This window comes from Dermochelys coriacea, chromosome 1 (assembly GCF_009764565.3).
Source record: "Dermochelys coriacea isolate rDerCor1 chromosome 1, rDerCor1.pri.v4, whole genome shotgun sequence".
Taxonomy (NCBI): Eukaryota; Metazoa; Chordata; order Testudines; family Dermochelyidae; genus Dermochelys; species Dermochelys coriacea.
The window spans coordinates 209,065,777-209,137,865 of record NC_050068.2 but is presented as its reverse complement, the minus strand read 5'-3'; the positions used below and the strand labels follow the sequence as shown (position 1 = coordinate 209,137,865).

Sequence of the window (72,089 nt, the reverse complement as noted above, 5' to 3'; positions counted from 1 at the left end):
CACTCCATCTTCAGTGTTAAGCGGCCCCACTTCTTCTTTCTTAGTTTTCTTCTTATTTATATGGCTATAAAACCTTTTACTATTGGTTTTAATTACCTTTGCAAGGTCCAACTCTACTTGACTTTTAGCCTGTCTCACTTTATCCCTACATGTTCTGACCTCAATTAGGTAGCTTTCCTTGCTGATCCCTCCCATCTTCCACTCCGTGTATGCTTTCTGCTTCTTCTTAATCACCTCTCTAAGATGCTTGCTCATCCAGCTTGGTCTACAACTCCTTCCTATGAATTTTTTCCCCTTTCTTGTGATACAGGCTTCCGATAGCTTCTGCAGCTTTGATTTAAAGTAATCCCAGGCCTCCTCTACCTTTAGATCCATAAGTTCTTCAGTCCAATCCACTTCCCTAACTAATTTCTTTAATTTTTGAAAGTCAGCCCTTTTGAAATCAAAAACCCTAGCTGCAGATTTATTTTTGTTAATCCTTCCATTTAGTTTGAACTGAATTAGTTCATGATCACTTGAGCCAAGATTGTCCCCTACAACCATTTCTTCTATGAGGTCCTCGCTACTCACCAAAATTAAATCTAAAATGGCATCCCCTCTAGTCGGTTCAGCAACTACTTGATGAAGGAATCCATCAGCTATCGCATCTAGGAAAATCTGAGCCCTATTATTATTACTAGCACTGGTCCTCCAGTCTATATCTGGGAAGTTAAAGTCTCCCATGATCACGCAGTTTCCATTAGTATTTACTTTATTAAAGACATTAAAAAGGGCTCTATCCATATCCAAATTAGATCCCGGAGGTCTATAGCACACCCCAAGCACTATCGTAGGAGAGGCTTTACTAGTTTTCTTCCCCAATGTAATTTTTGCCCAGACGGACTCTGTCTTATCCATTGCATCGCTTCTTAATGTGAAGGATACAGCTATATCTCAGCTTTTTATTTCCTCTTCCTGGGTACAGGTTTTTACATTAATTAGGGCTGAATTTCCCTACAGCCTGTAGAACCCTTTGCTCTGCCTTCCCCATATGCATTGCAGCTCAGTTCTGCCCTCCTGATGTATTTACAACACCTCGAGGTTTGAGATCATCAGTAAATATGACTGCTTGAATTTACTCCAGAGAAACTCCCAGCAAATAAAGACACAAAGCAGCTGTGCAGGATGCAGAAAAGGGGGCTTGGGTTTTGGGGTGGGGGCTAATCCAGTTTGTGAACAAAAGCTTCTGAAACCGTTCCAGATCTCTGGACTGAGGACATTGTGACAACAGTAGCTTTCACCCCTTGTGGAATGCTGTGATACGTGTTTTATAGCAAAGTCACCAATGTATCTATTTTTTTAAACTGTTTTTATTCTCTCTCCCAGAGCCTGAACATGCTGCCACCACAGCTCCATGCCAGCCCAGGAGATGGGAGAGACAAGGGGGCCACTTCAGAGCTGTCCTCACAGTTGGCCTGGGTTATCAGTATGATGTATTGCTGCTTTGTTGGGGAACATCCTTGAAATCTATCACAGTGCTTGATGTGGTGTTATTCCTGGGTTTTATCTATGTGGCTGAGTGTCTTCCAGCAAGGTTTGTTATCACTGGAGCACAGAGAAAGTCCCCCAAGTGAAGGACTCTAGAGTAGCAGTGCAGACATATTTATCTCAGAGACAACTTCAGGTCTTAACAGGACAAGATTAGTAGATGGGTTTTCCCTTCTGGCTGTTAAACCAGTCTAAAAGCAGGATGTTATACAAGGTCACTTGTCAGTGTAATGGCTCCTCCCAGCAGCTACATACAACTTTGGAATATCCCAAGTGTAATTTAAAAATAAAAGAGTAATAAGTGATTTGCAATGCCAGATCAGACCCATTGTCTATGAAGTCTAGGGGCCTATGCTTGAAATCTCAAATGATCCATAAAAGTCCCTAATAATGTGCCTGGCCAGTTCTATAATGGTGCAAACTTCCTGCTGAGCACAGCAGTGATCAGTTTATGTGCTGCGGCATCAGATTAAAATTTGCTTCCTCATTTCTTAACATGCACAACTACATAAATGTCTGGTATTAAAATACTTAGAGGCTTTTCAGAGGTACTAATCACTGTAGCATCTGAGAACCTCACACTTATTAATGAAATAAGCTTCCCTCTCCCCATCCTCATGCTTGAAGTAAGAAAATAATAATAAAAATAATTAATGGTATTCAAGTAGCTCCCATAGGCCCTACTCACTGACTGGTCCCCACTGCCCTGGTACTTGTATGCTAAATAGTCAAGACAGACAAACAGCTGTAGAAAGTGACAAGTGAAATATTAAAAGGTACAAAACTTGGTAGTTGCTTGTCTGTTTTTATATGCTATCACATATCAAAAATCTACATGAAAGAAAGTTATTTAGGTTGACAAGAAAAATACTTGAAAGTTAGGAAATGCCAGAATGAAGAATGTTTGTGCAGCCTTACTTCACTTCCTATGTGTGTAGGCATTATAATACACTCTTTAATTACATGATCACACACTGCCTCATTCAGTGCACAGGATCATTGGGGCTCAGAAAATGAATGAGGCAGTTTTCAATATTCCTTTTTACCCTGTCTTTATGCAATGTGTAAGGCCTTATTTACTGCACAACTTCTGAGCCCTCCACTACATATGGAATTATTAATTGCTTCATGGGCTTGCCTGTAGCACTCATCACCAATGTATTTGAGCCTCACAAACATTAATGAATTTATCTTCACAATTTCCCTATGACATATCAGAATTCTATTATTCCCATTTTATAGACAGCAAACTGAGTAATGTACAGATAGATTAATGTTAAAATTTACAAAGGGCTCCACTAACTTTTGGGCTGTTAGTGATTGCACCCCAACTTGAGGTCTTGGGTTGATTTTTTTCAAAGTATTTTGCATTTTTTATAGAATTTCATATGTTTAAAACAAGGTCCAGACATTAATTAATTAATTAATTAATACCAGAACATCCCTGGCCACTAGGGGTGGGGAGAATATTATTAGCCACATTTTATAGATTGGGAAAGTGAGACAGAAAGATGAGGTGACTTGACCAGGACCCCAAGGTAAATTAGTGGCAGAGATGGGACCTTTCTGACTCCAAGGCCTCTGCTCATTAAGGTAGTATAATCTTTAGGAATGTCAGAATGACTCAGGATCAACTCTGTCCATTGAGTTCAGTCTCAGATGTGTGCACTCCGCTCCTCTTCAAATCTGGCCCCAGGAGCTTTACGTTGGGCATAGAGGAAAATGAGGATCACAATTGAATCTAAATTACTCTTTTATCATACTAGGAAGAGCAGAAGGGGCAAATGGTATCTAGGACCCTTAAACAGAGCCTACCCCACCAGGTACAAGTATGTCCCAACCCTAACCTCACCAGCCTTCCTCTCCGATGTAGACTTCTGGCTCTCTCTCTTTACAGTCTCTCACACTCAGCCTCAGTGACTTCAACTTCCATCTTGATGACTGTGAGGGATAAACTGTTAATTTAGAAACAGAACTAAGGGGGCTCTCTGATACCTTACACAGTTACCCTTTAACTTTGAAGCCTGGGTGAGGGTATTGTGACCCTCATCGCAGTTTTTGAAGAAGAACCAGCTTGTGATTTTTTTAAGGATTTTATTATTAAATTAATAAAAACAACTAAAAATCGATTAAGATTTTCCTTAAAACTAGCTATTACAAATTTTGCTAATTATCTTTGAAATAACAATGCAATTATCAAATCAGAGTTACAACTGGTAGTGAGTTAATGAATCAACAAATTGGCTATAATATGGAATGGATTCAACAATTGTCCAAAATCATTAAGTGAACACAATCAAGGTTTGAATCATGAAGTTAGCATAACACATGATCAGTTCTTATACCTAATATCCAGTGGTGAGCTGGAGCCGGTTCGCGCGAACCGCTTGTTAAATTTTGAAGCAGTTTTAGAACCGGTTCTTAACCCGCTTCCCTGCAGGGGGCGCTGAGGCTTTGATGGGCTCCGGCCGGGAAGTGATGCAATTCCTCCTCCGGCCGCCGGGGGCGCAGCGCTGCGGGAGCCATGTGGCCTGCCGCCTGGCCCTGGGCACGAGCCCTGCTGCTGCTGCTCCCCTGGCCCTGGGGCTCCCGCTGCTGCCTGGTGGGTCCCCGGCTCCTCTGCTGGGCCTGGGCTGCGTCCTGCTGCTGTCCCCATGAGCACCCACCACCCTGCCTCCAGCCACCCCCTTCACCCCCTGCCCGCAGCCAGCCCCAGCCTCCAGCCACCCCCTGCACCCCCTGCCCGCAGCCAGCCCCAGCCTCCAGCCACCCCTGCCCTGCCCGCAGCCAGCCCCTGCCTCCAGCCACCCCCACACCCCCCGCTTCCAGCCAGCCCCTGCCACACCCCTGGCACCCCCTGCTCGCACCAGCCCGTCTCCAGCCACCCCCTGCCCTGCCCACACAGCCCCTGCCGCACCCCCTGCCCTGCCCACAGCCAGCCCGCTTCCAGCCACCCCCGCACCGCCTTCCTGCAGCCAGCCCCTGCCTCACACACTCCCTGCCCTGCCCGCATCAACCCGTCTCCAGCCAGCCCTGCACCCCCCTGCCCTGCCTGCAGCCAGCGCCTACCTGCAGTCAGACCCTGCCGTACCCCCTGCTTGCAGCCAGCCGTCTCCAGCCACCCCTGCACCTCTGCCCTGCCCGCAGCCAGCCCCTGCCGCTCCCCCTGCTCTGCCTGCAGCCAGCCCCTGCCACATGCACCCCTTGCCCTGCCTGCAGCCCGCCCTGCACCCCCTGCTTGCAGCCACTCCTGCCGCACCCCCCTGCCCTGTATCCAGCCAACCCCTGCCACACGCACCCCCTTCCCTGCCCGCAGCCTGCCCGTCTCCAGCCAGCTCCGCACCCCCTGCCCTGCCCGCAGCCAGCCCTGCACCCTCCTGTCTCCAGCCAGCTCCGCACCCCCTGCCCTGCCCGCAGCCCGCCCTGCACCCCCCTGCCTCCAGCTAGCCCTGCCCCACGCCCACTGGTGCCCTGCAGTTCCCAGGGCAGTAACCCTGCACACCTGCTTCAATGAGGGGAGCAGAGAGCAGCTGGGATCCACACATGTGCACACTCTAGGGTGACCAGACAGCAAGTGTGAAAAATCAGGACAGGGGTTGGGGGTTAATAGGAGCCTATATAAGAAAAAGACCCCAAAATCAGGACTGTCCCTATAAAATCGGGACATCTGGTCACCCTAGCACACCCCCAAGGAGTGGCGGGGACCCACACATGTGAAACGGAGCTCATCTCTAGTTCAGGCCCATCTTTTTAAAAAAGAACTTTAGGCAAGGTTAACATACATTCGTATTTTCCCGGACAGGTCAGGCTTTTTGGTTCTTAAATTGCCATCCGGGAGGAATTTTTAAATTTTAAAAATTCCTCCCGGGAAAATACGGACATATGGTAACCCTGTTGGTACAAAAAATACATACTGGGTCACATCCCTTAAATCAGAACTTTTTATAGGGAACCAGTTGTTAAGATTTTGGCAGCTCATCACTGTGTGGACCCCACCACGCTGTGCACCACAAGGTCCGTAGTGCACTTTGATCTAGTGCTCAAAGCACACTACAGAACTTTTAATGTGTTGCAGCCATGTCCACGTGGCCATTTAGTGTGCAGCAGGCTGGTGCACTGTAGATTCAGACTCCAGCTTGCTGCGCACTAAAGCCCCATAAATCCTCAAGTGAATTCCACACCACAATCTCAGCTGACTTTTTGCCACCTTTGATTCAATCCTCCACCCTCCTCTTTTCTCTGTGCACAGGAACTTGCAGATTTCTTCCAAGAGAAGAACTGACAAAATCTTCCCATCAGTTCATCTTCCCTTCTCTCTTTCCACCTGCAGTGCTCTCCTCCTTCTTTTTCCCAACACAGATGCAGAAGTTTCTTATCCACTCACCTCGTCTAACCCTTCCACTTGCTCCAGTGACCCCATCCCATCTCTGGGCATGCCCACTCTCATCCCCTTATAACCTCTCACTCTCCCCTTGCTCTTTTCCCTTATACTATAAATATGCTTTAATCTCTCCCATATTAAAAAAAAATCCATGACTTCACTTGCTTCTCTAGCTATTACCCCATCTCCCCTCTGCCCTTTCATCTGTATGTTCATTGAATTGTTTACAGTCATGTCTGGCATTTCTCAGAAGCAGTTCTCTACCCTAGACCAGGGGTGGTCAAACCTTTTGGCCCGAGTTGCCACGTCGGGGTTGCAAAATGGTATGGAAGGCCAGGTAAGGAAGGCTGTGCCTCCCCAAATAGCCTGGCTTCTGCCCCCTATCTGCTCCCTGACTGCCCCCCTCAGAACGCCCAACCCATCCAAACACCCCCGCTCCTTGTCCCCTGACCACCCCCTCCCGGGACCCCCCACTCCAACCCCCCTGCGGGACTCCACACCCTATCCAACCCCCCCTGCTCCCTGTCCTCTGACTGCCCCGACCCCTATCCACACCCCTGCCCCCTGACAGGCCCCCTGGGATCCCCGACCAATCCATTTCTCCCCCACTCCTTGTCCCCGGACTGCCTCCTTCCAGGACCTCTGTCCCTAACTGCCCCTCCAGGATCCCACCCCCTATCCACCCTCCGCTGCTCCCTGTCCCCCCACCCCCCAGGACCCCAATCCCTATCCAACCCCCCCACTCTGGGTCTCCTGACTGACCCCCCCCCGAACCTCCACCCCATCCAACCACCCCCCTGTCCCCAGACTGCCCCCTGGGATCTCCTGCCCTCTCCCCGCCCCCTTACCCTTAACAGGCTGCTCAGAGCAGCAGGACAGGCTTATTTGAAAGCCTGGGAGGTGGGCGGGCAGAAGCCACACTGCTCGTGTGGTGGCGTGACTGCGGGGGAGAGGGAACAGTGGGGGAGGGGACAGGGGCTAGCCTCCCCGGTGGGGAGCTCAGGGGCCAGGCAGGGTGGTCTGGTGGGTCATAGTTTGCCCACCCCTGACCTAGCATGTTGAGGATTCTAGACACTAATGTACCATAAATAATAATTACATGCCAAAAACCTACTTTATAAATAATATTAAGATTGCAAAAATCAAGAACTCAAAAGTTAGGAAATGCCAGAATTAAGACTTACTGCATAATTTAAATTTGGCCTCCATGAGCACATGCATTATGGTACAGTCTTTAATTACGTGATCACATACTGTACTGTTATTTCCACAGGCAAAAATGCCTCACTCAGTGCACAGGATGGATGGTGTAGAGGCAAACACATGCAGGCAAGGAAAGGATGGGCTCATAGTTAAGAAAGTTGAATGCTGCCCAGATCTGGATTTTTATCCCTGGCTAGCTGGCAGACTTCCGATATAATGCTGTGCAAATAAACTTAAACTAAAACTGTGCAAATAGACTTAAACTAAAAGGTGGCCAATAAGTGTGTGTCTCTTATTTTTTGCAAGCCTAACTTGAGATACCTGGGGCATGATTTTCAAACTCCTGAGCAGTCCTGACTGTAACTGATGTTAATGAAAGTAGTGGATGCTCAATCTTTTTGTCAGTAAGGTTGTGTGCTCTGGTGGAATGATCATGGATTTCTAGTCCTTGCCAAAGTTTCAATGCGTTGTTTTAGTTTGTTTCTGTTCTCCCATGTGTAAAGTGGAGGTGATGATATTTTCTTCTCTTACAGGGAAATTAATGTTTTGAAACATTCCAATAATACGATGGTGAGGGCCACAGAAAAGCCCATGAGGAAATAAATAATTGTGTGTCCAGTCCAGGGTTTGGATGGTGTGTAGTAAACAAGGCCTGGGGCCACACATTGACCAGAGATCACAAAAAATAAGTACTGAGCAGCTGTCTCATTCCCTCAGCATCACTCGTGCTGTGCACTGAATGAGACATGGATCTTGTGGAAAAAACAGTCCAGTCTGTGATGAGGTAGTTAAATCTATCAGAATGCATACGCACAAGGGGTTCAAATTAAGGTGGCATGGACATCCTTAATTCTGGCATTTCCTAATGTTCAAGTGCTTAACTTTGCAAACTACAGAATTTACTTTGAATGTAACTTTCAGGTTGTAAATTCTTTGTTTTTTTAAAGGAAAAAGATAAAAATAGATCAGATTATATGTAATTGTAACAGCCAACACCATCAGCACTGCAATACACACTGCTGCTGCCTGAGTGACGGTACTAATGAACTACAGTGCAGTCTAATTTAGGATGAAACAAAATGTTGAAATATCAGAATTTCCTGTAGGATGGAAATTCCAATTTTTGCTTAGCCCTGGTCAGTGGTTTGCTTGGTTTCAACCCAAACCAGGTGAAAAAGTACCTTCAGCCCACTTTCTCACTGACATTTTGATTCCATTGGTACACAAAACGCAAAGTGTGTGAACCCATGGGAAGCAAAAATGAAAGAGGGTCTTCATGAACCCTAACTGAAACCAGCATGGTTCTAACGCTTTAATCCTGATCCCCAGTCTTCTGATCTAACCACCATACCCTTGTAGTAAAGTGGTCATAGAATCATAGAAATGGAGGGCTGGAAGGGACCTCGAGTAGTCATCAAGTCCAGTCCCCTGCACTGTTGCAGGGCCAAGTAAACCTAGATCATTGTTGACAGGTGTTTCTTCTACTTATTTTTAAAAGCTTCCAATGATGGGGACCACGTCCTCCCCTGGAAGCCTGTTCCAGATCTTAGCTACCCTTAGAGATAGAAAGTTTTTCCTAATATCTAACCTAAATCTCCTTTGCTCCAGCAGTAAGTGGACAATTCTCTGGCCAAGAAATCCACCTGCTCCTGTCACCAGACAGCTCACCCCAGCCAAAGACATGGCACCTGATTGCTCCCTAGCTGCAAACCAGCTAACTCCAGACCCAGGAAAGGCAGCTCTTTTTCCTGACTGGGAAGAGAAAGACACAGCATCAACTTCAAGAAGCCCAGTCTCCAATCCAGCTTTCACCCCGGCACACCACTGAAACAGCTCTTGCCAAAATCTCTAATGGCTTCTCCCTAGACCAGGGGTGGGCAAACTACGGCCCGCGGGCCGGATCCAGCCTGAGAGCCATTTTAAGCTGGCCTGTGAGCCGCACCACATGGCTCGGCGGTGCTCTGGCTGGGGTGCTGGGGCGGAGCTGCACTACATGGCGCCCAGAAGCCACGGCATGGCCCCACTCCAGCTCCTATGTGCTCCAATGGGTGCTGCGGGGCGGTGCCTGCGGATGGGGCAGCATGCAGAACTTCTTCGCTGCACCTCCACATAGGAGCCAGAGAAGGGAGATGCCACTGCCTCCAGGAACCACTTGAGATAAGTGCCGCTTGGAGCCTACACCCCCTGAGCCTCTTCTCACGCCCCAACCCCCTGCCCCAGTCCTGATCCCCCTCCTGCTCTCCAAACCCCTCGATCCCAGCCCAGAGCAACCTTCTGCACCCCAAACCTCTCATCCCCAGCCCCACCCCAGACCCCCGCCCACAGCCAGAACCTGCACCCCTTCACGCACCCATGCCCCAGCCCTGATCCTCCTCCCACCCTCCGAACCCCTCAGTCCCAGCTCAGAGCACCCTCCTACACCCCAACCTCCTCATCCCCAGCCCCACCCCAGAGCCTGCACCCCCTCCCGCACCCCAACCCCAATTGTGTGAGCATTCATGGCCTGCCATACAATTTCTATTCCCCGATGAGGCCCTCGGACCAAAAATTTGCCCACCCCTGCCCTAGACAAATCTCAGAATCAGTACTCCATCCCTATCCTCCTTGACCTATCAGCTGCCTCTGATATAGTCGACCATGTTGTTCTTCTTGAAATTTTGTCCTCCCTTGGCTTCCACTACTCTGCTCTCTCCTGATTCCCCTCTTACACCTGTAATAACTCTTCTAGTGTGTCCTTTGGAGAATCCTCCTCATTCCCCCTTTAGCTTTCTGAGGGAGTTCCATAGGGCTCTGTCCTTGGTCCTCTTCTCTTCTCCCTGTGCACCTTATCTCTAAGTAATCTCATCCACAAACACAAATTCACCTCCTCTCTCTATGATGACAATTCACAGCTCTACCTCGCTACTCCAGACCTGTCTCCTTCTGTCCAAACTAAAATCTCAGACTGTCTCTCTGACATCTCCTTGAGGATGTCTAGCTGTAAGCTCAAACTCAGAGCTTTTATAATCTTCCCCTTCCCCCAAACTTCCCCGCTAACTCTTTTCTGTATCACTGCAGACAAAACCATCACCAGGCCCATAACCTGCACATCATCTTTGACCTGGCCCTCTCTCTCGGTCCTCCCATCTGGGCTATGTTTAAGTCTCGCAGATTCTTTCTGCCTAACATCTCTAAGATATAGCCTTTCCAATCCATCCCCACAGCTAAGACTCTCCTCCAGGCTCTGACCATCTCATGTCTCAATTACTGCAACAAGGCCCTTTCTCTGGCCTTGACCAATGCAGTCTTCTCCACTCAGATCCATTCAGAATGCTGCTGCAGAGATCATTTTCCTAGCCTATCCACTTTGATCTTGTCAACCCCTCTCTTTGCATCCCTCCACTTGCTTCCCTGTCTTGGTTACATCAAACATGAGCCACTTGCCTTCACGTTCAAGACCCTTCACAGACTATCCCCACCCTGCCTGGTGTCGCTCAGTCAATATCAAGAGGGTGACTCCTGCCTCTGGTCAGCCCATGATAGCAGCCTCTTTCACCCACTTGTTAAATTTTCAAATGAGCACCTTAATGCTTTCTCCCAGGCTGCCCGACATGGTTGGGAGGAGCTCCCCATAAATATCCTCAAGCCCCCTTTATTTTTCTCCTTTGAATCCCTCCTTAGAACATACCTTTGCCATGATGCCTACAAAAAACCTTGAGAACGGTTAGGCTGTTAAACCAGCTTCTGTACCAAATGACTGGAGGATAGCTAATGTGACACCAGTTTTTAAAAAGGGCTCCAGAAGTTCGGAATGGATGACGGGATGAATCACTTGATGATTACCTGTTCTGTTCATTTTCTCTGGGGCACCTGGCATTGGCCACTATCAGAAGACAGGATACTGGGCTAGATTGGCCTTTGGTCTGACCCAGTATGGTTGTTCTTATGCTGCTGGTGCACTGGGACCAATACTGTTTCATTGTTTCCTTCTATTCCCCTGTCTATCTGTAGTCATCTATTATCTCTTTCTTGTGCTTAGATTGTAAACTCTTTGGGGCAGGGACTGTCTTTCTGCTCTGTACCTGTACAGCACCTAGCACGATAGATCTATGACTGGGGCTCCAAGGTGCAAAGGGGGTAATCATAAAAATACCTAATTTAAGTTCACTGTGTTCAAAGCAATTGTTTAAGGCTTTCTGCTCGCACAGGCAGACATCCCTGCATGAGCTACAGTCACTTCCCACTTTGAAGGATTTCCTTCACAGCCATAACATTTAGATCCTTATTTGTTTTAATAAATAAAAGCTGAGAATCTGGAGAGAAAAACGGCTGGAGGTTCCTGACCCAATTCAAACGCGTGTTCTGTCTGGAGGTCCTGCTCTGTGTATATGGGCTGTTGCTGTGAAGTGCTGGGTGGCGCATGCACTGTGCTGAGGGATTTTTGCAGCAAGCCAGAAACAAGGTCTGTGGTGTGAATCACAGATGGGAAACAGGTTTCTGCAGTTTGTAATTTAGCCAGATTTGAACAGATTTCCATGAGACAAACAAGCAAATGGGTTACAGCATGTGACCCAAGAAGCAAAGCCTGAAACAAAAGTTGTTTGTATGAAGAAACGTAGAAAATGAAATGTGAAGAGCAGAGCAATAGGAACGGAGAAGGGCCTTGGTGCTCAGCAGTGAGTGGTATAAGAACAGGCTAGTTTAGTGGGAACAGGATCAGGCCCGCAATAGACTGTCACAGATTTTACTCAGCCATGCTGGCCCCTCCCCACCCTTACTTTCCGGCATGGTCCTGCTCAGGTTGTGATTCCAGCCCCAAAGGGAGAGCAATGGCTACTCATCCAATACTCCCTGCTACAATAAGAGGGACAAAGAGCAGGGAGAGTTGGGGCTCCACCTCCCTGCTTGCTGGCCAGAGTAGCTGACGGGTGCACAGGTGCAGTAAGCTGCAACGTGAGGAAGAATAAAGTAACTTACTTCCCCCCAGAGCAAGTAAAGAGTAGAATTAACGTCTAGAAAGTTAGTTTATCTGGCTATTGAGCTGAACAGCATGTGTAATAAAACAAATGAGTGACTGTAACACTCCCCAGGGATCCTCAGGGTTGTGAGGTACTTTGCCACTACCTGACATTAGCACGAAGGAGTTTGGGCCTGCTGTGATTCAGCTGCCTGAAACCAACAGCCTCTGGTCCCACCAGCACTGACTTCCTGGTCTCTGCAGACCTCGCCCTTTCTGTGCAGGCTAGTGGGTGGTACACACCACCCCCCGCGTCCTTAGAGTGCTCCCGGCAGCACCCAGCTCCTGTCACTGGACACTCACAGTAATTACCTGGTAAGCTGTCCCCATAGTGACTGTGTACACACAGCTTAACTGGTACAACTCAGGCTCTGGTTCTTTCTAACAACACAGCACTGGCATCTACTGATAGTGAAAACAAACATAAGTTTATCACAAAGATTAAGCTTTCAGAGAGAGTCAGCAAGGAGAACAAGAACAATAGGTTGCATGTAAAACAAAAAGATACAACCTGCTTCTTAGGGTACATCTACACTGCAATGTAAAGCCAGGGTGAGTGGGACTAAAGTCAGTAGACCCTGGATTTGATAACTTAGGGCTTGAACATCTACACTGATTTCTAGCCCTGGGTTAAGAATATTTTAACCTTGGCCTGAACCCCAGGCTCCAATGGCCACACAGTGGAACACAGACCTAGGGATTCACCAGTACGCTCCCACTGTTTTATGCCAAATTGACCAGATCATACTGGCCAGGTAAGCTGTATTTACAACTGTTTTGCATTGCCAGAGAAGCACAAAACATCTGCAGTGTACACTCCATTTTCCTCCTGTCTCCTGCCCTCAAAATTTCCCCTGCCTCTTGCATCTCCCAATATTCCCCAACTCACCCATCCCCTTTTCCCCATTTTCCCCCCGCCTTTTGCATCTCATATTCCCCTGCTTATATGCCCCTAGTTTCTCCCCCTTTTACTCTCTCTGTTGAGTAGGGTTGGTGTAACAGGTAGCATTTGAAAAGATATATTTCGGATTAGTTATCATTTTTGCCATTAATTTTAATAACTGAAAGTTTATCTGTCAGCAGAGGCTGGTGAATAAAAATTTTCTTCAGGGAAACTCACTATTTGTCTTCTTTCAAAATGGCTTCCATGTTCCATTGTTCTTAGTGGAACTGATGATATGCTGCCCTCAGTTAAGGTGCTCTTTTTCAAAATGGCCACCTTGCACCATTGTTTCCATGAATCATAGATTCATAGACCCACATCGTTAGAAGGGACCGCAAGGGTCATCAGATCTAACCCCCTGCCAAGATGCAGGATTTGTTGTATCTAAACCATCCAAGACAGGTGGCTATCCAGTTTCCTTTTGAAAAATCTCCAGTGAAGGAGCTTCCATGACCTTCCTAGACAGTCTGTTCCATTGTTCTACTGTTCTTACGGTTAGGAAATTTTTCCTGAGATTTAAGCTAATCTGCTATGTTGTAGCTTAGCTCTTTTCCTGCTCTCTGTGGCAAGAGAGAACAACTTTTCTCTATCTTTTTTATGGCAGCCTTTCAAATATTCAAAGACCACTATCATGTGTCCCCCCCTTAATCTTCTCTTTTTCAAACTAAACATACCCAATTCCTTCAGCCTTTGCTCATATGGTTTGCATTCCATTCCTTTGATCATCTTTGTCGCTTGCCTCTGGCTTCTTTCCAATTTCTCTACATTCGTTCTATACAGCGATGACCAAAACTGGACACAGTACTCCAGCTGAGGCCTAACCAGTGTCGAGTAGAGTGGTACGATCACCTCCCATGACTTGCACGCCATGCCTCTGTTAATGCAACCTAAATTTGCATTTGCTTTTTTTTGCAACAGCATCACATTATTGGCTCATGTTAAGGTTGTGATCCACCACAACTCCCAGAACCTTCTGAGCAGTGCTGCTGCCAAGCCAGTTATCCCCCATTCTATATTTGTGCATTTGGTTTTTCTTCCCTAAGTGTAACACCTTACATATGTCTGTGTTGAATTTCATTTTGTTGTCTATAGCCCACTTCTCCAATTTATCAAGATCCCTCTGAATTTTAGCTCTGTCCTCCAAAGTGTTGGTAATCCTGCCTCCAGCTTTGTATCATCTGCAAATTTTATCAGTATGCTCTCTAGTCCTACACCTGGGTCATTAATAAAGATGTTAAATAACTCCAGACCCAGAACAGATTCCTGTGGAACCCCAGTTAAGCCTTCCCTCCAATCTGACATCATTCCATTAATAGTTACTCTTTGCTTGTGGTTGTTTAATCAATTATGTAATCACTTGATTGTGCTCCGCTGAGCCCGCATTTCCCCAACTTATTTATCAGAATGTCTTCTTGTTAAGAGCCGCCTGTGGCTTGAGTGCTATTAAAAACAATAGGAGATAGTTGCCCTTTTCAAAATAGCCACCTAACTGTGGGCAACGTCTGACCTCTGTCCTGTTGAGAACAATGGGCAACAGTACCTATAAGAACTGGGAGGGAGAAAGGTAATTTTTTTTGCAGGGGATTAAAAAATTTAAAAATGTGTTTTCATTCCGATTCTGAACACAACCCAAACATTTTGAAATGCTTTGCAAAAGGAAATGGAGCTGTAGCTCCAGGGCAGTCCATATAATGGGCTGTTTCAGAGTCACAACTCCTGGAAGCCCTGGGACCTTGACTGCCGAGAGCCAAACCTTGGAATCTCAGGCTTCCCAAAAAACCATTAGATGGGCTGTCAAGGAGATGGGCAGGTGAAATGGCAGGAAACCAGGCAGGTTCCGTCAGAACTTGGTTAAAACTGAATCATCTTTGCAAAACATTTTGATTTCAACTAATTGGCAAATTCTGATGGAAAAATGTTTAGCTGGGATTTTCAAGTCAATTTTAGTAGCTGTTTCAAAAGAAGGTGGTTCTATACGGAATTCTCTGTAGTAGAACAATTATTTATCAGCCCCTACTGAGGAAGAAGCTAAATAATATTAAGCCGCATTGGGCCCAAGTCAAAACAGTCCGAGAAAGATGGCTCTCTCTTTCCCTCTCTCTTGGTTTATCAAAAAATCAATTTTAATATTAAATTAAAATGAACATAATGCCCCAACTGTTGTAGACACTGCAAGCTAGAGCCACAGCTGATGTAAATCTGCATCAAATTTACTTTGATTTACACGAGCTGAAGTTTCTGCTTGCCAAGATGCAACAAATCACCCAATAGTTCACAGACTTGTTTGGAAGGGATAGAAATCTATGTTAATAATAAAAATCTCCATACATCCAAATTTTCAGAAGGACTAGAGCTTCCAGATAGTATAAACAATATTACAGTAGGCCTGTGATTTTTTATCTTTTTCAGACTGTCTATTCCATATGCTCAATTTAAACTGGATTAAAATTGAACAAATTAATTTTAATTTCTTGTGGTTTGATGTTTGGAATAAAATAATGAGTTGAGGGAGAGGTTTTATTTGTTAACATTTTAAGATTGGAGGAAAATATCCTGTCAATGTAGACCAGGGATAGTCAATTTTTTTTCCAAGGGCCACATTTCTTGGTCAAGGTATAGTCAAGGTCCAGAATCCAGAGAAACATTTTTCTCAGCACAAGTACCCCTGCTCAACAAACACATACAATGCTGTGTGTTAATAATATACCCCATTGCTTATATTTTTAGTGTATTAAATGAAAAATAAGATCAAACCACTGTATAACTTAAAAATAACCTCCACGAAAGATGGAATAAATTACATCTGAGACTTTGAGAAAGTGCACAGACAAAATGTCAAATAGATACAAATGTTAGCATTAAAACACTTTCAGACAACTGTTTTAAGTTTTGAATTTGTTTTGAGTTTACAACGAGTATTAACTTTGGTTTTGTCAAATAAAATTATTGTAGGCATGTATGTATATAGCTAGATAGACAAACATATTCAAAACTTTCAAGCCTTTTGTGTCTTATTTAATATTAGTATCAGAGTTTGAAAGAAAATAACACTTACTACACATGAACTCTCTATCTTAACTTTATGATTCAAGTCTTTCCAATAACAAATACACACAAACATATTAAGCAAAAGAGTCATGAATAATTACTGTGAAATACCTGTTAAAATTGTAGTATCACTACTAAAATGTAATTTTATATGGCAATACAAATATAAAATAAAATATATGTGACGAATGTATAATTATAATACCGGTCAGTGGGAAAAGTGATAGGTCCTCTGCTGGACAAAGGACTTGACGATTGGAGTGATTTCAGTCAAGGCAAGACAGAGGCAATTGCACAGATGATTATATGTCAAAATGCAGCGATTATGCGATTTAATGTTGTTGCAATGTTCAGAATGCTGAGTAATGCATGTATATCGAGCCAAACATAATCAAGATGTTAAATGCCACCTTCTTCAAATGTGGATACTTGGAGTCCAGCACAAAGGTTGTCCAGAGAGTTTCAGATGTACTTTCAGTGTGCCACACCATAAGCTCTTCATCCGCTTGTAAATCAGTAAGCTCCAGCTGTAGTTTTGCTTTTTCTACATATGAAAATGATACTTTTGCTTGATTGCCATTTGCTTGTACCACAGATGTGTTCCTTACAAACAGCATGCCATCTTTAACATTTTAAAATTCTTGAAACCTCTGCTGGAAGTTTTGAAGAAGCCTGTCCAGAAATGACGCCATCTGATTCACTGCTTAGCAGTGTCGGGAAATGCAGCTTCTTACCAGTTTCCAAATAACTTTTGCAGAGATTCAGTTTGTTTTCAAATGAAGTGAGACTGCTGTGTAGCTCCACTACATTGAGATTTTGCCCCTGTAGCTTTAAGTTGAAATAATTGAAGTGGCCTGTCAAATCAACAAGGAAGGCCAGGATACTCAGGCTTGCAGCATCCATCAAAAATGCATGTTGCTCTTCTGCCTTTTCCCCTGGAATCAGAGTAGCAGCCATGTTAGTCTGTATTCGTAAAAAAAAGGGAGTACTTGTGGCACCTTAGAGACTAACAAATTTATTTGAGCATAAGCTTTCGTGAGCTACAGCTCACTTCATCGGATGCATTTGGTAGAAAATACAGTGGGGAGATTTATATACACACACAGAGAACATGAAACAATGGGTTTTATCATACACACTGTAAGGAAAGTGATCACTTAAGATGAGCCATCACCAGCAGCGGGGGGGGGGGGAAGGAGGAAAACCTTTCATGGTGACAAGCAAGGCAGGCTATTTCCAGCAGTTACCAAGAATATCTGAGGGACAGTGGGGGGTGGGGTGGGGGGGAGAAATAACATGGGGAAATAGTTTTACTTTGTGTAATGACTCATCCATTCCCAGTCTCTATTCAAGCCTAAGTTAATTGTATCCAGTTTGCAAATTAATTCCAATTCAGCAGTCTCTCGTTGGAGTCTGTTTTTGAAGTTTTTTTGTTGAAGGATAGCCACCCTCAAGTCTGTAATCGAGTGACCAGAGAGATTGAAGTGTTCTCCGACTGGTTTTTGAATGTTATAATTCTTGACGTCTGATTTGTGTCCATTTATTCTTTTATGCAGAGACTGTCCAGTTTGACCAATGTACATGGCAGAGGGGCATTGCTGGCACATGATGGCATATATCACATTGGTAGATGCGCAGGTGAACGAGCCTCTGCTAGTGTGGTTGATGTGGTTAGGCCCTATGATGGTGTCCCCTGAATAGATATGTGGACAGAGTTGGCAATGGGCTTTGTTGCAAGGATAGGTTCCTGGGTTAGTGGTTCTGTTGTGTGGTGTGTGGTTGCTGGTGAGTATGTGCTTCAGTTTGGGGGGCTGTCTGTAAGCAAGGACTGGCCTGTCTCCCAAGATCTGTGAGAGTGATGAGTCGTCCTTCAGGATAGGCTGTAGATCCTTGATGATGCGTTGGAGAGGTTTTAGTTGGGGGCTGAAGGTGATGGCTAGTGGCGTTCTGTTATTTTCTTTGTTGGGCCTGTCCTGTAGTAGGTGACTTCTGGGTACTCTTCTGGCTCTGTCAATCTGTTTCTTCACTTCAGCAGGTGGGTATTGTAGTTGTAAGAACGCTTGATAGAAATCTTGTAGGTGTTTGTCTCTGTCTGAGGGGTTGGAGCAAATGTGGTTGTATCGTAGAGCTTGGCTGTAGACAATGGATCGTGTGGTATGATCTGGATGAAAGCTAGAGGCATGTAGGTAGGAATAGCGGTCAGTAGGTTTCCGATATAGGGTGGTGTTTATGTGACCATCGCTTATTAGCACTGTAGTGTCCAGGAAGTGGATCTCTTGTGTGGACTGGTCCAGGCTGAGGTTGATGGTGGGATGGAAATTGTTGAAATCCTGGTGGAATTCCTCAAGGGCTTCTTTTCCATGGGTCCAGATGATGAAGATGTCATCAATGTAGCGCAAATAGAGTAGGGGCATTAGGGGACGAGAGCTGAGGAAGCGTTGTTCTAAGTCAGCCATAAAAATGTTGGCATACTGTGGGGCCATGCGGGTACCCATCGCAGTGCCGCTGATTTGAAGGTATACATTGTCACCAAATGTGAAATAGTTATGGGTGAGGACAAAGTCACAAAGTTCAGCCACCAGGTTAGCCGTGACATTATCGGGGATACTGTTCCTGATGGCTTGTAGTCCATCTTTGTGTGGAATGTTGGTGTAGAGGGCTTCTACATCCATAGTGGCTAGGATGGTGTTTTTAGGAAGATCACCAATGGATTGTAGTTTCCTCAGGAAGTCAGTGGTGTCTCGAAGATAGCTGGGAGTGCTGGTAACGTAGGGTCTGAGGAGTGAGTCTACATAGCCAGACAATCGTGCTGTCAGGGTGCCAATGTCTGAGATGATGGGGCGTCCAGGATTTCCAGGTTTATGGATCTTGGGTAGCAGATAGAATACCCCAGGTCGGGGTTCTAGGGGTATATCTGTGCGGATTTGTTCTTGTGCTTTTTCAGGGAGTTTCTTGAGCAAATGCTGTAGTTTCTTTTGGTAACTCTCAGTGGGATCAGAGGGTAATGGCTTTTAGAAAGTGGTGTTGGAGAGCTGCCTAGTAGTCTCTTGTTCATATTCCGACCTATTCATGATGACGACAGCACCTCCTTTGTCAGCCTTTTTGATTATGATGTCAGAGTTGTTTCTGAGCTGTGGATTGCATTGTGTTCTGCATGGCTGAGGTTATGGGGCAAGTGATAAAAGAATAAATGGACACAAATCAGATGTCAAGAATTATAACATTCAAAAACCAGTCGGAGAACACTTCAATCTCTCTGGTCACTCGATTACAGACCTGAGGGTGGCTATCCTTCAACAAAAAAACTTCAAAAACAGACTCCAACGAGAGACTGCTGAATTGGAATTAATTTGCAAACTGGATACAATTAACTTAGGCTTGAATAGAGACTGGGAATGGATGAGTCATTACACAAAGTAAAACTATTTCCCCATGTTATTTCTCCCCCCCACCCCACTCCCCCACTGTCCCTCAGATGTTCTTGTTAACTGCTGGAAATAGCCTGCCTTGCTTGTCACCATGAAAGGTTTTCCTCCTTTCCCCCTCTGCTGCTGGTGATGGCTCGTCTTAAGTGATCACTCTCCTTACAGTGTGTATGATAAAACCCATTGTTTCATGTTCTCTGTGTGTGTATATAAATCTCCCCACTGTATTTTCCACCAAATGCATCCGATGAAGTGAGCTGTAGCTCACGAAAGCTTATGCTCAAATAAATTTGTTAGTCTGTAAGGTGCCACAAGTACTCCTTTTGTTTTTCCGCTGGAATGTTATGTAGATATTCTTCCACATTAATTCAAATTTCCCACAGCCTTCTTAGTACTTGCCCTCTGCTCAGCCAGCAGATGTCATTATGAATCAACAGGTCATAGTAACCAGCAGATACATCTGAAAGAAACGTTGGCACTGTATGTGTTGCAGTGCTGACTTGGACTAAAGGAAGTTGACAAGTTTAATCACCATTGACATTACATTAGCATGCTCATTGCTAAGCTTTGCACAAAGTGTGGTTTGATGGTTTACACATTGATAGGAAATCAGACTGGGGTTCAAGTCTTGCAGATGATTCACAAGCGATCAGTGAGTACCAATCATGGCAGAAGCACCATCTATTGTAATTGACACAATCTGAGTCACATCAAAACCTTCATTAGGCAAAAAAGTTTGAACAGAATAAACAAAGGCTCACTTGCTGTGCAATTGTAAGGCCATATAAATACTCCACAAATTTAGCTCCATAAAGAAACAGACATATAGCGCTAGCTGTGCTGTGTGCCTGATATCACAGGATTTGGCCACTACCACGGAAAATCTTCCCATTTTGTTTCTCACCCAACTGCTGAAAACGTCTTGTGCCATCATCTCAATGCACCTAATAACTGTTGTGCTGAGAGCGGCAGCTTTCTGAAGGTGTCAACAATGTCTTTCTTCCCCATAAAGAGGGTTTCCGCTGAAGTAACCATACACTGCTTAATAATGATCACATTGGTAAAAGGTTTCCTGTGTTTTGCCATTACCCACAGATACCTCAGTGAAGCTTCAGTTGCCTTTTCCTGAGCACAAGTAGCCTTTGAAACAATATTTCTGCCCTGAAAATATTCATCTTTTAATGAAGCGATCTAGTCTGAGCTTAAACAAGAGCCCAGTGGATACTTATGGTCAAAATCCATGTGCTTTGTTTCATAGTACCGTATGATGTTCCTACTTTTAACAACAGCCACAGGCTCTATACAAATTAAACATACTAGTCAAGCCTTTGGATATTGTGGCAAAATAAAACAGTAAGCGTTGGTCCACGCTTCTTTAAATGAATGGCTTTCGGTGTCAACTTCCCTTTTTTTTGCTGCCATGTTTAAACACAGTGCCGTTAGATGTTGAAAATGCTGGCGGCACGACTGCAGCTTTCAACAGTGTAAATGAGCCTATGAGTGTAAAGTGGAAAATGTAATTTTTTTACAAAGGAACATACTCTCAGTTTTTTATTGGCGGAAACTGATGATAGCTCAAATTAAGCAAATAAGAAATTAAAGAGAACCAGTCAATCATTAATTCACAATGTAAAGTAATGGAGATCTCATTGTGAAAGAATGAGAGGGTAAAAATAATTTAAAAAAACAGCTCTAATGATCATAATAAGTAAATAAAAAGATTTTTCAATCTGTTCAAAAGTAACTGGTGATCTGGATTTGACCCATGGGCAGCCTATTGACTGGTTTAGAGAATTAGTCAAGGTCACTATGACCAAGAGAACTCCTCATTGTCCACTGGCAAAGGATTCAATTTTCTGTAACAGCAACTTGTATCAAGCTTGACAAACTCACTACACCTTAGACATGCTTTCATAGTATTTATCCAAAAAGGGTCATGTGAGATGTCGAGTGGCAGTTTACATCATACTGAGTCTCATAATCACGTCATGGTGTATGTACGGGGGATATTTAAGAAGTCATGTATCTGTGCTGAAGATATGTTCCTAAAATATGTTTTACAGGCAAAGTTGACAAATGAAGTTTTCTGACAGATAAAGAATGTTTATTCACTTGCCTCAGTTCATATGTAATCAACATGAGGATGTGACGTCAACATGGGAAGACAGAGACAGAGACATCCTTCCACCTCATAGGGTACCGATTCCTGGGCTCCAGACCAAGCCCAAACAGCTATACTGCAGTTTTATAGCCCCACAGTCTGAGCCCCATGAGCCCGAGTCAGCTGACCTTCCAGCAGCAGGTGTTTTATTACAATGTAGACATGTCTTAAAGGTATATCTATATATAACAAAGCAATGTAAGCACAGACTCGGGCTCAAGCCCCAACCCACCTTCCATAGACACAAAGCTCTTGAAATTGGACTCAGATACGAGATCCTAGAATCCCACGAGGATGGAGGGTCTGAGTATGAGTCAAGGCAGGACCAAGGGTTCAAGCGCTATCCTTTTTCAGTGTAGATGCAGTCCCCACCCAGACTCAGGTCCTTGGAGTCTGCTAATAGTATCCCAGAATGCTGTGGGACAACTTCCTTGTCCTCTCTCTCCCAAGAATCAAGTTGACTCCAGGGAAATGGACTCCCCCCCATCCCTGTTTCAATGCAGCAGCCTGACATTTAACCCTTCCATTTTATTCTGATTGCAAGCTGCAAACACACCTTAGGAGAACCTTCAGCATTTGTAATGGATATTGATCAGAATGAGCCCTACAAAGCACACTGCTTCATGGTTTTGGACACGCAGCCAGATTTAAATTAATTTGTGAGGCCAGCAAAACAGTGGATTTTAGTAAGAGAAGCAGGAATGACCATTTATACCAGCAAATAGCAAAGATGCTGGCAGCATTGGAAATTTAACAGACCATGACCAGCACAGAGAACTGATTCAGTGACTCAAGACTGAGTACCTGGAAACCAGGGACCAAAATTGCATCTCTGGCAACTCACTGACATCGTACCAGTTTTATGATGAGTTTGACAGGGTGCTGTGCACTGCGCCAAGCACAGAGTCACCAGTGGTGCACAATGACCTGATCAGCTGGGATGGCGTCCTGCTGGCCCAAGAAGCCAGCATGGGAATCGATGGGTATAAGCAGGCACCAAATGTGGCAGATAAAAAGACTTTGTTGGGTCCTAGAGGAGGCTTTGCTGCAGGAGCAGCTGAAGCATATCCTGGGGCCATGCTCGGAGGAACTTTTTGATCCCCCTACCAAAGGAACAGCCAACCGTGGAACTGGTATGAGAAATAGAAGAGGGAAAAGCTACCTAGCACCTGGTAAGTTTCTAGCTCCATTTTTGTGTTTATTAATATAGGAACAGGAAGGATTTCTTTTGCTCTAAGAACAAGTGCAAAAGATATAAGCCCTGGGTAGCAGCATGTATCTGCTAATGTTGGATTGCATGCCAGCACCTTGGCATCCCCTCACTCTCCACCCACCAAATGGAATTCAAAATGGAGACCGGGAAACACAAACAGTAAAACGAGCATGTAAAAGAGAATATTTAAGGCACGCAGTTTTGCTAGTACATTCCGGTTTGTTAGAATGAGAAACTTATATTACATTTCCCGTATATACGCTGCTTGATACCAACCCAACAGTGTAATGAGCTGCCTGAAAAAACTGAACTATATGCGGGGAGGGAGACGGGAGAGGGAAGGGTTCACACATAATGCATTTCTGTTAAATGCAGTCCAGGCCTTCCATTGGTGATGAAATCATTAGTCCCAAATATGACTGGGGTTTGAATTCAGTCCAGAAATTTGCTGGGGGTGAGGGAAGAGGGATGGCAATGGAGTTCTGTGTGTTTGCATGCAGTCCTAACAGACTCTATTGGAAGTCACGAGGAGGCACTAAATCATTGGGAAGATAATGCCGTATCCTGTTGATTCCCTCATGAATTGTGACCCAATCCCAGGCGCTAGTAGCTGCAAACCTTTCCTGTAGCAGGAACTCCAGATAGGTAGTCATATTTCGAGGGAGGGCGTATTTTCCAGGGCCACCTCAGACGCTCATCAGCCCACTCTGTACGGGGAGATTTTGGCAAACCAGTAAAGTGCCTGAATCCGTGATGGCTTATTGCTAAAAGCAGCCTAGTCAGCAGGCTGTAAATTGGCCATGTCACATGTCAGCTTGACCAAGGCAGGAGAGGAGGGGGTTTTGGGTGCCACAGAAAAGGCAGCTTGACCCTGCGTTCTTCCTGATAAGAATTGTGTTGAAGTTGCTGATACATGCATTTTAGAAGGGCAGGATGTGCCCCAGGAATGTCTGTTGGGGCCTCAAGGCAGCAAACTCTAGAAAAACCTAAACCTGGTTAATCAATAATCAGAAGAAAGCCTCTTGCTTGACCATTAAAACTGCTTGCTTAACAGGTTTTCTTTAAGGGACATGTCATTCTATGACTATTTTATAAATAAGGGGGGAAAGCTTGAAGTAGGGAGGACTCTTTGGGACTGGACTCTCCCTCTGGATGCATCTTGTGTTCCCCACTGGCAGATGGGCTGCTGCTGTGCCACTTGAGAGCCACACTCAGCTTCGGTAATTATCGAGGGTTGGGGTGTTTTACTAACCTGCTGTGGACGTGTATGTAAGTGCTTGAGACTAAGTAAAGTTTAGCTTTAAGTGAAAGCAATCTTGTGTTCTCCTGTTTGTGCCAGCCATCTATCGGTCAGACGGCCGTGCCTCCTCTGATTTATTTCCTGACACCACCTCGCATAGAGTAAAAGTTACTGACAGCTTTGGGTTGAAAGAGCCCCGGGTAACAACGCCGCGCGTAGATGTGCTGTTCAGTCGCCATACATTTGAATACTTCGGTGACAAACACACCTGGTTTCCCACCAGCAGCTTGGAAAAACACCTCTATTTGCCAGCTGGGCACCACAAGAACTGTTATGGCCTCCAGAACGTCCAAAGCCTGAAGTGATAGAGAAGGCTTATGCAGCATGGCCACCAACCTCGCCCAAAACTCCATTCTGTTGATTATTTAATTAAAGTTGTGATTTTTAACATACCATTCTCTCTGCACGTCTTTAACCTGGCTGTTTCCAGTGAGCTTCTGTGGTCTGAAGCAGCCTCTTCCAATACACTGAAGTTCAGGTTCCAAAAGTAACGTTTTCTGCCCTGGAAAGTCCAAAACAATTGTTTCTGTGCTCTTGCACTGAGACATTTGAGACAGTGACCCTCAGTGTCTTCTCTTATTGCAGGCCCCTCGACCTATACAGGCTTCAGAACCTCCACAGCTCGCCCACACGGCAGAGGGCTCACCGTACCTTCACAGACCATTCCAAGAGGAAGGATTTCTGGGATGAACTTGTGATTGAAGTTCTGGACAGGGCTCAACAACCAGGTCGAGTACCAAAGGCAATGGGACTTGTGGCAAGAGGAAAGACATGCAGGAGGCAAGTGGAAAAGGCTGAGGCTAGCTTTGCGGCTTGAGGACAGGGTAGTGATGCAGGAGCAGGCCCTCACTTTGCAGTTCCTTGAACAGGTACAATGGTTAAGGGAGGAAGATAGAGCACAACAGAGAAAGAGCTGGCTGAGCAGCTGCTGTCTCTACTGTCTGCAAGAGTCCTGGCTCCTGCTGCACCCACACCATGGCCTTTGTTCCCTCTGCAGTACCCTGCCCTGCATTCCAGGAGCAGCTTGGACAACTCTATAGTTGGGTGGCCCATGCAATCAGGTCCTATGAGTGGCAGGATAGGGCAAATGTGCCTCATGCAGTCCTCATGCTGAATCCTTCCCCTGAGGATGCCTCCATCCCCTACCCTGGCACCAAGTGTGTGGCAAATGTGGAAGGAAGGAAAAGGAGAAAGGCTTCTAGGGACATGTATTAGTGTGCAAACAATCAAAACCACTGGAAGGTAGAAAAGGAACATTACAGCAGACAGAGTTTCACCCTGTTTATGAATAAAGACAAAAGCCTGTTTCAGTATACCAGAGGAGGGGAAAGACCCGCTGCATTCTTTCACTGAAGAGTCATCTTGGGGAGCAGGGATGTTTTCTCACAGGTACTGAGATGGTCTCATGAAAAATTGGATTCTGGTTCTTGTGAATCCAACCAGCTCCGCAACAACTTGAATTTTGGGAGGTGGAGGTGGGGGGAAACCCTACTTTATTAGACAGGAAAAGTAACCATGAATAAGTGTAGATCCAGGTTCACATTTTATGATTTTGTTTTATATTGTAACCATTTGTTTCCACCACTCTCTCTTGTCTCTATTCTTTCTTAAATAAATCTTCTTTTGTTTTATTTTAAGTGCTCACAAGTGCTGTGTGTTATACAGGAGTGGTGATTTAATGTAAAATTAATAAACTGTGGTACACTGCTCTCTTGGGGGGAAAGGATCTGGGATTTCTGTGAGTAGCCAGTGTCAAGGGCTGGGTATCACAGGGGAATGATTCAAAGGGACTCAGGGACTGGGATACACCTACTGTTAACCTGCAAGGGAAGACAGGTCTGGCATAGCCCGGAGGACAGTGCTTGAGTGACTGAAAGGCTGGTGGCATTAGGGAGCTAACACCCAGCCAGCACAGGCCAGGCTACCTCCTGCTAGAGGCAGGGGGTAATGAGAGGACACACAGTCCTGGGCACCCTGAGAACCATCAAATGCGAACCATCACAGTTAGTTAACCCAGTTCACTTAAAACCCTGTGAACATTCTTTATTTTGATGTAGATTAGCTTATTTCAGTTTAGTTTAAACCAATTCCCAGCTGACTTAAGCTACACCAGAATAAATCCCACTTACAACAAAATATGAGTGTCCACATGGGTTTTCATCACTGTAACTATATCAATATGAATTATCAACTTTAGTTTAACCCATGCAACTCTGCAAGTAGCCAAGGCCTAAAAAGTAAAATGTGACAATAAGTGGGAAGAAGCATCATCCCAGTCAACAGCCTCTGGATAATTTAAAAGGATAGAATATCTTGTTCCTGAAAGAAGGAAGAGAGAGGACATAGGGGGAAGACAAGAGGAAATAAAGAAACAACATTCTGGGCAGAGGGGAGACAGAAGACACGGAGGGAGAGAAAGGTCTGTCCATAAATTACATAACACATTTTTGTATTGATTTTTCAAGACCCACCTACCACTTGTAACACAGAAACAAACACACAAAATTAAAGACCCACCCTCCCAGCCATCAATGCATTATGTAATTTACGGACAGTCCCGAAGTGGGGTATAGAAGAGAAGAGGAAAAGGGATGATACATGGGGAAAGTAGCAAACAGCTATACTCTGGGTGAGGTGGGATGGAAGGGAAGAAGGCAATTGTGGGAAGGGAGAAACAGGGGATAGAGAAAAAGAACATGGGAAGAGTGGTAAAAAGATAGCTCATTATTATTAGTTATTTAACAGGGCACTGTGCTGGTTGAGTCTGTGTGCATGGCACAGCCACAGGCAGACCCCAAAGGCAGTGGCTCCTCCCAGACAGGATGGAAAGACCCTGTCTCGAGAAGTAACTCTGAGAGGAAATAGTTTCCAACTCTTCCTGAGGCAGAAAATACACTTTTCTATTTGTACCAACAGCAGGATGTTCTGTATTCTATTCCAAAAATAAATACCTGTTGTTAAACTAAGCTTATGCCAGTATCATTATTCAGGGACCCCAGATGGCTGCACTGATCCACAAATAAGGAGACCACAGGGTGACCAAACGATTATTTATACAGAGCCATAGGTATGCATGGTGCTCTATACAGAAATAAGGCCTGACCCCTGCTGTTTCCAAGCTTAGCCTTAAAGTAGAGGGGTCTGGGTAGGGTGTGTGTGTGGGGGGTGGGGGTTGTGATGATAAGGACATGCAGCGATGTTATGCACACATCCTGATAGTTTCACTTGTTTTTATGTGGGGGAGGACATTTCAACAGCTCAGAGGAGAATGGGGGGTGCTTGTCGGGGAACAGTGGGAGGCTTACACAGCTGGGAGTCCGTTACTGAGGACACTCAAGGCTTTGATAGTTATCAGGAGCTGCTTCCATGTGTCTGGTTGGTGGGCATTGCATAAACCATTTAAAGCTTGGAGAACTGAACCAGGTTTCGTCCGATTTCTGAGACATTTTGACAGCCTGAAATAAAATACAGGGTTAAAAATGACTATTGAGAGAAAGAATGGTCTATGATTAAGGCACTGAGCTAAGTCTTGGGAAGTCTGGCTGTGCTATAGACTTCCTGTGTGACCATGAGCAAGCCACTTACTCTGTCTCAGTTCTCCATCTATAAAATGGGGACAATAAAACTCTTGTTTTAGTTTGTAAACTCTCCAGAGTTTTCTATGTGTATGCACAACACCTAGCATGTTGAGGATTCTAGACACTAATGTACCAAAATAATAATTACATGCCAAAAACCTACTTTATAAATAATATTAAGATTGCAAAAATCGAGCACTCAAAAGTTAGGAAATGCCAGAATTAAGACTGACTGCATAATTTAAATTTGGCCTCCATGAGCACATGCATTATGGTACAGTCTTTAATTACGTGATCACATACTGTACTATTATTTCCACAGGCAAAAATGCCTCACTCAGTGCACAGGATGGATGGTGTAGAGGCAAACACATGCAGGCAAGGAAAGGATGGGCTCATAGTTAAGAAAGTTGAATGCTGCCCAGATCTGGATTTTTATCCCTGGCAGACTTCCGATATAATGCTGTGCAAATAGACTTAAACTAAAAGTTTTGCAGGTGGCCAACAATTGTGTGTCTCTTATTTTCTGCAAGCCTAACTTGAGATACCTGGGGCATGATTTTCAAACTCCTGAGCAGTCCTGACTGTAACTGATGTTAATGAAAGTAGTGGATGCTCAATCTTTTTGTCAGTAAGGTTGTGTGCTCTGGTGGAATGATCATGGATTTCTAGTCCTTGCCAAAGTTTCAATGCGTTGTTTTAGTTTGTTTGTTTCCGTTCTCCCATGTGTAAAGTGGAGGTGATGATATTTTCGTCTCTTACAGGGAAATTAATGTTTTTGAAACATTCCAATAATACGATGGTGAGGGCCACAGAAAAGCCCATGAGGAAATAAATAATTTTGTGTCCAGTCCAGGGTTTGTACGGTGTGCAGTAAACAAGGCCTGGGGCCACACATTGACCAGAGATCACTAAAAAAAAGTACTGAGCAGCTGTCTCATTCCCTCAGCATCACCCATGCTGTGCACTGAATGAGACATGGATCTTGTGGAAAAAACAGTACAGTCTATGATGAGGTAGTTAAATCTACCAGAATGCATACGCACAAGGGGGTCAAATTATGGTGGCATGGACATCCTTAATTCTGGCATTTCCTAACGTTCAAGTGCTTGACTTTGCAAACTACATAATTTACTTTGAATGTAACTTTCAGGTTGTAAGTTCTTTGTTTTTTAAAGGAAAAAATAAAAATAGATCATATTATATACAATTGTAACAGCCAACACCATCAACACTGCAATACACACTGCTGCCGCCTGAGTGACGGTACTAATGAACTACAGTGCAGTCTAATTTAGGATGAAACAAAATGTTGAAATATCAGAATTTCCTGTAGGATGGAAATTCCGATTTTTGCTCAGCCCTGGTCAGTGGTTTTGCTTGGTTTCAACCCAAACCAGGTGAAAAAGTTGGTGAAATTGTGAAATTGGTGAAAAAAGTGAAAAACCAGGTGAAAAAACCTTCAGTCCACTTTCTCACTGACATTTTGATACTATTGGTACACAAAACGCAAAGTGTGTGAACCCATGGGAAGCAAAAATGAAAGAGTTTTCATGAACCCTAACTGAAACCAGCATGGTTCTAACGCTTTAATCCTGATCCCCATTCCTCTGATCTAACCACTATGCTCTTGTAGTAAAGTGGTCATAAAATCATAGAAATGGAGGACTGGAAGGGACCTCGAGTAGTCATCAAGTCCAGTCCCCTGCACTGTTGCAGGGCCAAGTAAACCTAGATCATTGCTGACAGGTGTTTCTCCTACTTATTTTTAAAAGCTTCCAATGATGGAGACCACGTACTCCCTTGGAAGCCTGTTCCAGATCTTAACTACCCTTAGAGTTAGAAAGTTTTTCCTAATATCTAACCTAAATCTCCCTTGCTGCAGATTAAGCCAATCACATCTTGTGCTACCTTCAGTGGATATGGAGAACATTGATCACCTCCTCTTTATAACAGCCATTATCATATTGGAAGACTGTTATTAAGTCCTCCCTCAGTCTTCTTGTCTCAAGACTAATATGCCCAGTTTTTTTTTACCTTTCCTCATTGGTCAGGTTTTCTAACCGTTCTATCATTTTTGTTGCTCTCCTCTGTACTTTTTCCACTTTGTCCAATCTTTTCTAAAGTGTGGTGCCCAGAATGGACACAGGACTCCAGCTGGGACCACACCAGTGCTGAGTAGAGTGGGACAATTATCTCCTTTGTCTTACATACAACACTCCTGTTAATACACCTCAGATTCATATTAGCCCTTTTTGCAGCTGCATCCCATTGACAACTCATTCACTCATATTCTGTTTGTGAACTGCTATAACCTCCAGATCCTTTTCAGCAGTAAGACCACCTTCATAGTTATTCCTCATTTTGTCATTGTGCATTTGATTTTTCCTTCCTCAGTGAAGTACTTTGCACTTGGCTTTGTTGGATTTTATCTTTTTGAATTCAGACCAATTGTCCAATCTGGCATGGTCATTTTGAATTTTAAACCTGTCCTCCAAAGTGCTTGCAACCCCTCCCTGCTTGGTGTCGTCTGTAAATTTTATAAGCATATTCTCCTCTCCATTATCCAAGTCATTAATGAAAATATTGAATAGTGCTGGACCTAGGACTGACCCCTGTGAGACTCCACTAGATGTGCCCTCCCAGTTGGACAACAAGCCATTGAAAATCACTTTTTGTGTACATTCTTTCAACCAGTAGTGCACCCATCTTATAGTAATTTCATCTAGACCATGTTTCCCTGGTTGGCTTATGAGAATTCAGAACTGTGTCAAAAGCCTTGCTAAAATCAAGGTATATCATGCCTAGGGCTTCTCCCCATCCACTAGGCCAGTAACCTTGTCAAAGAAGGAAATTAAGTTGATTTGGCATAACAAATCCATGCTGACTACTCCTTATAACCCTATTATCCTTCAGGTGCTTACACCTCATGATAGGGTTAATTGGGTTGCCCAGAGTACTATGGCATGGAGCCAGGCTGTACCCCTGCCTTACTTCCTATTTGACTCAGTGAGAGTTTTTCTATCCACTCTGTTTTGATTCATACATATAAAGCAACAGGTTCCCAGCCTGAAATCCTGTGAATAGAATTATTTTTGTTGCACTGAACCAGGGGTGGGCAAACTTTTTGACCCGAGGGCCACATCAGGGTTGCGAAATGGTATGGAGGGCTGGGTAGAGAAGGCTGTGCCTCCTGCTATAGCTTGGCCTCCTCCCCCTGACAGCCCCCCTCAGAACACCTGACCCATCCAACCCCCCCCCCCGCTCCTTATCCCCTGACCGCCCCCTCCCAGGACCCCCCACCCCTAACCACCCCCCCGGTACCCCACCCCCTATCCAACCCCCCCACTCCCTGTCCCCCCCCGAACCCCGGGACCCCACCCCCTATCCAATCCCCGCTCCCTGTCTCCTGACCGCCCCCCTGAACCTCCACTACATCCAACCGCCCCGTCCCCAGACTGCCCCCTGGGACCTCTTGCCCTCCCCCATCCCCTTATCCTTACCAGACTGTTCAGAGCAGCAGGACAGACTTATTTGAAAGCCTGGGAGGTGGGTGGGCACAAGCCACCCTGCCTGCGCGACGGCGTGGCTTTGAAGGAGGGGGGACAGCGGGGGAGGGGCCAGGGGCTAGCCTCGCCAGCCGGGAGCTGAGGGGCCAGGCAGGATGGTCCCATGGGCCGGATGTGGCCCACGGGCGATATTTTGCCCATCCCTGCACTAAGCGGCCCTTTTACAAACCCCCTCATTTTGATTTGATCCATCTGTTTGCATGTGGCACCTTTGTGCTCACTCTAAGGTGGCAATACTGCTTCTTATCAATTACTAATCAAACAGCAAAAAATTCTTACCAGCCAGAGCCATTGACAAACGAAATTCATCATGTAAAATCTGCAAAACTTCGCGAAGCCCTTCTTCGCCCTATTCAATCAGAGAAAGCAGTGAAGGTAAGAGGAATGCAGTCACCGAGGCCATGACTACACTACGAAATTACTCTGACTTTACAGAAGTCAATTTTTGGGAACAGATTGTATAAAGTTGAGTGCATGTGTCCACACTAAGCACATTAATTTGGCGGTGTGCGTCCACAGTACCATGGCAAGCGTCGACATTCTGAGCGTTGCACTGTGGGTAGCTATCCCACAGTTCTTGCAGTCCCCGCTGCCCATTGGAATTCTGCGCTGAGCTCCCAATGCCTGATGGGGCCAAAAAACCCTCCCTCCCTCCATGAAAGCAACAGCAAACAATCATTTCGTGCCCTTTTCCCTGGATTGCCTGAGCAGACGCCATAGCACGGCAAGCATGGAGCTCACCATTCAGCTTACCGCAGCATTTATGACCATTGTAAACACCTTGCGCATTATTGTGCAGTTTATGCACAACCAGCACCCAAAAAACCAGGTGAGGAGGCGACAGCAGCATGGTGATGAGAGTGATGAGGACATGAACACAGATTTCTCTAAAACCGCGGTCCCCAGCAATTTGGAGATCATGGTGTTACTGGGGCAGGCTCATGCTGTGGAACGTCAATTCTGGGCCCGGGAAACAAGCACAGAGTGGTGGGACCGCATACTGTTGCAGGTTTGGGATGATTCCTAGTGGCTCCGAAACTTTCACATGTGTAAGGGCACTTTCATGCGTAAGGGCGCTTTCCCCTGCCCTGAAGCGCAAAAATACCAAGATGAGAGCAGCCTTCATAGTTCACAAATGAGTGGCAATAGCTCTGTGGAAGCTTGCAACGCCAGACAGCTACCGGTCAGTTGGTAATCAATTTGGAGTGGGCAAATCTACTGTGGGGGCTGCTGTGATGCAAGTAGCCAACACAATCATTGAGCTGCTGCTATCAAAGGTAGTGACTCTGGAAAATGTGCAGGTCATAGTGGATGGCTTTGCTGCAATGGGATTTCCTAACTGTGGTGGGGCTATAGACAGAACGCATATCCCTGTCTTGGGACCAGACTACCAGGGCAGCCAGTACATAAACCACAAAGGGTACTTTTCAATGGTGCTGCAAGCACTGGTGGATCACAAGGGACGTTTCACCAACATCAATGTGGGATGGCCGGGAAAGGTTCATGACACTCACGTCTTCAGGAACTCTGGTCTGTTTAAATGGTTGCAGGAAGGGATTTACTTCCCAGACCATAAAATAACTATTGGGGATGTTGAAATGCCTATAGTTATCATTGGGGACCCAGCCTATCCCTTAATACCCTGGCTCATGAAGCCGTACACAGGCACCCTGGACAATAGCAAGGAGCCATTCAACTATAGGCTGAGCAAGTGCAGAATGGTGGTAGTGTGTGCATTTGGACATTTAAAGGGTTGCTGGTGCAGTTTACTGACTCACTCAGACCACAGCAAAACCAATATTCCCATTGTTATTTCTGCTTGCTGTGTGCTCCACAATGTCTGTGAGAGTAAGGGGGAGACATTTATGGCAGGGTGGGAGGTTGAGGCAAATCGCCTGGCTGCTGAATACGTGCAGCCAGACACCAGGGTGGTTAGAAGAGCATAGCAGGAAGTGCTGCACATCAGAGAAGCTTTGAAAACCAGTTTCATGACTGGCCAGGATACTGTGTGACACTTCTGTTTGTTTCTCCTTGATGAAAACCCGCCCCCCCCCGGTTGCCTCTAAATTCCCTGTAAGCCACCTGCCCTCCCCCCTTTGATCACAGCTTGCTTGCAAAGGAAATAAAGTCACTATCATTTAAAAAATATGTATTCTTTATTAATTGATTATAAAAATAGGGAGATAACTCACAAGGTAGCCTGGGTGGGGTGTGGGAGGAGGGTAGGGGGGAAGGAAAAGGCCAGTTTAAAACTTCTTGAATAACAGCCTTCTGTTGCTTGGGCTGTCTACTGGGGTGGAGGGGTTGGGTGCCCAGAGCCTCCCCCCCATATTCTTGGGCATCTGGGTGAGGAGGCTATGGAACTTGGGGAGGAGGGAGGGGGGTTAAACAGGGGTTGCAGTGGCAGTCTGTGATCCTGCTGCCGTTCATGAACCTCCACCCGATGCTGGAGCATGTCCGTTTGATCCCTCAGTAGCCCCAGCGTTGCCTCATGCCTCCTCTGATCTTCCTGCCACCACCTCTCCTCACGTTCATCGGCCACTTTCCTGTATTCTGCTATTGTGTCCCTCCACACAGCTCTGTCAGTGCCGTACGACTGCATGAGCTCAGAGAACATGTCATCGCGCATGCGTTTTTTTCGCTGCCTTATCTGAGATAGCCTTTGGGATGGAGGAGGAAGGCTTGAAACATTTGGTAAGCCATAGTCTTTCGGCTTCTGCAACCTTCATAACAGCAGCGCCCTCCTTTCCCATACCAAGCAAAGCATGTTGAGTTGGCCATTTAGTGCGGCAGTTTTCCTGTTAACGTGCAGCAGCAGAAACCAAACTAACCCGCTCCCCCCATCCAATTCTCTGGGATGATTGCTTTACCCCTCACCTCACCGCATGGCTGGTATCAGGGAAGATCCCTGCTAGCCAAATGCGAACCGCTCAGCGCCAATGCCCCCCCACACACGTGGCTAACTGCGGGGAGAATTTCTTTTCAGCCACAGGCAAACAGCCCAGTAGGAATGACCACCTCTGAATGTCCCCTTAATTAAATTCCCCTATTTCAACCAGGTTACCATGAACGATATCACTCTCCTGAGGATAACACAGAGAGATAAAGAGTGGATGTTGCTTGAATGCCAGCAAACACCGGGACCATAGGCTGCCAGGCTTTGTCATACAATGATACCAGATTACTTGCTACTAGCATAGCATGGTAAAGTGTCCTACCATGGAGGACAGAATAAGGCTGCTCTCCCAGAAACCTTCTGCAAAGGCTTTTAGAGTACCTCCAGGAGAGCTTCATGGAGATGTCCCTGGAGGATTTCTGCTCCATCCCCAGACACGTTAACAGACTTTTCCAGTAGCTGTACTGGCCACGAATGCATCCCAAGTCCTCAGGGCTACTTAATCATTAAAAAATGCTTGCTTTTATAACATGCATTATATTTAAAAAGGTACACTCACCAGAGGTCCCTTCTCTGGCTTCGTTGGGTTGGGAGGGTATTTCAGTCAGGGTGATAAAAAGATCCTGGCTGTCGGGGAGAACGGTGTGCTGTGTGCTCTCCTCAAGCTCATTCTCCTCCTCCTCCTCATCTTCCCCGTCCGCAAAATCCTCAGGCATGGTGGAGAATACCCCATCATCGGAGTCCACGGACAGGGGTGGGGTAGTGGTGGTGGCCCCCCCTAGAATTGCATGCAGCTCAGCATAGAAGCGGCATGTCTGGGGCTCTGTTCCTGAGCATCCATTTGATTCTTTGGTTTTCTGATACGCTTGTCTGAGCTCCTTAAGTTTCAAGCGGCACTGTGTTGCGTACCTGCTGTACCCTCTGTCCCTCATGGCTTCGGAGATTTTTTGAAATGTTTTGGCATTTCATCTTTTGGAACGTACGGATAGCACAGATTCCTCTCCCCATACAGCGATCAGATCCAGTACCTCCCATTCAGTCCATGCTGGAGCTCTTTTTTGATTCTGGGACTGCATGCTCACCTGTGCTGATGAGCTCGCCTGGCCAAACAGGAAATGAGATTCAAAAGTTCCCGGGGCTTTTCCTGTACACCTGGCCAGTGCATCCAAGTTCAGAGTGCTGTCCGGAGTGGTCACAATGGTGCACTGTGGGATAGCTCCCAGAGGCCAATACAGTCGAAATGCGTCCACACTAACCCTAATTCAAAAAGGCTATGTCAATTTCAGCGCTAATCCCCTCGTTGCGGAGTACAGAAATCGGTTTTAAGAGAGCCCTTTAGGTCGAAAAAAATGGCTTCGTTGTGTGGACAGGTGCAGGGTTAATTCAATTTAATGCTGCTAAATCTGACATAAACTCATAGTGTAGATCAGGCCCGAACAACACAGCTGAGCAAAGAGCATTTACTATGAAAGTCAGGACAACTCCTTAGAGCAGTGTCAATTTTTTGACTTTCAGACAGATGGCTTTTTAGCTTTATGGATATTTCAGTTCACAAGAAGTTAATTTAGATATTTTCACTTTTTGTGCTATATCTTGATGAAGAAAGAAAATGGAGCTGTTTTTCACCTCAGACATTTTCCGGATGTGTGAGGTGGGGTTTTTGTTTTTTGGGTGTTTTTTTTTAGTGTGCTTTCAGATAACTTCTTCTAATGCCTTTGTTTCAAAACTTTAAATTTTGCATGCACTTAGTGCTCAATAAGGTCTTGAGCACTTTACATTTTGGAAGATATAGGTTTTTCAGATAAAAGTTATGGATCCTAAAAATAGTGTAGTGTACATTTTCTTCTGTAAAAAAGGTGCCAACAACTTGAGAATCACATTTTCATTTGAACATTTTGTCCACCTATTTTTTCTATACTGTTCTATATCACCGTAACTGAAAGGTATCAGAGAAAATTATTTTTCTCTAATTTCAGTTTTACATTTCACAGTACTTGTTGATGTCAATGTCTCTCTTTCACTGATCGTCATTTACATTTTCAGTCTCATACACTAGAAAATTACACTGAGTGAGATCTTCAGAAGCACTTTAGGGAGACAAGGCACCCAACACACATTCCCCTTCAGTGGGAGTTGGGTGCCTAACTCCTTAGGCAAATCTGAAAATCCCACCTGTTACTCTTATGTATTGCCTGGGAGGGGGGCACGGAGCTCAACACATCCCTTTAAGAGAGTATTTACTGGCAACAGAAGCAGTGCTCCCAATTCTTGCAAGTTTATCACAAGTCTGCTATTTTTCTGAAAGGTCCAGTAGCTAGAAACACAACACTGTATCACAATCTTAGATTTCATTTAAAGGAAAAAATGTTTCCAGCCCTCATGATTGTGAAAATGTGAACCCAAAAGGTTCAAAAGTCAGAAGACAAATAAAAAGAACCCAGATTTTACTAGATTTTTTTCAAAATCTCATGATTTAAGCCAGTCTTATGATTTTTGGGGTCTACTCAATGTTTTTGAATGCTTGAGTTTGATAGCATTGCTGGAGCAGCAAAGCTGACACTGGAATAGAAATGGTAGCAGGCCTGAGCACATACAGGAAAAATAGTGTGGTTGATCCTGCTCAAAAGACCTTTTAAACTTCAACACAGTAGCAGAAAGCAGTGGTTTTAGAAAAGGTTTCATGACATGCTATACAATGGATACTTTACCAAAAACTTGGATTGTTTGTTACTTAATTTTTAAAAAATGTAAGGTGATCCTGGGTAAATTAAAAAAAATCTAAATGACTTAGGAACCTAAGTCCTATTTTCCAAAGTGATTTAAGCACTTTGTAAAACCCCACTAGGCACCATCTTTTGGTGCCAAAATACTGTACCTTTCAAAATCTAGCACTCACTGTCTCTTTAACATCAAAATGTTTCACCACGCTACAATGCCACCAGTTTCAGCAGGTACAAATATTTGGCAAAATGAACCTAAATCTATCTAAATATGGAGCTATTAAACTTTATAGCTGAATGAGGAGGCCTGTCTCTATATCACCAGTACTGCCAACACCATGCATTCATATATCACGAGGCAGACCCCCCAAAATCATATGATTGGCTTAAAAGTCATGATTTTTTTTATAAATACATTTTGGTTTTTTTCTTTTTCTTTTCTGGTCTTTGAGTCTTTAGATTTTACATTTTTGTACCTCTCTTCATAGCCATGAGGGCTATAAATGTACTTTAAAAATCCCCTGAAATTCTCAATAATCACAAGACTCCTCATGAAATCACAAGAGTTGGGAAAGCTATGTCACAGAGCAAGGTAACCTACCATCTGGAGAGCTGGAGTCTTTTACTCAGGGTGAACACTGCTTATCTGCAACTTCTTCCTTTATCAGTAACTAGAGCTGGTGAAAAAATTTCCAGAGAAATGTCCATTGACAGAAAATGGCATTTTTGTCAAAACTGGTAATTCTGTGCGAAATATTTGGTTTTGAGTAAATATTTTGGGTTTCCATTGAAAAAACAAAAGCCTGACATTTTTCAGAGAAACTTTACAATGAAAATTAAAAATATTTCATTTTTGTTTAATTTTTTCACAGGAAAAAATATCACTACCAGCTCTGTCAGTAACCCAATGTTGTGCATATGAGAATGAGTGCATGTACAAACCCCACATTTCCTCATTCACCTTGTAGGTCAGACCCCATAAAGCTGGCCTTCCAATGAAGATACATTTTGCTCCAAGTGCCAGTGCCTTTAATATATCACTTCCTGTTCGTATTCCACCGTCTAAATAAACTTCAACTCTATCTTGCACTGTGTCTACAATTTCAATCAGAGCATCAATCTGAAAAGAAACAGATACTTTTACATAGAATTCAGCCTTTGATTCTTAGAGAAAGATGTAAGAAGAGAAGGGTGGGGGTACAAACATGTAAGGCCTTCTATAACTGCTTATGCTCTTTTAAACTGAAATTTCACAATGCACCTCATAATATAAAATGCCATATATGTGTTTCTAAATTGTAGAAAAAAATGCAGTCCTCCAGTCTACTTGACAAATAGTTTATCCCAGTTTCTAGTGTCATGAACATGTTGTGATTACTTGATTTATTTGTTAGTGCTGATTAAAAAAACAAAACAAACACAAAAAACCAAAGTGAATAGTGGGACATTTTTGTTAATTGTTTTCCGTTTTTGAAATACTTTTAAATTGCATTTTTGGTCACATGGCATGCAGGTTCTTCCCCCCAAAATTAAAAATGTAAGAAGAAACCATTTTTGAAAATTTCTTGTTTTGAAAATAGAAAATAAATGATAAAAGATAAAAATATTTGTAAAAAAAAATCTGAGGGAGAAAAAGGGGAATTTTTCAGCAAAAACAGGTTTATTTGAAAATTTTCAACTAGTTCCACTATTTAATGAGCATTGACAGTATACCCACCACGGTCTAGTACGTACTGTATGAGTACATACAGTAGAATGTGCAATAGAAACACTCGCTGCCCTACTTAAGGTGCAGAACAAAAATGTTGAAGATCTTTAGTTTGTTTTAAATTCTTCCCTTTTCCCTTTTGATGTTGTTGAGGATTTGTACCCCTGAAAGACTCTGGGGAAATGAATTTCAAGTAGGGATTTCAATGACGGTCATTTGCTCCACAAGAATAGAAGGGACTGGTTCTGGCATGAAAGACAGCATGGAAACAGGAGGGGAGAAGGATACAAAGGGAAGATGCAAGGTGAATGCTTGTACAGAGAGAAAGGGAATATGGCTTGAAAAACATGAGAGCAGACAAATAAGCAGAGTGAAGTTGTGAGGTGCCTTGAAAATGAATTTCTGAAGGATGAAGTTTTGTGAAAGATAAAGGGAAGCCAATGGTGGGATTCAGACAGGGGAATAACATGATCAGAGGAAGACAATTTTGGCAGCAGCATTCTGAATACAAGAATGGCCATACTGTGTCTGACCAATGGTCCATCTAGCCCAGTATCCTGCCTTCCAACAGTGGCTGGTGCCAGATGCTCTTGAGGGAATGAACAGAACAGGGCAATTATAGAGAGATCCATTCCCCATCATCCAGTCCCAGCTTCTGGTAATCAAAGGTCTAGGGACACCCAGAGCATGGGGTTGCAGACTCTGAACATCTTGGCTAATAACCATTGATGGACCTATCTTCCATGAACTTATCTCATGCTTTTTTAATAGAGTTATACTTTTGGCTCTCACAACATCTCATGGCAATAAATTCCAAAGATTGACTGTGCAGAAGTATTACCTTATGTTTGTTTTAAACCTGCTACCTATTAATTTCATTAGATGACCTCTGGTTCTTGTGTTATGTGAAGGATACACACCATGTATCATTTTATAGACTTCTATCATATCTCTCCATAATCGTCTGTTTTCTAAAATGAAGAGTCCCAGCCTTTTTAATCTCTCCTTGTATGGAAGCTGTTCCATGCCCCTCATAATTTTTATTGCTCTTCTTTGCATCTTTCCGAATTCTAATATATCATTTTTGAGATAGGGCGACAAGAACTGCATGCAGTGCTCAAGGTGTGGATTCATGTAGTGTGGTATTATGATATTTTCTGTCTTAATGTCTATATCTTTCCTCATGGTTCCTAACATTCTGTTAGCTTATTTGACTCCCGCGGCACACTGAACAGATTATTTCCGAGAACTATCCATGATGACTCCAAGATCTCTTTCTTGAGTAGTACAGGTAATTTAGACCACATCATTTTGTATGTATAGTTCAGATTATGTTTTCCAGTGTTCATTACTTTGCATTTATCAACCTTGAAATTAATTTGCCATTTTGTTGCCCTGTCACCCAGTTTTGTGAAATCCCTTTGTAACTCTTCACAGTCAGTTTTGGACTTAACTATCTTGAGTAAGTTTGTATCCTCTGCAAACTTTGGCACCTGTTTACCCATTTTTCCAGATTATTTATGAATATGTTGAACAGCACTGTTTTCAGGACAGATCCTTGGGGTTGGGGTGGGAGGAATGGGACACTTTTATTTACTTCTCTCCACTGTGAAATCTGACCATTTATTCCCACCTATTGTTTCTATCTTTTAACCAGTTGAGAGGACCCATTACTGCTTACTTTGCTTAGGAGCCTTTGGTGAGGGAGCATGTCAAAGGCTTTCTGAAAGTGTAACTACTCTATATCCACTGGATCAGCCTTATCCACATGCTTGTTGACCCCTTCAAAGAATTCTAATAGATTGGGGAGGCATGATTTCCCTTTACAAAAGCCGTGTTGACTCTTCCCCAACATATTGTGCTTATATATCTGTCTGATAATTCTGTTCTTCACTATGGTTTCAGCTAATCTGCCTGTGCTGAAATTAAGCTTACCGGCCTGTAATTGCCAGGATCACCTCTGGAGACTTTTTAAAAGGTCGGCATTGTATTAGCTATCCTCCAGTCATCTGGTACAGAAACTGATTTAACTGCTAGTTTGCATACCAGAATTAGTAGTTCTGCGATTTCTTATTTCAGTTCTTTCAGAACTCTTGGGTGAATACCATCTGGTCCTGATGACTTATTACTTTTTAATTTATCAATATTGCTCCAAAATCTCCTCTATTAACATCTCAGTCAGGGACAGTTCCTCAGATTTGTCACCTAAAAAGAATGGTTTGGATATGGGAATGTCCCCCATATCCTCTGCAGTGAAGATTGATGCAAATAATTCAGTTAGCTTCTCTGCAACAGCCTTGTCTATCTTGAATGCTCCTTTAGCACATCCATTGTCCAGTGACTCCACTGATTGTTTGACAGGCTTCCTGCTTCTGATGTACTTAAAATGTTGTTGCTGTTAGTTTTTGTGTCTTTTGCAAAGTGCTCTTCAAATTCTTTTTTGGCCTGCCTAATTGTACTTTTACACTTGACGTGCCAGAGTTTTTGTTCCTTTCTATTTTCCTCAGTAGGATTTGACTTCCAGTTCTTAATGGATGTCTTATTCTCGCTAGACTCCTCTTTTACTCTGTTGTTTAGCCATGGGTGGCATTTTTTGGTCCTCTTGCTGTTTCTTTTAATTTGGGGTATACATATAGTGTGAGCCTCTATTTTGGTGTTTTAAAAAAGTATCCATGCAGTTTGCAGTTATTTCACACTTGTGACTGTTCCTTTTAATTTCCATTTAACTAACTTCCTCATTTTTTTGTAGTTCCCCTTTTTGAAGTTAAATGATACTGGGGTGGATTTCTTTGGTATTTTTCTCCCTACGAAGGCTGGTTGCTGTTACTAGTGGTTTAGCTATATTCACATCTTGGACCAGATACTATGCACCACTCAGGAATAAATCAAGAATTGCCTCTCCCCTTGTGAGTTCCAGGACTAGCTGTTCTAAGGAGCAGTTATTAACTGTATCTAGAAATTTTATCTCTGCATCTCATTCTGAGGTGATATGTACCCAGTCAACAGGGGGAGAGTTGAAATCCCCCATTATTATTTGGTTTTCTATTTCTGTAAGCTCTCTAATCTCCTTGAGCATTTCACAATCACCATCACCATCCTGGTCGGGATTTCTGTCCATAGAAATTCTGGAGGGAGGGCTAGTAAGAGGGGGTTGAAGAAGTTTGGGCAAAAATTGATGACAAAAGCATGTTTTTTCCCCCCAGTCACCTTGGCTACTGTCTCAACCTTATCTTTAGAAGGCATTGTCTGTTGATCTCTCAGTTTCCCTTCTCTGGTCTCCTTATGTATTGTAATTATAATAGTTACAGTTAAAGTTGCTAGAGTAATCTTTTCAGTTGCTTATAATTTTGTCAAAGTTTCAGCCTGAAGTTTTCTAAGTTTGATATCTGCTGGTTCATTGGGGCAGCAGAAGGTGTGACAGACCTTGCACTAAGGCCTGGAGCCATAGCAGTGGTTAGAAGTATAGTAGAACAGAGGTTCTCATATCTTTGTTTCTTTTGGCTGTATGCCCTTTGGGTATTCATGTCCTATGGGTGCCCCCTTGGAACAGATCATGCTGAATTCGGAAGAGTCCCCACATGCTCCACGACCCCTCTCCTGAGGAGGGGGCACAGTTGCTAGGGCAGAGGGGCAGGGGCCTATGGAGAAGGAGTGCATGGATCCCATTGATTCAACTCTGGTTGTGGGGTCCCTAGTGTGGGAACAGCTTCTCAGCGCCACAGTGTGTTGGGGAGGCCAGGGCTGCTGGACAAGGGGAATCCATCACCTGGCCCTTCAAAGGGCAGCCAGAGCCAGGCTCTGGGACAGCCCCCTTCCTAGCCCCCATCTCCCCAGCAGAGCACCCAGTTTTGGGTTGGCAGAAGAATTTCCCTGCCTCCCCAGCAGTGCTATCACCTCCCTACCTTCTTCCGACCCAGACCCTGCTCTCTATCCAGAGCAACTCCCCCTTTCTGGCCTGTCTCCCTGCAGCAGAGTCCCCATCTCCCATACCCAGACCCCTGTTCTCCTAGCAGAACCCTCCTCTCACCAGTTCCCCCATCTCCTGTGTTCAGTCTCTGCAGCAAACAGCCTCAAAGCTAGGGGTGCTCAGGCTGTCCCGGAAGAGGCTAAGTTGGTTCTCAGCCAGGCAGATGCTATCTGGTGAGAGCTCCTGAGGAGCACATGGCAGTGGGGGCAGCACAATGTCTCCAGGCAGCAGGATGGCAGCAGAGCGCTGGACATGCTTGGTAATGGGAACCGGGGAGCCTGGAGTGTAGGGATCCTGGGACCAGCCTCATCCTTGTCATTGCATCAAAGTAGTGTTTCCATGGAATTCCCTGGACTATTGTGTTGTATTTTGTAAAGCAAATGAGAGAAAAGTCAGTAAAAATAGTAAAGTGAATAGGTCACAATAAAACACAGATGTGACAATATGCAAAAATAACATGGATAAAAGAAACAGAAAAAAGATGGGAAGAAACATGGGTGGATGCAAACATTCAAACACCCAGTGATTAATTTGCAGAGATGGATATCAGGGAGATTTTTGCTACATAAATTATCTTTACTCTAGGGCTTAAGGGAATATAAATTTCCATTCCATTAAAATCTAATGCTGCAAATATTTGCAGGCAGTTCCCACTAAATTCAATGGGTCTGTGTCTCAGCAGAATTAGGTGCAGAGATTGTATTGTACCCTCATCTCTATATTTTCTGCTCTTTACTTCATCTTTGCTACAATACACACAGGCACGCAAATGTATGTGCAGGTATACCACAGCTATGTATATGAATGTAAACACAGTTACCTATATCAGGACACACGTGCATACCTATGACAACAGATTACAGCTTTTCACTTACAGTGGCAGGTCCTCCATCCAGCTGCCTTCCACCATGGTTGGATACAATAATCCCCTGAACTCCATGTCTCATTGCCAGATCTGCATCTTCCTTAGTCAAAATTCCCTTGACAATGATAGGCAAGCGAGTCAGGCTCTGCAGCCAATAGATGTCATTCCAGTTTATAGAAGGGTCTATGGAGTTAGGTGGGAGGCCATACTCAGAACAACTCTCTTCCTGAAGCCATGGAGTAGAAGGAAATTACATTACAGGTTTATAATAAATATAATATAAATACAAATTAAAATAAAATAAAATCCCTCAAACTCTTTCCCTACCACAAAAGACATTAATAGACTTCATAACAGTTCCATCAACTGGCTTTGTAAAGGGTATGTCTCTGGAGGACAACAATTATTATGGAGAATGGATATGGAAAGAAGAGTCTCCAAGGGATGTAGGCTGAGATGTCAAAACCAAGGTATTGGAAGGCAGGAGTGCAAACGAGGACATTGCAGAGCAGAAACAGGAGGGGATATGCCCTTGATACAGCAGTTGTCAAAATATTTTTTTTTCCTGCAAACAAGATCATTGGGCTTCTTTAGATAGCAACATAAACTGTCTGGTGTGATGGAGGCCAAGGCAGGTCTCCTTTCCATTCACTCTATTTCAAAACAAGATGAGAAAGCAGCAGATACAAAAGGGAAGGCTACTCATAGCCATATAGCTCTGATTTATGCAACTTGCCTATTTGCTACATATCATCCATCCTGCCATTAACCTTAAAGGTACTCTCGGTTACACTGGTTTAGACTGAGAGTAAGTGCATGGACTGTAATGCATACTCAGGAATTACGCTGTGGTAAGTACAGAAACAATTTGGCCCCAAACCAGGCCCAGATCAACAGAACATTTTTGACTCATTCTGTACCTTGCCTTATTCAGCGTGTGCCACCCAGACCCACAGAAAGAGTAGCATGTAAACGAAGACAGTATCACAATACATTCACATAACCAACTGTCACTTTGGCATTTCCTGATTTATGAGTGCTTTTAGTGCCATTTTTGTGATGGAATTGCTAGTTTATTAAAAAGGAAACAATAGGGGGGAAAAGAAAGAAATTGGATGTGGCTAGCCCACCACAGATTGCTCTATCCCATTCAAGATGCATGCTGAAGGAGGCAAAGACTCCTGCAGAATCATGCCCCACTCAGTGCTCACATTGTGCTTTGAATGAGGCACTTTTTTGAATCCTGGCTTAACATAAGAACAGCCATACTGGGTCAGACCAAAGGTCCATCTAGCCCAGTATCCTGTCTTATGACAGTGGCCAGTGCCAGGTGCCCCAGAGGGAATGATCAAAACAGGTAATCATCAAGTGATCCATCCCCTGTCACCCGTTCTCAGCTTCTGGCAAACAGAGGCTAGGGACACCATCCCTGCCCATCCTGGCTAATACCATTGATAGACCTATCCTCCATTAAATTATCTAGTTCTTTTTTGAACTCTGATATAGTCTTGGCCTTCACAACATACTCTGTCAAGGAGTGCTACAAGTTGACTGTGTGTTGTGTGAAAAAGTACTTCCTTTTGTTTGTTTTAAATCTGCTGCCTATTAATTTCATTTGATGACCCCTTGTTCTTGTGTTATGAGAAGGAGTAAATAACACTTCCTTATCTACTTTCTCCACACCGGTCATGATTTTATAGACCTCTATCATATCCCCCCTTAGTCATCTTTTTTCCAAGCTGAAAAGTCCCAGTCTTGTTAATCTCTCCTCATATGGCAGATGCTCCATACCTCTAACCATTTTTGTTGACCTTTTCTGAACCTTTCCCCCTTCCAATATATCTTCTTTGAGATGGGGTGACATCCGCACACAGTATTCAAGATATGGGTGTACAATGGATTTATATAGAGGCAATATGATATTTTCTGTCTTATTATCTACCCCTTTCTTAATGATTCCCAACATTCTGTTCGCTTTTTTGCCTGCCGCTGCACATTGAGCGAGAACTATCAGAGAACTATCAGAGAACTATCCACAATGACTCCAAGATCTTTTCTTGAGTGGTAACTGCTAATTTAGACCCCATCATTCTATGTGTAGAGTTGGGTTTATGTTTTCCAGTGTGCATTACTTTGCATTTATCAACATTGAATTTCATCTGCCATTTTGTTGCCCAGTCACCCAGTTTTGTGAGATCCTTTTGTAGCTCTTCGCAGTCTGCCTGGGACTTAACTCTCTTGAGTAGTTTTGTATCATCTGCAAATTTTGCCACCTCACTGTTTACCCCTTTTTCCAGATCGTTTATGAATAGGTTGAACAGGACTGGGCCCAGTACAGACCCTGGGGGACACCACTGTTTACCTCTCTCCAGTCTGAAAACTGACCGTTATTCCTATCCTTTGTTTCCTATCTTTTAACCAGTTACTAGTCCATGAGAGAACCTTCGCTCTTATCCCATGACTGCTTGCTGATGCAAAGCCTAAAAAAGTGAATGGAATTAAGCCAAGCTACTTTGAAGCATAGGCGCTGACTCTAAAGGTGCTCCGGGGCTGGCGCACCCATGGAAAAAAAATAGTGGGTGCTCAGCATCTACTGATAGCCCTGGGGGTCAGTGCCTCCTCCTCCACCCCAGCACCTCCCACCTGCCAGTGGCCCTGCTGAGCAGCTCCTCCCCCTCCCTCCTAGCACCTCCCACCCATCCCAGATCAGCTGGAAGAGGTGAGGCGGGGGTGGGGGCCTAAGTGAAGGGTAGAGTGGGGGTGGGGCACGTGGTGGAACTGGGGTCGAGCACCCCCTGGCAACTTGTAAGTCGGTGCCTATGCTTTGAAGCCTTGCCTCAGTCAATATACATGAGCACCCTGAATTAGAAAAGGGAGACCGATTCTTATCTGTTCTAAATCAATGTAGCTCAATTAAAATCAATGGAGTGGCACATATTTACAGCAGCCGATAACCTGGCCCAGTGTTTCAAAACATTTTAGTGAAATCTCCACACACACGATTTTGTTAGATCTGCACTTGCAGATCTGCCAATAGAAAATAGGAGGAGCACTATTAAAATATTCTTGTGCATGTACAGAGTATGATTTTAAACATTTGGTCAAACCAAAACAGATTTTCATCCAACCATTTGAAAGAAAAATGTCTGACCAGGGGACTTTGTGCCAAACAGTTGTCAATCTTTTCCAGCAAAGGCACTTGAGCTGTTGAACAAAGTGACTTCAAGGGCATTACACGGACTTAGAGCTACCTCCCATTCAGTTGTGACTGCTGTAACCATCAGTGGAGCTCTGAGAGTGAGGCCAGGCTTTAGAGGAACCCAAGCTCCATCAGAATTTAGAGCAGGTACAGATGAATGAAAGGCGGTGAGCACTGGCTGGTACAGCTGAGGTCTTAGGGCTTGTCTATACACAAAAATTGTACCACTTTAACTATACTGGTATAATTAAAGCAGTGTGACATGCCCCCTCACCACTGCCACCAGCACGGGTGCAGTTATATTAGCATAAAGGTGCATCTACCAATATAGCTATTCCCATATGAAAAGGGGAATAACTATACTAGTATGAGTCACCATTATACTGGTATAACTGCATCCACACTAGTAACAACATCACATCCCCTCACTGAAGTATTTATAACAGTAACTCTTTTAAGCATAGACCAGGCCTGAGTTTGGCAAATGGTAACATGTATCCAAAAAGGCTAAGAACTATTTTTGTAGTTCAGTGGCAAAGGTGATTGTGTGTGTGTGTGTGTGTGTGTGTGAGGGAGACATGTGTAGTCACAAGCTCTTCCATCCCCGCAGATATGCTGCTTGGCTTGTACTGAGCATGGTCACATGGACTGAGCATGCTCAGTAACACTGCTGAAGCCGGCTGCCTTCACTCTGCCTCCTCCCCCAGTATCAGCAGGCAGGGGTTGTCTCTGGCCAGTGAGGCTCCCATCTGCTCTCTCTCTCTCTCTCACACACACAAACACACACAAATCATTTCCCAAACCTCAAAAACTCCTTCAAAGTTCTTCACTGTCATGTGCGGTGGGAGCTGGAAGTTGTTGCGGATGTCGTCTCGTCTCTTCCCAGGGTAGGGAAGATCGGCGGTGAGCACCAGACCTTGAAAACCCGCGGCCTCTGCACGTCGGACCAGCCCCTCTGAGAGTGCCCTGTTGCGATGAATGTACAGCTGGAACCATCGGAAGCCATTGGGAGCAGCTGCAGCAATCTCCTCCAGCGTGCAGGTGGAGTATGTGCTGGTGATGTAACAGGTGTTCATGGCTTCAGCCGCTGCAGGAGATATTTTAAAAAGCCTCAGTATGAGGTGCTGAAGCTTCCTCACCAATTCTGCCTGGGTAAATGGTAATTCCAGCTAACAACCCCCAATACAAGATCTTTCATCCATATTTTATAAAGTATGTATGGACTGTACGGGCTGAATGCTGTATGTCACCCCCTCCGATCCTGGGGCCAATAGGGGGCCAGTCTGGTCCCTGGCACAAGTAGGAATAGCTTCAGGGTTTTTTTAAGTTACAGCAGCCCCCAGGAGGCTGTTCTGTTAGCTGGGGATAACTACAGTGCTGCAGCACTGTGACCATATGTGGTTTTCCAGCTGCTTTGTGCCTCCAGAGCATCACAAGGGAGAGAGGAGTAGGAGGTCAGGAAAAGAATCTGGCTCTAAAACATGGCACTTCAGTGTCATTCTTACAGATTGGCTTTTCAGGGAGTTGGCCACACATTAAAATGCCATCAGAGTTGCTCACAGTTTCCAACAGGTTTTTAATATGTCCTCTTTTGTTTTACAGAATGAAATCACAGGCTACCTCTTGCTGTGCTCTTCTCTCCATCGGGCCAAGCCAGCCGGTGGAAACCGGTGGGGGCAATCCCTACAGGGAAGTTGATTTCAGTACCTAGAAGAATAGTCCTAGTGTCTATCACAGACATATCCCGCAACATGCGTGGCCGGAAGCGGATTCTGCAAGAAGACAAAGATGACATGCCAGTCAATAAGGTAGCAGCCAGGTGGTTTTAATGCTTGCAATCTTCCCTGATCAATGGATCTTCATTTACATGTTATCACACAGTAGTCTGACCCAATCAGGAAAAGCTAGGGGCCATGGACTGTTGAGAACTCCACCCCCCATTGGTACTTACTTTCACGCCCCAATATGACTCTCCTCATAGTCAGTGCCACCTACCTGTAAACACCATACCATCTGCTCTTGAAATATCTGCCATCATTCTCTGTACCACTGTAACCTAAGAGCACCCCAATGCCAGAGGGCAAGAGGCACCCTGATATATGGTAGACAGTTTCCACTGGCATCACAAATTCCATGTACCCCTATTCATTAAGATAATAAACTATAGCTGATATGTATCATGTAAGATATCAATAGAAAACTAATAACAACACACTGATCATTAATATTCTTGTGCAGTGTATGTATAGTAAACACCCCAAGGGACCATACAAATGTGGAGGAAATGTGAGATTAAAATGTGTTTACCAGATAAATCTGTGGAGTAGTAAACAGGTTTCTCCCAGACAAAGGACAAGCCAACCCTCCAGTGAAGTGTTGTCAGAATCAATTGGCTATCACATGTCTAGTGGCCATTCATTTGCATTGGATGGGGAAGGAACAGATCAATTTGCATTATAGCGAACACTAGTGGGGGAAGACCCCAGCATGGAACTTCCTTCATCACCAGACTCCATGGCTCCTTCCTCACAGCTTTAATTAACTTTATTTTGAGGGGTAACCTTCAGCTGAATCCCTTTCAAAGGAAAAAAAGATATAAAAAGTGGGGCAAAGAACTTTCATGTAAGATGACAAAGAAACTGAGCACTTCAGACTTTTTGGGAGATTCTGACCAAAGGAGGTGGTCAGCCATCTTGCTAGAAGGCAGGAGTCCTGGAACAATTTTTATAGTGAGCCACTGAACCAAACTGTAAACCCTGTATATAATGGAAACAGTTCAAGCCAGAGGGTGCTGCTGCACCTTCCTGCACCCCTAGTTCCAGCACCTATGCTGGAAGGAAGTGTGGTAAGAATCTTACTTTGAACCAAGACCACAGTTTTGTTAACTAGAAAGTGTATTTTTACTTTTGTTTGTTTTTAACCCTTTCTAACTTAATTCTTTCAACTTGGTATCACTTAAAATCTATCTCCTTTGGTCAATACATTTGTTTTACTTTTAAACCATACCATCCCAGCGCTGTGTGTGCATTGAAGTGATTAACTCCAGTTAAAGCGATACACTGTGTGTTTTGTCTGTTTAGAGGAACAAACAAACCTTATTCCTCTGAATGGTCCAGGAAAGGTCTGCATATTGCAGAGCACATGGTTTCAGGAAAATTTGGGATGGGGTGAACACTGGAGTCATATTCCCAGGTGCAACCAAAGCTGGTGGAAACCAGGGAGTGACTGTGTTGCTGCAGAAGGCAAACTGCTGCTGTATCAGGGTTGCACAGCAAACAGACAGAGGGCATGCTTGTTGCTAACTGTGAGCATCCCAGACAGAGAGCTTCAGCAACAGAGCATTTAAAGCACTCGGAGTTACAGGGAAAGTGGTGATACCACCCCTCACTGGTCTGAATAGCATCCCAGAACATGAAACCACCCACTCAAATGCTCCTTGTTCCGTCATTTGCCTTCCATATATCCCATGGCATACACATCTGCACTTTTGCTACTTGCTGTCGGATTCCATCTCTCTTCCCTTACATCAAAACCTTCAGATTTCTATACCCATATCATCAGCCTGAACACTGCCCATTCTCACTATCCATGCAATTTGCCCCCAAGTCTCAGCTCCCTGTGCTACATACTTTCCATCCCCATACTCCCAATGCCCCACACTCTATGGCCACTCCCACCCTTTACCCTCTCACCTACACAACATGCCACTTGATTTCACTCCCTTGCTGCCCATTCCCACCCTCAAGTCCCCTGTGCTCCATGCTACCTACCTTCATCTGCTGGGTAACACCAGAGGCTACATTGTAAGTAACTCAGGTGCATTTTGCTGTGGTCATTTATATAAGGGATAGGTGTTGAGAGTATTAGATACTTGAGAACACCAAGAACTTGCATCCCAGCATAGCCTAAAAGATTTTTGCCCACAAAAGAAAAGCTCTCTGTACCTTTTATATGCCAGGAGATTGTCATCTCGGGTGCAACACTCATCAGCTCCAGCTGCAAAAAATTCCCAAATGGTCTTGGGCAGATGCTTCTTAGCATAAGCTTCAAAGTCTGACAAACATATCATGGGCATTTCAGAGAAAGGTTATTGGAATCTGAGAAGAGAGGAATAACATGTCAAGCACAGAGTAGATATGAGGTCCCTGAGCATTCCCTTTGTCAGCATTCTCTCTTTTATCCACTTCAATTTAATTTAGTGCTGGTCTTGGATTGACAGCTCTACAATTCTCTGTCTGCAGAAGAATTACAGCTCCAGTTTCTCCACAGTGACCAACCAGTGTGCCACATCTCTGCCATGATGGAGTGACCTCCAGGAATGAGAAGGGCACTTATCCCTAATCTATCTATTGAGAATGCCTTAGAGTTTAAAGGTGAGGATGGCTTTCAAGATCTGAAATGGTCTCAGATGCCACTATCTCATTTTGTATCGGCCACCATTCGCCAAACAAATTTCAGTCACCCACACTGCTTCCTGCTGCAGTCTAGGGATTTTTTTGTTGTTGTCTCCAACCCAAATACAGACAAGACTCCTTCCTGCATAGTAGGATCACTGCATAAGGTGGAATATTCATCCTTTCAGAAACTGAAGCATAAAGAGAAAAATTCTTTATTCTATGAAATACCCCTGAAGTCTGTGAGGTGTAGGGTATAACTACTGGCTGAATTTGGCCTGTGATATGTACTATGTGTTAGATGTACTGTGTGTTATCTATTGTGTACCTCATTCCACTTGCAGATACTGTGCATGCTACACCAATCGTATTATTTTTTACTGGGCACTTGTCACTGCTGTATAGTGCACTGCAGGTCTAGCTGTTGGCCACACAGCTATTTCCTCCCAGCTGCATAATTATAAGAGATGCAGGTAGTGCTGCCAATGGTTAAGGTTGCCTGACACTTCTTTCATAAGACCCTGTTTTCAATTGCTTTTAACTTTGTCAGACTTTAATGGTTTGGATTGAAATTTCCATACTGGGTGTCTGCCTCAAGCTGAGTTTTTGTTTGTTTTTTGTTGTTGTTTTAAATTTCAGCAAAAGCAGTTCAGTCATTTCTGAGAACAAACTTAGGGAAAATACATTGTTTTGCTCATGAATAACTGTTTAATTGAGAAGGTCTAGTACCTCTGTCCTTTGGTCCAGGGACTTGGAATAAGGTACACGTCCTTGATATAAGGTACACGTCCCGTGTCTTCACTGTGAATATCCACCTAAATTTGTCCAAGTTGTGAGACTGAAAATTTCAGTTTGCACATCTCAGTAGAGACAGAGTTTAGCAGCTAAACTTTCTGAGGATTTTGTTTTCCCTGAGCATTCTCCAACCCAGATCTGAAGGACTTTCCCTGTAATTATCTCCTTGTCAGCTGAGGCAGCAGACACAGGAACTGAGCGCTGGGAGACTGATCCACCACTGGCGCCTCAGCAGGGAAGAAGAGGCACTTGCTAGCTGTAATGCAGAAAGTGAGGGACTGGGTGGTGATGAAGGGGAGACTGCGATGAAGACCCAGAGGACTGATGGGTGGGGCCCATGGGGGCAAGGCTCTGGACAGGGATGAGGAGATGGGGATGGATAACTAGGGCTGGTCTTAGAACAGGCTGGAGGCATTGGTGGGCAGAAGGGGCCTGGTTTTCAGGGAACAGGGACAGAAGTCTCTAACCACTAGAGAACACTCCCCTCAGAACCTGGAATGGAACCCAGGATTCCTGGGCCTCATCATTCCTTTTCTGTCAGCAAATATCTGTGTAACCCAAAATGTATGCCTCATCCCCCTGCCCAGTTGTTGGCCCACATAGAGAATGTCCACCTACTACTGCTATCACTTACTCTTTTAGTTCAAGTGGTAGAGGGCTGTGCTGTGGATTTAAAATTTTGAAACCTGATGATGACCCATGTGAGAATCAATATGGTTCCACATGACAGAATTTCTGGGTTTTTTTTTCAGTTTGCTTTTTTAAAAAAACTAGGAAATTACTTACAAAAATACATTTAAATCCCATTAAGATTTCAAATCACCCACTCAAAAGTTAAGGAATGCCACAGTTAAAGTTGCCTGTGCCACCATAATTTGGCTCCTTTGTGTGTTTGCATTATGATATACTCTTTAATTACATGATCAAACACTAGTTTTTTCCCCCACAGGATTCCTGCCTCATTTAGTGCATCGCACAGGATGGACCGTGCTCAGAGAATGAATCAGAGCTGTGTAAAGAAGAACGCTGTTGCCTGTAAAACCCCTCCCTCATTGTTGCAGAATCTGGAAGGTGTGAGTGAATGAGTCGGGGGATTGCAGAAAGAGAAAGGACAATCTTACGGTTAAGGCAGTTGAATGCCGCTCTGGAGAATTAGATTCTATCCCTGCCTCTGCCACAGAGTTCCTGTGGAATCCAATGAAAGCAAAATTTTTACAGTTGGCCACTAACTGAATGTTCTTCATTTTCTGGATGCTTAATTGAAACAGAAGGGGTTTGATTTGCAGAAGTGCTGAGCATTCAGAGCTGCAACTGAAATCAGTGAGAGCAATAGTCTGAACAGTGCGATAAAATGATAAGTTCTGGGAAAAATCAGGCCAGAGGCATCTCAAGTTGGTGCTCAAAGTAAGTGGATGCTTTTGACAATAATAGCTCTGTGCCTCAGTTCCCCATCTGTAAAATTGTTATTATTAATAAACAATATTAGAGGTGTGCTGAAGATAAATGTGTTAATGTTTGTGAAGCACTGATATTATAGAGCACCATGGAAAAGTCCCTGAGGAAATAATAATTTTGTATTAAGAGCAATGTATGACTGGTGTTCATTAAATAACACATAGGCCTGCACATTCAATGATAAAGATAAAATTAATTTAATGAATAGCTGCTCATTAAGTGAGCACTGTTCATTGTGTTCACTGAATGAGGTCGTGGAAAAAATAGTATGTGATCATATAATTAAAAACTGTATCATAATGCATACGCACAGGGGGCTGAATTAAGATGGCATAGGCCACCTTAATTCTGGCATTTCCAAACTTTTGAGTGCTTGACTTTGCAACCTTATTGTTCTTTTAACTTAGATTTTTTTTAATGTAATCATATGTCTATAAGGGGAAATACTTCACAAGCAACTCAAATCACTTTCTTTGATGTCGGCCACAGTGTTAAGTGCACTGGGCCTAATTCTGTCTTCTTTATACCTGTACAACCCCATGGATGCCACTTGGGAATGAAAGGATCACAAATGACAGCAGAATTTGCCCCTTGATCTTTTTTAGATAGCTAAAACCAGAACATAGTTTAACCTTAGCTATTGCTTTACCAGGTTGTGATTATCCAGGTTAATGATTACTTAACTTGGCCTCAAGCAAATCCTGCAAATGATTTTCAGCCCAATGTTACAAAAAAGCATTACTGATATGGCCAGAAAGCAGAATGAAGCCTATATTTTATGATCTCTCTGTCTCAATCTCTATCTCCATGTTGTCTTCTCCAAGGTTCAGCTGTCAGAAAAAACAATCAATAACAGAGAATACGGGCCAACTTCAGAGAGAACAATAGATAGTTGTGTTACATGTTGCTACCAGTAGGTGGTGTACGTGAACATACATTGGAGGTGGAAGAGGGAGGCTGTAGCATGAAAAGCACCCAACATGAGCCTGTTAGAAGGTGCAAATTAAAGTAGCCCTTTCTCTTGCATCCTCCTGCTTGTTCATTTTCCTGTGAGCCTCTCCACCCTTCTATAAATGATAACCAGCCCTACACACATTCACCAATATGCAACCCTCACTTAGAACATTTTTGAATTTGGCCGAGAAAATTCTGATAGGAATAAATACAGAAACCTGCATCTAAACCCATTCCAGAATAAATGCAGTGCAAAACTATGTTCCAATTCATCGTTAGAATTAGAGCTGGGTGAAATCCACCAAATATTTTCCAGAAATATTCAGTTGACTTTTGTAATGAATCCATGTCCCTTTGATGTTTGCTTTCTGTGAATATTGTAGCAAACGAGTAGGCGCGAAGGCAAATGTATAACTATAACTATAAATGTATAGTTATAGGAGACTATTGACACAAAGAAAATTTTGAAATTGTAGTTGTGACTGTTCACACTGGAAATATGATTCTTAGTATTACTTCATCCAGTCAGGGAACAGAAATAACACTGCATGACATATGTGTGCAGTCAAAGCAGCAGGAACATTGAATATCAAATACTTGCCAGTCAACATGGGTTTATATGGAAAACAGATCCTTTGAAACTAATTTTATATCTCTATTTTTGATAAGATTATACAAGTTCGGTTGATAAAGATAATAGGGTTGATGTAATAGATTTCTGTAAGGTGTTGACTTGGTATTGCATGACATTTTGATTAAAACTTGTATGATTTAAAACTAACGTAGCACATATTAAATGAATTAAAAAATGGCTGATATGTCTCAAAATGTAACTCTAAACAGGTAATCATCATTGAATGGGTGTGTTTCTAGTAGGGTCCCACAGGGATCAGTTCTTGCTATTCTGTTTGCTATGCTATGCTATATTCTTGCTATGCTATTTCATATTTTTATCAATGACCTGGAAGAAAACAGAAATAATAACAGCTAAAGTTTGAAGATGTAAGTACCTACATGGGGAACAAATATTTGATAATACATTCTTCAACCTAACAAAGATATAATGCAATCCAGTGGCTGGAGGTTGAAGCTAGCAAATTCAGACGGCAAATAAGGTGCAAATTTAACAATTGGAGCAATTTATCAAGGGTAATGGTGGATTCTCGATCAATAGCAATTTTTACATTAAGACTGGATGTTTGTCTAAAAAAAACTGCTCTAGCAATTATTTTGGGGAAGTTCTATGGCCTGTGTTATACAGGTCAGACTAGATGATCACAGTGGTCCCTTCTGACCTTGCACTATATTAATCTATGAACTACTGTGAATAAACTACATACCAAGAATTATTCACAGAAATGATCTGGAAAATAATGACAAAATATGAGATAAGTGTGAGGTGTTTCCTTACAATTCACAAAACAGAAAAAGAAGCAAAATTTGTTAAATAAATTATTTGTTACTAATAGTTTTGTAGACCTAGTTAAAATAGACCTTTTACAGTGCAAATGAAAATGGAGGTGCTTCAGACTATGAATAAATGCATTGTTTACAATTTAATTTTTCTGAAAATACCCAGGAGAGTGCTCCAGCTCTCTCTGCTATCCTTCTATATCAGTTAATTAGGAGTTGCAACCCTTATTGTAACCAGCACGTCAGATAGCAACGATGTAAGCTACCAGGTTGGAAAGTCGGCCAAATGATGACAATGTGTGCTCCAGACATAGAGAAACATGTAGACAAAATCACTCAACCAAACTTCCAAGAGTAGATATGGCCTGTCTCACTGACAGACATGTTTAACTCTACACTAAAAGACTAGGACCTCCAGTAATAGTAGCAATACTCCAGTAATAGTTGCAATATTGGAGCTAGGTGTTTTTGTCACTGTGTCATCTTCTCTGAAAAAGTGAGCCCTGTCTACACATCTGCATGACAGCAGACACAAGGGGAGCCACACCAGAGGAGAGTTCTAGGTCTTAAGTTTCCTAGTGCAAAGAAAGCTAAGGTCACCAAGGACAAATATGAAATCAAATTATTTCACAGCAGGAGAAGCAGGAACCATAGTCACCCAGACACAGCCCTGACTCATCTCTCAATCATTTGCAAAAACCAACTTACTTCGGGCTTTAAAAGCAAGCAGCGCCAGGTAAGACCCCAGGCTTCAAAGTGGATTACAGACAGGTCCGTCCCCACCCTTACGCAAAGTACAGAGCTGCGAAGGGCACCAGGAAACTATGCAGCTGCATATTGCTCCAGCTCCTGCTCCACCTCTTCCACCTGGCCCCCGGCCCCGCTCCAGCGCCACCCCTGAGGACTGCAGCAGGGTTGGGCTCCCTGCACTCAGCGGCGGTGGGAAGTGGAGCGACCAGGCTCCAGCCTACTCCGCTCCTCTGGCTCCCAGCCGCGCTGCTGGCGAGTGCTGGGGGCTGGTTCCCCCAAGCCTGGGAGCTAGGGGAGCGGAGCAGGCTGGGGCCGGGTCACTCCACTTCCCACAGGCAGTGGCCAGCGCTTCTCCCTGCGGAGACCTGGGGCCGGCTCTCTCCCTTCCACGGGGGGGACAAGGGGGACTGCGTAGGGCACCAAAATGGCTAGGGAGAGCCTGATTACAGACCTACAGAACGGCCACTATTTATTTTCTGGAGTGAATAAACAACTATGAGGTTAAAGCTTAACCCACCAGCAAACTTTGTACTTTTGTGTATGTCTAAATTTGTTCTGAAAGAAAGTTCCTTCCAAATGCACAGGTCATCTTGGTTACAGACTGATTGCTTGGCAAACAGCCCTGGGAACTGCCGGGTGGCAGTGACTGAAGGCAGTGCAGTCACCAATGGAAAGTACAGAGCCACTGCAGCAGAATGCTGCATACATGGGACTGGATATTGCAGTGCAAAGACCGCTGGACTCTGCAGCATCCCAGAAGGTAATGCAGAGTAAATAACACTGAAGCATGTGCAGAGCAGGTCCCAGGCTTGTGTGGGGTGTATGGCCTCCCAGGACACCATGTTTTGGGGCCTCAAGGATTCACATTCTGGGAGCCCTTCCCTGGTAGCATTTGTCTAAGACCAACCCTAGTTAGTTGCTCTGAACATAACCATATTTCAGACCCTATCCCAGAGATGGGAGGCAAAGAGATTAGACACTTCGAAAGATCTTTGGTGCAAATACCCTTGAACATCACCATTCCTGCTGATATCACTTTTCCCCTCCTTTCTTCAAATGGCACTGCTTTTGGGCGAAAAAGAATCCCAACAGTGAATGCAAGTACAGGACACCATGAGTGGGGGGAAGGGGGAGAGCTTAGTTTTTCTCTCCAAGTCCCTAGTACCACTTCCCTGCCTCCTCCATTTGGTGAGGTGCAGGCTGTGGACTACCAGAAACACCAGGCTGCTGTTGTGTCAGAGTTATGTAGCGTTTAAATAAATATAATGTAAATGTTAAATACTGAGCCTCTGTGCCTCAATAAGAACACACACTTCAAGTTTTCTTTGAACAGACAGAATGATTCATCAATGAACTTGACTGGTCATGCCCCCACATTCCAGCAGTGGATAAGGACCAGAGGCTTACAGGTGGGCACTTAGCCCCCAAATTTCAAAAGCGGCTACTGCTTTTGGGTGTGTTCGTTTTTAAGGATTTCATCAAAGGGCTGCCAGCTCTACCCACTTTCCCTGTAGACTGCAGGTTTTCAGGCCCTCATACAGGTCTTTGGGGAAAAACCCCTCTAATAGCTGTCCTTCCCCATTGCCTCCTGGGAAAACACTGCTCCACGTGCTACAGAGCTTCTTCATCTACTCTCAGCACATCGAGCAAGCAGAGCTCCCTTCTATCACTCCCTTGCTTAAGGGGTCAGGAGTGCACCCCAAGCTCTCAGCCCTCCTGTGTCCCAGCTGGCTTTGCAGCTTCACCTCTCTGGCTGCTAGTGCTGCCCCCTCACCAACCCTACCCCCCACCCCCATGCCTAGGGAGAGGTGAGAGAATCCTGCACGCTCTAGTATTGCCATGCCCAAGAGTTCAAAAAGCGTGAGTCAGGCTCTGAAAATGCATGATTTTGGCTTTAAAATGATGAGATTTTAAAAAATAACAAATGTTGGATTGTTTGTATGTGTCTTCTGCTTCGGGAGCCTTTTGGGTTCATTTTCAAGCTTTTCTCTGCAAGCATAAGAGCTGGAGACTTATTTTTTTAAATGAAAGTTGAGATTCTCATAAGAACGGCCCTACTGGGTCAGACCAATGGTCCATTTAGCTCAGTATCCTGTCTCTGACAGTGGCCACTACTAGGGCTACAGGAGGAATGTACAGAACCGTGCAGTTAGTGTGATCTACCGTGTGTTCCCCTTCTGGCAATCAGAGGCTCAGGGATGCCTGGAGCATGGGGTTGCATCCCTGATCATTGTGGCTAATAGCCATTGATGGACTTATCCTCCATGAACGTATCTAGTTCTTTTATGAACTCAATTACACTTTTGGCCTTTACAATAGCCCCTGGCAATTAGTTCCAGTATGTTGTATTAAAAATTACTTCTTGTTTTTTATTAAACCTGATGCCTATTAATTTCATCAGGTGCCCCTTGGTTTTTGTATTGTGGGAAAGGGAAATAACACTTCTCTATTCACTTTCTCCACACCAGTCATGATTTTATAACCCTCTCTCATATCCCCTCTTAATCATCTCTTTTCTAAACGGAACAGCCATCATCTTTTTAATCTCTTCCTGTATGAAAACCATTCCATAGCCTTGAACATCTTTATTACCCTTCTCTGAACCTTTTCGGGTTCCACTATATCCTTTTGGAGATGTGACAACCAGAACTGGACTAAAGTGTGCGTGCACCATGGCTTTATATAGTGGCATTATATTTTCTGTCTTATTTTCTATCCTTTTCCTAATAGTTCCTAACATTCTGTTAGCCTTTTTGACCACTGCTGAGCATTGAGTTGAAGTTTTCTGAGAACTATCTATGGTGTCTCCAAGATCTCTTTCTTGAGTGGTAACAGCTAATTTAGATCCCATTATTTTATATGTATAGTTGGGATTATTTTTTCCAATGTGCATTATTTTATACTTAACAAAGTTGAATTTCATCTGCCATTTTGTTGCCCAGTCATTCAGTTTTATGAGATCCCCTGTAACTCTTCGCAGTCAGCTTTGAACTTAACTGTCTTGAACACTTATTTATCATTTGCAGACTTTGCCACTTCTGTATTCATTCCCTTTTCCAGATCAGTAATGAATATGTTGAACAACATAGGTCCCAGTACAGATCCTTATGGGATACCGCTGTTTACCTCTCTCCACTGTGAAAACTGACAATTTATTACTATCCTTTGTTTTCTATCTTTTAACCAGTTACTGGGCCATGAGAGGACCTTCCCTCTTAGCCCAGGACTGCTTAATTTCCTTAATAGCCTTTGGTGAGGAACCCTGTTAAAAGCTTTCTAAAATCCAAGTATTGTACAATATATTGACCGGATCACCCTTATCCACGTGCTTGTTGACACCCTTGAAGAATTCTAGTAGATTAGTAAAGCATGACTTACCTTTACAAAAGCCATGTTGACTCTTCCCCAACAAATCATGTTTATGTATGTGTCTGATAATTCTCTTCTTTACAATAGTTTCTACCAATTTGCCCGGTACTCAGTTAGGTTTACCAGCCTGTAATTTCCAGGATTAACTCAAGAGCCCGTTTTGAAAATTGGCGTTACATTAGGTAACTTCCAGTCATCTGAGACAGACGATTGTTTCAGTGATAGGTTACATACCACAATTAGAAGTTCTTCAACTTCATATTTGAGTTCCTTCAGACCTCTTGGGTAAATACCAACTAGGCCTGGTCACCAATTACTGTTTAATTTGTCAATTTGTTCTAAAACCTCTTCTACCGACACATCAGTGTGCGACAGTACTTCAGCTTTGTCAGCCAAAAAGCAGGGCTCTGATCTGGGTATCTCTACCACATCCTCTTCAGTGAAGACCAATGTAAAGAATTCATTTTTCTTCTCTGCAATGGTCTTAGCTTCCTTGAGTGCTCTTTGAGGGTAGATGAGGGAGCAGAGCAGCCCCAGCAGAGCAGTGAGGGAAGACACAGAAACCAAGGGCTAAGGGAACAACAGGAATGGGCACAGCAGTAGCAGAATATGAAGATGTGCACATGGGGGCCATAATTGGTGTTGGGGTTTGTGGACAAAGGGAGTAATTAATTTCCTGTGTGGGTGGGGGTGGGTAGCTGACAATTTATTAAGGAGCATCTGTGTGGGCATGTGTGTTGAATGGGAAATTAATTGACTAGGAGTAGAATTAGGAATTTGAGTATTTGATGGTGATGTAGGGGGTTCTAGCTGCACTGTCTTGGTGTGGGTTTTAGTGTGCAGGGGAACGTGGACATCAGCTCTTCTCCCACTGAGCTGAGGAACTACATTATCAGCAGCCATTTCTAAACTGTTGATTTTGTGCTGATTACAGTCATTGGTGGTCAATTGCTGTTGTAGGACCAGTGAACCCCTTAGCGTAGATAAGATAACCACGCTTTGCTCCGGTGGAGTTTACCCTTGCTTGAAACCCTACCGTAAACTCTACGTGCCTGTCTACAGTAGGGTCTGTTGTGATAATTGGGCCTACACATTTACCTTAATTGTGAGTTCAGCTGTAAAAAAGTAAGTGCAAGTTTTTAGGATGTCACAATGATCTATAATAACAAATGTTGATGGGAAATGGTATGAAAGACTGAATTAGTGCAAACAAAAAAAGACTACTGTATAACTCATAGCCTATGATAAGATCATGCTTGGTAAACAAGAAAAGTGTGAGACTGAAAAAATCAATGAACCAAAATTGGTGTGTCAGAAATTAGGTCTAATTGGTGGATAAAATAATGAGCGTATGAACTATTTTGCCCACCACTTCCTTTGTGGGTCCTTAAAGAAGGAGACTTTGGGCACAAAAATTGGCTACTGGAGTGAGCTTCACCATGACGGCTACCCCCCATACACACATTTTTTGGGATCCAGACCGAGCCAGAGAGATGGATCCAGGTGACATCACCACCTCTACGGGCTCCAGCTGAATCCTGAATACCACCTGGGCTGAAACAGCTCCATCCCAACTCATCTAATTTCTTCTATCTTCCCCAAAAGGAAAGTATTACCAAATTAAATGCCATCTAACAGACTGTCTGACAAGGGGGTTTGTCTTTTAAAAACTCTCTCCAGCTAAAGTGAAAGAGAACAAGAAACACTGTTAAAATGAGAGCCTGGCTTAATACTTTACATGTCAAATTTTTAACTGATTTTTTTCCCGCATTATCTTTAACAAAAGGTTAAAAGGATGTTTCATGGTGTGTTTCCCTAAGCAGAATGAGGTCTGTATAGCAAATCCCGAACCTTGTGAAAAACTGTATACTGTTGGACTGTGTCTGGGTTATGTTAACATCTTTGGCTTGTATATTCCATCCAAATTGATACAAGGGTTGTACATTCCATCTAAATTGATACAACTACACTAATAGCAGTAATCAGTGCAAAGTTCCAGTCTTCATAAGGCCTAATTCAATTTGCAAATTAAAAGTCTACTATTATTCTGCCTGAAGATGTTGACAAGTATGCCAGCTTGAGACATCTTTGGCCTAATTTTCAGCCGCTATTGACTTCCATTGGAGTTTTTGATGCTCAGCATTTTCTGAAAATGAGTCCTGAGGTGTCTCAAATTGGGCACCCAATAACTGAGGCACTGGTCTGATCCAATCTGGCAGGTTCTGTGTTCCTAACTGCAATATTGCAAGCCTAGGACATTTGCACCGTTTTCTTTCTTCCAGGCCTAGTAAAGAATTCCATTTTTATTCTATCCACGTCTGAGTATTGGCCAACGCTCTACTAGGTGCAGGAGACTTTAAGATTAGCATATGAAGCACCTTTAATTCCTACCTTCAAGCCTGTGACACACTGAGAATGCTGCAATGTACCCACTTGCATTCACTCATCACTACATTTGCAGGGGCCCAAAAAAACCACACTTCACTTCTGTGCTCTTTAGTCATCTTTCTTTTCCAGTTAGATGGTATTGGCATAAAGTGGCCTACTGATTAAGTATCATTTTATATGAGGAAAAGCACTATTGCCTTCTGTCATGCACTCAGGCATCCCTGGTATAGGTAGGGAAGCTCCTGTGTTCATTTTCTCCCCACTAGATGTCAGTTTTGCTTTACAAATATCAATTAATGCTGGTATAAAAACAGCCTTTGCTTGGGGTTCCGCCAGACACAAATGGCATAAAACAGCCTGGTGCCTTTACCAGTGTCTGCTAATAGGCTTAGAAATCTTCATTCCATGCTTTTTATTCTTGCCAGTCATTAGTACACAGTGTGACAGTAAAACTGAGATAAATCCAGACTGGACCAATATACATTTCAGCTGAAATCATCATCAGTGTTCTTTGCCATTGTTCTCAAGTTGCACACGCTCAGTAAACACACCTACCTTTAGGATGTACATTGTCTAGCAAACTCACCAAAGTTCAGGGTTTTCAAGCGTTCAGCCATCACCATTACAAACAGATTTAAAAGGGCCAATGCTACTATATTTGGGGTTTTCAAGTAGAAAATAAAGACACCCTTGGTTTTAGATTCTAGCAGAAAGGAGACTGAGTATTTAACATTTGCTTCCCAACATTCTCCTGCTCACTTGTGACCAACTCAAGCTAAAATAATAATGGCTTTCTCTCTTTTAAGTAGTGTTTGCCCTGTTTCTAGGATAGTGAGGAAAATAAAATAAGAAACATGTACTCCTGCAATTCAGCATTCAGGCCAAAGCACTGTTGACCTTCAGGTCTGCCTTTTTGAATGATTTTTGCCAGCTGGTTATTTGCAGTTGATTATTTTTATGCAAGTGCAGTCTGAAGTTTAGAGAGACAAGGTGGGTGAGGTAGTATTGGACCAGCTTCTGTTGGTGAGAGAAGCATATAATCTTGTGAGTCCAAGCAAAAACTTCCTGTGTAAACGTGTGCAAGTTTCTACAGCAATCACAATGTTTATTAGCCCAGGTTAGTTATACTGTTTGATTTTATAGCAAGCAAATAACTATGGCTCATGCTGTCATCTCACTCTAGCATCCAGTAATGGCAGGCTGGGATTGGGACTTTGGAAGAACTTGGGAAGCCTGGCTTGACATAATTCTGAGTGATGTAAACCAGATGGCAAAACTATTAAGTCAGCAGTGATTCTTCTTAGCAGAGTTATTTCTTGGGCATATGCCCCAGGTTTTGCAGAAAAACACTTTCCCCTCCTATATTGTTCATGGAGGAAAGTCCTCTCAAATTTCTACCCTTTTATTATAGGTTCAGATGGAAGCAAGTCTTAAACTTAATGCTGCCTAACACTTCCGATTATAAGGTTCCGTTTCAGTTGACTATCACTTTGTCAGATTTTAATTATTCAGGATGAGTTTTTCTATGCTTGCTCTCTGGGTTGGGCTGAATATTTTGGAAAGTTGCAGCAAAAGTGGTTCAGTAGTTTCCAGGAAAGATGCTCCCCATGCTAAATTCTTACAACTGTTCCATTGATAAGCTCATGCAGCTCTATACTTGAAGAAGGGGATTATTCCTGGGGTCATGGAGGTGCCTTTTGCTGTCTTTGTGAAAATCCACCCAGATTTGACCAAGTCATAAGCCCCTGAAAATCCCTGTTTGCACATGCTCAGAAGACCTTGTTATCAGTCTGGTGGATAATTTCTCTGAAGATTCTGTCTGCACTGAGTATGATCCATCCTAGGGCTGCAGGAGCTGCAGGAACTAAACAGAACTTTCCCTGCATTTTCTGCTCCATGCAGACAGGAGTCATTGTGGTGCAGGGATACTGTCTCTTCTGTGCTCTCAATGCCCCACAAAAGATGGGGAGTACAGAGGCAGTACAGAGGAGAAGGAAGAAGCACAATGATTTAACTGCACATTAGGAACCACTGAACTAGAGAGGACAGAGATTATCCTTCTCTCCATGGATAGATGCAGCATTGCTTATCTAAAACTACAGTTAGCCTAATAACTGTGAAAGTAAAAGTCAGACTAGTAAAATACAATGTCTTGCACTTGGGTGGGTGGTAGGGTGTACATGCATGGTGGGATTTTGGAGATGTGAGACAGAGGAGGGATGCTCAGAGGGCAGCCACCTCACCTGTGTTAGACAAGTGAGGCCTATGGAATCTACATGTCCCTGTATACACTGCTCTGTGTAGATCAGAGCCATCTCCCTCATTGATTGTTGCCAGCATAGTATCTGAGTATGTTGAGGTCATACATTATGCCCCCAGCAGTGAATGGAGAAAGCCACTCTGATCTCCAAAAAGCTATAACAAGTGGTGCCCATGAGCTGCACCACCACATTAAAAACTATTCCATGAACAGATGCACAGATTGTCTGACTTGCCTCACAGACTCCCAGTAAGCTGCCAATGTGGCCTTCATTTGGGCAGAGCTCTGGTACTCCATGTCCTAGGATTGAGTTATTTCAGTGTCATCAGCAAGTGGAAATGGTTGTCAGCAGTTTTTTACATTTTAATTTGGTTCTGCCTTTTCTTCTGACAAACTAAGAAAGTTCCCAGGCTGTCCCGGCAAAATCAGGGACCACAGAGAGTAGTTTCTGAAACACAGATAGTAATTACTAGAGGAAAACATCTCCTTCTTGTGGTAAATTCTGGGAGATTGGTTTGGACTAAGAGCATTAACTACTTTTAAGCCACTAGCGGTAGATAGTAGAAGGATCATCATCCAACTCATCTGTGGACCATCAAAGGTCTCCCCATTCAGCCTCTCTCTAGCGAAAAAAGCCCTAGTCTGTTTTTCACCATGGCATTTCGGCAATGGAGGAAACTCACAATAAAACCCTGACCACAGCAGTATGCCTCCAATCCTGTAGCCATAGCATATATTAGAAAGTGCAGAACTGAACTGTCCTTTCTCTGAATAAACTTTGCAGTTCTCTCTTCTTTTGTTTATCAACTTTAGATATCAGGAAAAGTATAGTTTCACAAAATAGAGTTGCAAAAGAATTATTAACTCACGTCTAGTTCTCCTGTGGACCAATGAAAGACTATTTCCAACAGCTTATTCTGTAGGACTTCTTTCAGCCTACTTTTAAATGACTCCATAACTTCTTTTTTGAAGACCAGTCTGCATTCTAATAGATCTGACCATTTTCTTGCTATTTAGCCTACATTTTCTTTTGTTCAGTTTCAAATAATTACTACAAGTTATCCCCTCTGCAGTTCCAATCCTGGGCTCTCATAAGGCTCTACGATCACCTCTTTGTCTTGACCCCCCTAGTTCTCCTCTCTTCCCCTACAGTTCTAAGAAATACAGTGATAAACTAATTATCCTGAAATCCAAAATCAATCCTATAAAATAGGTGGGAAATGTGTACAGTTTCAGCACACATTGTCCCAGCACATTGATTTGTCCACACTGAAAGAATAGAAGGAAATTCCCTCTTATTTTAACTTGACTCTCTGGCTGACTCTCCAGTTGGCTGACTCTCCATTTAAATGATTAAAGAACTTTAGCTGTTAGCATCCAGTGCAGTCAAAGTTTGAATCCTGTTTGCATTTCAAATGTGGTTTCGATTTACCCTGCACACCATTTATTTCTCATCGTTTTGAGTTGGGGCAAAAGAAGGTTTGAAAAATCAAATCAGTCTTCCTTAATTAGGGGATACAGTTCCCTCTGGTGGATTCCCAAAGAACAGGAACAGAACCAATTTCTCTGCAATTTCATATTGGGAATATTAAATATAGTGCAATTAATTCATCCGTGAATTAAATCTCTAGGTTATGTCAGCTTTTCAGCTGTTCCTCATAACTTTTCTTTTATTACAGCATCCTAGTACTGTAGTGCCATTGTAGTTGAGGTGTCAGGGAGGGAAAAGGCACTTTTATTCTTACCCCTGATTTTTCAACTTCATATTTATCTTGCAGGCAAAGATAGGTACATATGGGAACCACATAGTGTTATAGCTAGGTCTGTCAATTAATCACAGTTAACATAAAAAAAAAGTTGTGATTAATCACACTTTTAATTGCACTATTAAACAATAGAATACCAATTGAAATTTATTAAATATTTTTGGATGCTTTTCTACATTTTCAAATATATTGATTTCAGTTACAACACAGAATACAAAGTGTACACTGCTCACTTTATATTATTATTTTTATTACAAATATTTGCACTGTAAAATGATAAAGAAATAGTGTTTTTCAATTCACCTCTTACAGGTACCATAATGCAATATCTTTATCATGAAAGTGCAACTTACAAATGTAGACTTTTTTTATTACATAACTGCACTCAAAAAACCAAAACAATGTAAAACTTGAGAGCCTACAAGTCCACTAAGTCCTACTTCTTGTTCAGCCAATCGCTGAGACAAACAAGTGTGTTTACCTTTATGGGACATAATGCTGCCTGCTTCTTATTTACAATGTCACCTGAAAGTGAGAATAGGCATTTACATGGCATTTTGTAGCCAGCATTGCAAGGAATTTACATGCCGGATAAGCTAAACATTCGTATGCCCCTTCATGCTTCGGCCACCATTCCAGAGGACATGCTTCCATGCTGATGACGCTCATTTAAAAAAATGTGTTAATTACATTTGTGACTAAACTCCTTGGGGGAGAATTGTATGTCTCCTGCTCTGTTTTACCTGCATTCTGCCATATATTTCATGTTACAGCAGTCTCGGATGATGACCCAGGACATGTTTGTTTTAAGAACACTTTCACTTCAGATTTGACAAAATGCAAAGAAGGTACCAGTGTGAGATTTCTAAAGATAGCTACAGCACTCAACCCAAGATTTAAGAATCTGAAGTACCTTCCAAAGTCTGAGAGGGACGAGCATGCTTTCAGAAGTCTTAAAAGAGCAACACTTTGTTGCGGAAATTAGTGAACCCGAACCACTAAAAAAGAAAATCAACCTTCTGCTGGTGGCATCTGACTCAGATGTTGAAAATGAACATGCATTGGTCCACACTGCTTTGGATCATTATCGTGCAGAACCCATCATCAGCATGGACACATGTCCCCTGGAAGGGTGTTTGAAGCATGAAGGGACATATGAATCTTTAGAGCATCTGGCACGTAAATATCTTGCCATGCCAGCTACAACTGTGCCATGCAAACACCTGTTGTCACTTTCAGGTAATCCTGTAAATAAGAAGCGGGCAGCATTATCTCCTGCAAATGTAAACAAACTTGTTTGTCTGAGCGATTGGCTGAACAAGAAGTAGGACAGAGTGGACATGCAGGCTCTAAAATTTTACAGTTTTATTTTTGAGTGCAGTGATTTTTTGTACATAATTCTACATTTGTAAGTTCAACTTTCATGATAAAGATATTGCATTATGGTACTTGTTAGAGGTGAATTGAAAAACACCATTTCTTTATCATTTTACAGTGCAAATATTTGTTATCATATATAATATAAAATTAGCATTGTACACTTTGTATTCTGTGTGGTAATTGAAATCAATATATTTGAAAATGTAGAAAACATCCAAAAATATTTAAATAAATGGAATTCTATTATTCTTTAACAGTGTGATTAATCGCATGATTAATTTTTTTAATCGCATGATTAATCGCGATTAATTTTTTTAGTCACTTGACAGCCCTAGTTATAGCTATAGGAATTATTTTATAGTTTCCTCAATCTATGTAGAAATAGATACATTTTCCCGAGCTTGTAACAAGAAGGCTGTTTCTTAGGACTTCGCATAGTAATGCAGATCTCTTCTCCTTATTTACCACATTGAAAGTTGTTAGAAACCTATAAAAAGATGCTGTTATTTCTGTTGATGCATGACAGTCGGTGTGTCTTGTTAACTCTGTCATGGTTCCTGGACTCACTGCACCTCTGACCACTCCTGATCTTTTTGAGTGTGCTTCTGTTAGGTTTCAAGTCTCAACCTTTGTCAGGCATGAGGGAACCCAGTGATTTTATAGCTCTCAGACCAGTTCTTGGGCTGCAGTCCCCAGGTGCTAACCATGGTTACCTCAACAGACCAGATTTATCTTCAGTACCTGCAGTTCTGTCCCCGCCAGGAGTAAGAGACAAGTAGTTAATACAGTGAGCAAAGAGCCTTCCTAAAGCAAACCAAAGCATTATAGAAGAAACAGATCTTAATAAACCAGCCTACACACATGCCTACCTCTCCCTAAGGCTTACTGTTTCTTGGATCTGGGGAAGGCCCAGTTTCCACTTCAGAGTCTGTCTCTGTGTCACCCGGTCCTCCTGGATAGCCCTGACAACTGAAGTCCCTTGAGGATTAATTCTCTCTAAGGTCTTACTCAATATTTAGACACAGCCACTATGTGAACTGGTCAGACGACATGGATACAAGTCCTATCAGTACACAAATTCATAGGTTATAAGGCCAAAATGGACCATTGTCAATATCTTGTCTGACCTTCTGTTCTTTGCCTGTGGTACACAATAGTTTAGTCTCCTGGGAGCTGTAATACTTTGGTCTAATTCCAGTTGTTGGGTTTAGTGTGTGGGTGGCTGAGTGGTGTTGTTGGTGGCCTGGGATATACAAATTGCAATAAATGATCTGGAGGTCCCTTCTGGCCTTAAAGTTTTGTTCTATGACCCCCTGTATGACACAGGCCTCAGGACTTCCCTGAATTAACTCCTGTTTGAACTAGAACAGATCAGATGACACACAGATCTGTTTATCCTTCACCACATATGACTATACCAATACACTAAAATGGCCCAGGGCTTGGATGAGCTCAGCTCATGAATAAAGAACCCCTGGCTGAAGCTGAACCCAGCCAAGATGGGAGCTCATGCTGGTGGGCAGAGGAAAGCACGGTGAAGATTTTGCAGTCATAGTGTTGTCTTTTATAGTTGAAGGTATCCACCTTCATCTGGTCAGTTCAGTCCACAGTTTGGAATGCTCCTGGATTCTTCTCTGAGACATAGCATCATCCACAAGTGAGGCTTTCAATCTCTGATTGGCTAGGACAAAACATTTGATCATGGCAAATAGATTCATAGATTCATAGATACTAAGGTCAGAAGGAACCATTCTGATCATCTAGTCCGACCTCCTGCACCGCACAGGCCACAGAATGTCACCCACCCACTCCTATGAAAAACCTCACCCATGTCTGAGCTATTGAAGTCCTTAAATCATGGTTCAAAGACTTCAAGGAGCAGAGAAGCCTCCCTCCAGTCAACCATTCCCCATGCTACAGAGGAAGGCAAAAAAACCTCCAGGGCCTCTCCAATCTGCCCTGGAGGAAAATTCCTTCTCGACCCCAAATATGGCAATCAGCTAAACCCTGAGCATATGGGCAAGATTCACCAGCCAGATACCCAGGAAAGAATTTTCTATAGTAACTCAGATCCCATCCATCTAATATCCCATCTCAGGGGATTTGGCCTATTTACCCTGAATATTTAAAGATCAATTACTTTACCAAAATCCCATTATCCCATCATACCATCTCCTCCATAAACTTATCGAGTAGAATCTTAAAACCAGATAGATCTTTTGCCCCCACTGCTTCCCTTGGAAGGTTATTCCAAAACTTCACTCCTCTGATGGTTAAAAACCTTCGTCTGATTTCAAGTCTAAACTTCCTGGTGGACAGTTTATACCCATTTGTTCTTGTGTCCACATTGGTGCTGAGCTGAAATAATTCCTCTCACTCTCCTGTATTTATCCCTCTGATATATTTATAGAGAGCAATCATATCTCCCCTCAACCTTCTTTTAGTTAGGCTAAACAAGCCAAGCTCCTTAAGTCTCCTTTCATAAGTTTTCCATTCCTCGGATCATCCTAGTAGCCCTTCTCTGTACCTGCTCCAGTTTGAATTCATCCTTTTTAAACATGGGAGACCAGAACTGCACACAGTATTCTAGGTGAGGTCTCACCAGTGCCTTGTATAACAGTACTAAAACCTCCTTATCCCTACTGGAAATGCCTCTCCTGATGCATCCCAAAACCGCATTAGCTTTTTTCACAGCCATATCACATTGGCAGCTCATAGTCATCCTATGATCAACCAATACTCCAAGATCCTTCTCCTCTTCCGTTACTTCTAATTGATGCGTCCCCAACTTATAACTAAAATTCTTGTTATTAATCCCTAAATGCATAACCTTACACTTCTCACTATTAAATTTCATCTTATTACTATTACTCCAGTTTACAAGGTCATCCAGATCCTCCTGTATAATATCCCGATCCTTCTCTGAATTGGCAATACCTCCCAGCTTTGTATCATCTGCAAACTTTATTAGCACACTCCCACTTTTTGTGCCAAGGTCAGTAATGAAAAGATTAAATAAGATTGGTCCCAAAACCGATCCCTGAGGAACTCCACTGGTAACCTCCCTCCAACCTGACAGTTCGCCTTTCAGTAGGACCCATTGCAGTCTCCCCTTTAACCAATTCCTTATCCACCTTTTGATGTTCATATTGATCCCCATCTTCTCCAATTTAATTAATAATTCCCCATGTGGCAGGGTATCAAATGTCTTACTGAAATCTAGGTAAATTAGATCCACTGCATTTCCTTTATCTAAAAAATCTGTTACTTTTTCAAAAAAGGAGATTAGGTTGGTTTGATGACTTAGCTCCCGTCTGGCATACAGCAATGTGATATACCTGGGTATGAAGTCCTCAGCCCTTAGAAAGCTCCAATTAGTACAGAATAGCACAGCATGTCTCCTCAGCACAGCAACATAGGGTTTTCTGAGCACATCAAACCTGTCCACTGATCCCTACACTGGCTTGCCATAGAATGTCTAATCACATTCCAAGTCTCAGTCCTTATCATCAATGTACCCAAGGGAGTTGGCCCAGCATATCTAAAAGACTGCCTAAAACTCCAGGATGGAGACCATGGTCAACAACTTTGCTCCTCTAGCATAATGGAATTGTCAAACATCAGAGAAAAGCTTATCTGTGCAGTAGACAAACAGACAGAGCTTTCTTGGGAACTAGTCCAAGATTGTGGAATGAAGTTCCACAGGAACTAAGGGCCATCCCAAACCCCACCACCTTCTGTTCCAAGTGCAAGGTGCACTTCTTCAACTGTGCCTTCTCTAACACACATACCACAGAGCAGCATATGCATTTAAAAAAACCCTCAAAAACAAACCCCTACCAGATCAAGTCACTCCACTGCACACACAATTCTCCCCATGGGAGTGGATGAGAAAATGAACTACATGTGACAGATGTTAGTCATGTCACTTCATGTACTACTGTAAAGTGCTCAGATACTACAATGATGAAGGTTGTATAAGAACCTAGGTAGACTAGACAAGACTAGAATAGCCCCTACAGCTCAGCCACATTGAAAAAAACTAAACAAAACACCAACTTTGAGTTCCAAATAAATGCAAGTTCCTTTGAGAAATATGAAGGAAAAAACCCATCCCAGTCTCACAAAGGTTTAATATGGTCTGTAGTCTCATGGACACTCATGGAATGCCTGGTGGAGATAGAACTTCCTGCTGTCTGGGCCAGAGTATCTGTCATCTCCCTGAAATCATGAGGTCTAAATTGCCCAAATTTGTAGTCCAGGCCAAAAGGCCCTTGGGGAGGAAGGCATGGAAAAGGCTAGGCCCATGAAGTGTGTGGGGAGAATAACTGTAGGAAAAGGAGTGACTGGAGGGTGGGGCCTAGTCAAGTCAAAAGTGGAGTGGTTTGGGGGAACCTCTTAATCTGGTATCCCTGAACCTGTCCCTGTGGAGCTTTGTGTTTGGCTGGAAGATGGGCTTGGGCATC

The 72,089-nt window shown here is 43.5% G+C and overlaps 1 protein-coding gene across 3 annotated transcripts; it reads right to left on the bottom strand.

Annotated features, from left to right (window-relative positions):
* Nucleotides 1-27,232: 27,232 nt before the first annotated feature.
* On the bottom strand, nucleotides 27,233-56,827 carry HAO2 (hydroxyacid oxidase 2). Of its 3 annotated transcripts, XM_043513039.1 has the most exons (9): nucleotides 56,419-56,716; nucleotides 54,028-54,173; nucleotides 50,644-50,796; nucleotides 48,320-48,471; nucleotides 47,503-47,786; nucleotides 43,511-43,726; nucleotides 37,922-38,080; nucleotides 31,624-31,693; nucleotides 27,233-27,652 (listed from the first exon to the last, which is right to left on the bottom strand). In XM_043513039.1, the coding sequence occupies exons 3-9, from the start codon at nucleotides 50,772-50,774 to the stop codon at nucleotides 27,597-27,599; spliced, it is 1,068 nt and encodes a 355-aa protein (XP_043368974.1). In that variant the 5' UTR covers nucleotides 50,775-50,796; nucleotides 54,028-54,173; nucleotides 56,419-56,716; the 3' UTR covers nucleotides 27,233-27,596. The 3 variants fall into 3 exon arrangements, with proteins under 3 accessions (XP_043368974.1, XP_038229826.1, XP_043368985.1); XM_038373898.2 differs by lacking the exon at nucleotides 54,028-54,173 and having other exon boundaries at nucleotides 56,419-56,827; XM_043513050.1 differs by lacking the exons at nucleotides 37,922-38,080; nucleotides 54,028-54,173 and having other exon boundaries at nucleotides 56,419-56,717.
* Nucleotides 56,828-72,089: the final 15,262 nt, after the last annotated feature.

Bases quoted from the DNA above. Each gene is read 5' to 3' on its own strand.
- HAO2 (XM_038373898.2), bottom strand. From the start codon at position 50,774: ATGCCCATGATATGTTTGTCAGACTTTGAAGCTTATGCTAAGAAGCAT. The intron at 47,787-48,319 runs GTAGCCTGTGAT...TATCTCCTGCAG, and splicing joins AGAGAAGAGCACAGCAAGAG to CGGCTGAAGCCATGAACACC. The intron at 27,653-31,623 runs GTAAGAATTTTT...ATTTTATTTCAG, and splicing joins TTTGTCAATGGCTCTGGCTG to GCTGTCAAAATGTCTCAGAA.